General features: G+C 36.8%; 1 protein-coding gene across 1 annotated transcript; it reads right to left on the bottom strand.

Moving 5' to 3' along the window:
• Positions 1 to 17,740: 17,740 nt before the first annotated feature.
• Positions 17,741 to 34,318, bottom strand: Tyrp1 (tyrosinase related protein 1). The gene is made up of 7 exons (XM_090329102.1): positions 33,937 to 34,318; positions 32,070 to 32,392; positions 28,849 to 29,053; positions 25,771 to 25,938; positions 23,649 to 23,828; positions 18,910 to 19,056; positions 17,741 to 17,946 (listed from the first exon to the last, which is right to left on the bottom strand). Exons 1-7 carry the CDS (start codon positions 34,316 to 34,318, stop codon positions 17,741 to 17,743), a joined length of 1,611 nt encoding a protein of 536 aa, XP_090185228.1.
• Between the last annotated feature and the right edge of the window lie 37,771 nt (positions 34,319 to 72,089).

Genomic DNA, 72,089 nt, shown 5'->3' with positions numbered 1-72,089 from the left:
AATCATGTTGAGTGAGACAAGTCAAGACCTAAGGAACAAAAGGCACATGGTATTCTTAATATGTGGCTATTAAATCCAAAGAGTACAAGAGCGAGGACTCAATAACTGCATACCCAAAGCTATGGACATGGTAATGGAAATATAAACATAAAAACCTATGACTCTATAGACATAATGTTTTATTTCATAAATTAATGTTTCTATGACATACAAACCCTTAGCCTAATTTTGATTAAATTCTAAGTACTAAGTCCCAATGATTGTAAATAGAGATTCCCTCCTTGAATACTTGTTTGTTAAACTTGTCATTTAAAATATGATGTAAAAATCAACGTTAATAAATTCTTTAATAAAAAAAAACCATACCAACACATCAATTCAGATCCAATGGAGAGCTGAAGTGATAGCCATGGTTACTGGAGAAGAACCAGGACACAGGAGATAGGGAAGGAAGATAAAGACATGTGGCATGGCATAATGGTGCCTGAGCTGCTCCAGACCTAAATAGAGTCAGGTTAGGGGGCAGCGTCACAGGAAACTTGAGTCCCAGGCATTGGATTGGCATCCAAGTCCCCACCCCTGCCTCCAGGGATTCAGCCATTCCCATCACCTGTAAAGTGGGGGCTTCACCTTTCCCCGCTATGAAGACAAGATGCCAGACCTACCATTAATCATGTGGTCAAGATGGTGCTGGTCAGACCCTTACTTCAGTCTCCCTACTTCAACACAAGCAAAACAAAACCAACCAACCACATACACACAGCAGTTTAATTTCTTTAGATTTCAAGACCAGATGAAGTCTCTGAGTTTGGTGATCCCATACTCCAGTGTTCAGTAGTGATCATCAGTGCCATAGTTTTTCCTCTTCAGTGGGTAAGCCGTGTGATCCAGTTTTCATGGTTACTACAGAAAATGTCAGAGGGTTAAAACTGCATTTGAGCACTGTGTTCCATGGATCTGTCATCGTGTCATGGTCCCCTGCCTCTCCAAAGTCTGAGAATTATGCACCATCTCAACTTTAGAAAACCTTTGGTTAGTAAGAAGGAAGGAAAAAGATTCTAGGTCCCCATGTGTTTAAGATTGACTTTAGTAACTACCAAGTGTTTAATATTTTTCTGCCTTGCTCCTATAAAGATCATAAAGGCAATATCAATGTGGTGACTCTGTATCTTGCACCAGAATAAGTGGATAGCTATGAGAAGAGTCTCTACACCAGCCTCTATACTGAGACATACACTTACTGTGTATGTACAGTGAGTTCCATCCTTGCTTCCTAATTTTCCGATCTGGTCTCTATTGAGAATAGTATACCGCCACCTGGTGGAAGTGGGAAGCTATGAACGCAGCTTCTTGCAAATTTACTCTTGCTAAGTATCTATCTACTTGGCTTTTGCCCCGTGATAGGTCATTTGCCTGGTGTCTTATTACAAAACTAGGTAAAGAGAATACAGTATTCCACCCTCAAAGAATCCAGTATTGCTAGGTTGAAAATGTAGAAACAGCTTAAGTGTATACTTTGGGCAAATAGCAGTGTAGAGAATTGTGGTCTGAAGAGGATTAGAACTTAGAGCCGGACCGCACCTTTACTGGGCATTCATTTGGAGTGGATGACTCTTGCCTGGTGGAATCCTAAGACGTAGTCAACTGTTGAAATGGTAGACTAGAGGGAACCACAAATAGGACAGATAGCTCAGGAGTAAGAAAAACATCAGACTTTAGAAAAGCGAGGAGTCTGGAGTTCTAAAACCAAATGTGCAAAGAGGAAGAGGAAAAAAATCAGCTTGTAAGGTTATAGAATGAATAGAACAACATATTAAGGAGATAATATTTTAAGTAGGGCAGAAAGATGGTTCAGATTTAGCAAATCCATCTAGTGGCAGAGAGGAGAGGAAATAAAGAAAGGAGCCTGTGTTACATTAGGCTTTTGGTCTAACAAGAAGGGATAGAAAAGATGGGGGAAAGAGACCTTCAGACATAGACTTCACATCCCAAATTCTCCAATGCAAAAACTATCTTTGGGACCAGGAGATTGGCCTAGTGGTAGAGTGCTTGCCTAGCATGCACGAAGATCTGGGTTCGATTCTTAGGTACCACATACATGGAAAAAGCTGAAAGTGCTACTGTGGATCAAGTAGTAGAGCTCTAGCCAAGGACAGTGCTCAGGCCCTGAGTTCAAACCCTAAGACGACAACAACAACAACAACAACAGCAACAAAAAAATCTATCTTTAAACTGGGCACTGGTGGCTTATGCTTATAATCTTAGCTACACAGGAGGCTGAGATTTGAAGATTGTGGTACAAAGCCAGCTCAGGCAGGAAAGCCCATGAGACTTTTTTTTTTTTTTTTGCCAGTCCTGGGCTTAAGCTCAGGGCCTGAGGACTGTCCTTGGATTTTTCTCAAGGCTAGAGCTCTACCACTTGAGCCTCAGCACCACTTCTGGCTTTTTCTAAGTATGTAGCACCAAGGAATCGAACCTGGGTCTTCGTGCATGCTAGGCAAGCACTCTACCACTAGGCCAAACTCCCGGCGCCCATGAGACTCTTATTTCCAAGTAATCACCTAAAAGCCAGAACTGGAGCTGTGCTACAAGTGGTAGAGCAAAAAAAAGCTCTAGTGTAGAGCAAAAAAGTTCATTAAGGCCCTGAACTCAAGCCAGGACTATCGTACTCTGCACGCGCATGCACATACGCATACAAATACCCCAAACTATATTTAATCTTGGCCAAATTTTCTGTAATAAAGCCTGAGTATAATTATCTTGTGAAGAGCATAATTTTCCCTGTGCTGATAGAATTAATTTATCCAACTTAAGTAGTCAATATGTGATTTTAATAACTGCTTTGGCATTATTGTTATTTTTTCTCTTATTAATATGCTGAAAGCCCCATGACATGAAAAGCCCTTCATAAACTCTAGAATGGTCATGTAAAGGTTTATAGAAAGGCAAGAAGTCAGGAATGTTTTAGAGGTAAGAGAGCAATCTGTAAAAAGATGGACATCCAATTAGGAAAAATCCAAAATGGCTCCCAGGTTTCACTGAGACTTATTGATGAGTTTTACTGTTACCTTTAGCCCAAAGTAAGGGAGGATGAGACATGTTTGTATGAGTGCGTGTGTGTGTGTGTGTGTGTGTGTGTGTGTGTGTGTGTGTGTGTGTATGTGTGTAGAAAATTGGAATAGGTGATTCCATCTCAGGTATGTTATACAGAATTCGGAATTCTTGAGTAGTCAGAAGGATTTTTCTATCTTGCAGTATCATGTGTGAAATTTCAGCTCATGGCAATGGCAGAGGCAGAGGTTAAGACTGAACAAGAGTCCTCCTGTACCTGTAGGGTATTACCTGTGACCAACCTCTGCCCAAAAATATTCAAAAAATCCCTGCAATGTAGAATTTCTGAAATAACCAAGGGTGAGCGAATACAGTCCTTGTATTCAATGTAGCTTTTGTAACAACCAACAAGCAAGAATTTATGTTTAAATTGTATGTTATTGAGTAGAGTGCGATCTTACTTACCATCATCTGCTCCATTCTGTCTAGAACATGAATTATATCTTTATCCAGTGTATTCACATAGTATATGCTACCTGCCCCTGAATTACTGAGTAGCTGTCATAGTTGTCAGCTTCATAACTGTGGCATTTACAGGGATCTGTTCTAAATCACCCTATGTTACTTCTTGATAGACATAAGCACAAGAGTAACAATGTTGGCAATTGCATTATTATTATTATTATTTTGGTAATTGTCGTAATTTGTCATTCTATTGCGAGTCCTTATGCCTAATTTATAAATTGACATAACATTGTTTATATAGGGTTTGGTTTCACCCAGGTTTATTGGAACGTATCCCCTGGGGATAAAGTGTTACTCAGTAGTAGAATTATAAGTGTGAGGATGATAATTAAAACTGTAAAGATGGATGACGTCACCGAAGGAGAGTTTGTAACTAGCAAAGAACAAGGATGAAGGCTGCTTCTTCCAGGTGCTTATTAAATCAGAGAGAGGCTTGCGCTCCGGCTGGTGAGGTGTGATATTCCACACATGCATCAAGCACACACTAATCAAACCCAGCTCCCTTTATCCAAACTTCCCCTTCCCCAACCTTTCTCATCCTTAGTAATCACTCTTATACATTCAGGAGATACTTTTGTGCTTCCACATTTGGAAGGGAACATGTGGTACTTGTTCCTCTGTGACTGGCTTTGGATCATTTAAAACAATGTCCTCTTGTTAGATAATATGCAGACTTTACCAAACACCACACACACATCCAGGTACAGGGAACAAAGGAAGAGGTTAATGCCGGGGAAAGGGACTGGTAGACCCCTTCTCACACAGGCACGAGTGAGAAGAAGCACCAGCTATTGTCAGGGTGCCCTGCTACCTTATATGGTCATGGCCTGATCATCTCAGGTGGCCTGGAGGACCTGTAAAGTGTAGGGGAACCTTGCTGGCTTGCATGGTGATAGCTCAGCACCAGGGGACTGTCCCAGGCAAGGGGTTGGTAGCTATTTATCTATTCTCTCTATTAAATGGGCCTAATGTTGCCTAGGGGAGGAATATGCTGAGCGAAGAGAGAGGAGACCATCAAGTCTGTACTGTCACATCACCTCATATTGTTTCATTTTGCTACAAAAGAAAAAAGGATTTCATTTGTATTTATGGCTGAATAACTCTCTGCTGTATATAGGTAGCACATTTTCCTTCCTGTATGTCCACAGATGGGCGCCTAGATGGCTACTTTAGTTATTGTGCATACTGCTGTAAAAGAAATGGGTATAAACATAACTTGGGCATGCGAACTTTATTTCCTATGGATAAATATCAAGTAGGAAATCTGGGTCTGGTAAATCTACGTTTAGTTTTCAGAGAAATCTCTGTACCATTGCCTGCAGGGGTTTCAATACTTTACATTCCCAGTGATAATGTGTGAACTCCCTTTCTTTGCTTTCCTGTTTGAAGAAATGTCTTTTGAGTTCCTTTTTTTTTTTTTTATTTTGTAGGTCATGATGCTTGAAGTTGGCCTGAGCACTGTCCCTGAGCTATTCAGCTCAAGACTAGCATCCTACCCTTGAGCCAAGCCTCACTTTCCATTTTTCTAGAGGTTAATTGGAGATGAGTCTCAGGTCCTTTTGTACCTGGGCTGGCTTTGAACCTTGATCCTCAGATCTTACCCTCCTGGGTAGCTAGGATTACAGGTGTAGCCACCGTGCCCAGTGAGTTCTTTATCTCTATTGCATATAAGTACTTTGTCCAATGGACAGTTGGTAAGTATTTTTTGCAGGTTGTCTCTATATGGTCAGTTGTTTGCCTCAATGGACAAAAACTTGTGTTACTTCATCTGTTTATTTTTTGATTTCCTGTTCTTTGGGCATTTTCTATACTGATTTCATGACATATTTCCCTCATGTTTCCCCCACCCTAATATCTTCATGTTATTTTAGTTTTCTTTACAGGCTGGCTTTAAACCTCCATTTTCCACATCTCAGCCTCCAGGATAGCTAGAATGACAGGTGGGAGTTTCCAATGGCAAGCTAGCCAGGCTGTTTTGATTATTATGCCTCTGTAGGATGATTTAAAACCAGGTATCTGCTCAAGTGTGACTAAGGTCTCTGTTCAAAATTCATTAAGGTTCTTTCCATTTATTTCCTAGGGATTTTTAGGGTTTCTTTTCTCTCATTCCGTGATATCTGCCAATGATATTTTGATGGAATTGCATTGAATTTGTAAATCAATGTGAGTAGTAAGGACATTCTAGTTATATGATTACTTAAACGAAAACAAAAGAAGTTAGATTTCAGAGGAAAAAAATTAAACTCCCCTTACTAAATGATGAAAACATAGTATTTATTGTAAAAGTCATTTAGGTAGGAATTTACCAGAAACAAAATATTCCACACAGCTAAGAGAGAGGAGAGTTAGAGAACAGGAAATTTCATTGAAGATTTATGAGGATAATGCAAAATTCTTTACTCAATTTTATAGTTTTGATTTATTATCTTCTATCATTGCCAGATGAAAGATTAATAAAGAAAAAAAAGAACTTAAAACTGCCTTCATTCTTTTCTCTTGTTAAGAACTGAGGCAAGTTCTCAAAAGGAACTTAAGAAGCAAGTTTTTGTGGTAGGCACAAAAATAACCCTAAAGTTATGCAGATCCTAATCCCACTCTGGAAGAGTGCTATTTTATGGGACAAAATGGCCTCCAAATGGGATTAGAGTGTTGGGAACAGAGTTTCCTGGATTATCTGGGTGGGTCAATCATGAAGTTCAGTCTTAGAGGCAGCTGAGGACAGGAGACAAGAGAAGCAAATCTAGACAGATATAGGAGATGCAAACCCAGTGGTTTTACAGCTGAAGGTTCCTATGAGCCAAGGAAGGTAGAAGTCAGGCAAGGGAAATTTTTTTTCCCACCTGCCCATTGGAGTTTTATTTGCCATTATTATTATTATTATTATTATTATTATTATTATTATTATTATTATTATTTTGGTGGGTCATGGGACTTGAACTCGGCCTGGCACTGCCCCTGAGCTCTTCAGCTCAAGGATACCACCCTACCAATGGGCCTGGGAGTTGTCTGTGAACTATTCACCTCAAGGCTATGGCCATACCCTTGAACCAAGCCTGACTTCCCATTTTCTAGAGGTTAATTGGAGATAAGAGTCTCAGGTCCTTTTGTGCCCTGGTTGGTGTAGATCCTCAGATCTCATCCTCCTGAGTAGCTAGGATTATAGGTGTGAGCCACTGTGCCTGGCTACTTACGTTGTTGTCTGTACAGTAAAATTGATAGGAATTGCGGCCTTCAGAATGGAAAGAAAACACAATATTTCACATTGTTATATGTTATATTTTATATGTGCTTAATTGGTTATTTGAAATTGGATAGGGAAGGGGGGAAATCAAGATAAGTGGGGGGGAGAGGGGAGGGAAATGGGGACCATGTCATAAGAAAGGGTATCAATGTTTGTGAAGTTATGCTCCTTCTATCTGGTGAATATAATGTAACTCTTCTATTAATCACAATAAAAAAAAGAATGGAAAGAAAACAAATTTGTATTGTTTTAGGCCACCAGGTTTATGAAAAATTGTTATGGTGGAAAAATGGAAAGCTAAAACAGTATTTTAAACTTTCAGAAGAATCTGTCTTACTTTGAAATAGGATGTCCTTAGCATTTTTGCTCTTATATTAACCCATGATTCTTCTACCCGTAATTCCCAAGTAACTGGGATTATAAGTATAAACTGCTATGCCTAGCCATAGTCTTTTTTCATGTGTTGCATAAAAAATTGACTTTGGACTTTATGGAAAATGAGTATTATGTTAGTATTTTAAAAAAATAAATGACAATCTTGTTTTTCTTGCCTCAGAAACATGCTTTGCCGAACATATTATTATCACGACAATTTTTGAGAGGAATGAAATGTCACCAGATGTTAACAGCTGCTAAAACAAATGAAGTAAGTTCTAATTTTTTTTTTCACAATAGAATTTGGTGGAAAAATATTTATTGTAGTGTCATGAATTTCACAGTAAAGATATAGATGTAGAAATGTCATGCTTGATTTCCTGTTCAGATCCCCAGGAGGCATCAAGTAAATAAACATCCATTAGTCAGGTGTTGGTGGCTCTTCTGGCTACTCAGGAAGCTGGTATCTGAGGACTGCAGTTTAAGCCTATGGGGGTAGGAAAGTCTGTGAGACTCTTGTTTGCAATTAAATACCAGAAAACTGGAAGTGGAGCTGTGGCTCTAGATGGTAGAGTGCTAGCTTTGCCCTGAGTTCAAGCTCCACAACTGATAAAACAAACAAACAGCAGCAACAACCCCCTTCCACAACAGCTTTGTGAGTTGTAATTTGGAGGGAAAGGAGATGTCCTTTGGAAGAATGCCACTTCTATAATACATATTATCTCTACCCCACTACAGAATCTTTCATGTTGAATTGCTTTTCATATTCCATGTTATTTTAATTAAACACAATGATACGGTTAATAATAAAGATAGAAGGCATGGGCTCGGAGTGTGGCCTAGAGGTACAGTGCTTGCCTAGCATGCATGAAGTTCTGGGCTCAATTCCTCCATACCACACACACAGAAAAAAGCTGAAAGCGGTGTTGTGGTGCAAGTGGTAGAGCATTAGTTTTTTAAAAAAAACCCAAGGGCAGTGCCCAAGCCTTGAGTTCAAGCCCAGGACTGAAAAAAAAAAGAAGGCAAAGCTCCTTGCCAATGTCAGGCTAAATTAAAACCAGTCTTTGTAAAACAGATCAATAGTAATTTAAGGTAAAGTTTATTAGAAACTGCAGGAAATGGGGTGAATTAGAGTATTCCACAGTAGTGTCCAATGCAAAAAAAAAAAAAGGATGCAGAAAACAATGTGTTTGTGAAATGTATTATTGCCCTATTTTGTTATAAGACAAAAATCTATCCTGTCATCTGAACATTCATAATTGTAAATCTAGTTCAGTTTTCAAAAGACAAATTGTTCAAATGTATAAATAGTATGGACTACTGTGCTTTTATTTTTTTCATTAGGACTAAGGTTTTTAAGTTCAGGGCTATACTGCCACCTAGCGGAATGTCAGCTTTCAGCATCACTGTTTCTGGTTGTGAAGCTTTTCAGATTCTTTCTCACCTTAGTTTTTTTTTTTGTATATTTTTATTGTAATTATTAGAAGGGTTACATTATATTCACCACATAGAAGGTGCATTACTTCACATACATTGATACCCTTCCTCATGTCTTGGTCCCCATTTCCCACCCCCCAACCCCCACCCTCATCTTGTTTTTCCCCCTTTCCTATCCTATTTCAAATAACCAAACACACATATACAATATATCAGATAACAGGGTGAAATACTGTAATGAGATAGCCAAGGGACAGCAAAAGAGATGAGGGATAACATAGTACATTATCACCTTAGGGTTTTTTTTTATGTATAAAGCCCCTTCTGCTGTTTTCTCAGTGGAATTTGGAATTTTTTTTTTTAACAGAGGAATCTCAGATTCAACAGCATCGTGTAAAGCAGAGAAAAGAGAAGGGAAAGAGATTTCACAACCTGCAATACAAATTCATTTGGGAATCCAAGAGATGGTTTGGAATTAGTTCACTGGTGAAAATCCCGTGGAGGTCAGCGTTCCTTACTGAAGTCAGCCACTGAAAGACAGAGTTGGCATCTGGGATCTGGGGGTCTGTCTGGGACCCTAGATACTCAGGAGGCTGACATCTGAGGATGGGGGTTCCAAGGCAGCTGGGGCAGGAAATTCTGGGAGACTCATTCCACACACACACACTAAAAATTAAAATGACAGGCAAAGCTGACGGGGGAGAAGGCTACAAATCCAGGAATTAAGTTGAGTGTGATTAGGTAGTCTATCTGGAGGAACCACATTACGACATCACATCATCCACACGTAACCCACCACCCCGGGCTGAGCTGCGGGCTGTGTCTGCAGCTGAGGCGGGGTCAATGCCTTGTCCACGCACACCGGGCAGTCGGGCAGGAATGCTGCCCCTGCCTCTGAAAAGCCTGGACTGAGTCTTACAGATGGGACTGGGGATTGAAACGTCCTGGTGGAGGAGACACCTCACCACACCACACCTCACCACACCACACCTCACCACACCTCACCTCACCTCACTGCACGACCCCAATGCTGGTGAGATGGAGCTGATGGCGGCCCCCAGCCTGCCTGTTTTCCTCCCAAAGGTTGCTGCCAAAGCAGGGGCCCTGGGCAGTGCCGCTCAGCAGCGGGAGGCGAGCTCCTTTGCCATCTGCTCCTGGGCCCTGGGCGCAGAGACGCTTCCCAGATAGTGGAGGGCCGCTAGCTTCCAAGAGAGCCAGCCAGAGTGCCACTCACTGAGGAAACAGGAGGGGACTCAGGGGATGTGGCTCACTTCTGCGCGGCCCGCCAGTGGCCCTGGGGCTTCAAGCTGTGAGCTCCAAGCAAGGCCCAGACCCTCCACCCTCCTCCCACAATTTGTTTTCCTTCCTTCCTCCCTCCCTCCCTCCCTCCCTTTCTTCCTTCCTTCCTTCTTTCCCTCCCTCCCTGTCTGCCTCCCTCCCTCCCTCCCTTCCTTCTTTCCTACCCCCCCCCCCTCTCTCTCTCTCTCTCTCTCTCTCTCTCTCTCTCTCTCTCCTCTCTCTCTCTCTCTCTCTCTCTCTCTGTCTCTCTCTGTCTCTCTCTGTCTCTCTCTCTGTCTCTCTCTCTCTCTGTCTCTCTGTCTCTGTCTCTCTCTCTCTCTCTCTCTCTCTCTCTCTCTCTCTCTCTCTCTCTCTCTCTCTCTCTCTCTCAAAGGTTGTTGGAAGTTTAAGGATAAGCTAAGTATGATGAAGGTCTTGAAAATCAGAGAATATGCCTTGCACCGGTAGCCCAGGTAGTTGAGATCTGAAGATCGCAGTTCGTCTCTACTAAACTACACAGAAAAAGCCTCAAATGGAGTTGTGGCTCAAGTGGGAAAGTGCTAGCCTTGAGTACAAAGAGGCTCAGAGACAGCCTAGGCTATGAGATCAAACCCAGTGATGAGCCAAAAAAGGAAAGGAAAGAAAAAAACAAAAAGCAAAACAACAAAAGAAGAACAAGGGAAATGTGTTTGTGTGTGTTTGTGTTGCATGTGTGTGTACACGCGTACACGCGGGCGTGCACACAGGGGTGCGTGCCAGTCTGTACTGGGGCTCCAAGTCAGAGCTGAGCATCATTCCTTAGCTTTTTGTTCAAGGCTACCATGTGAGTCACTTGTCACTCCTGTTTCTTGTTAGTTAATTGGAGATAAGACTTGCCACGGCTTTAGTAATCCTCAGATCCCAACCTCCAGAGCTGGGATTACAAACAGGATCATTTTTAATGCTCCCCAAATCACTGTTTCATAGTAATTGACTTTATTTTTTACAGAGAAGCCAACAGAGGCTTAGAAAAGGAATACATTTGCTTTAAGAGTACAATGTCAAACAAGAAGGAAGGAAAGAAAGAAAGAAAGAGAGAAAGAAAGAAAGAAAGAAAGAAAGAAAGAAAGGAAAGAGAAGAAAGAAAGGAAAGAGAAGAAAAGAAAGCAAAGGGAAGCCCATCAGGTCTGGCTGGACAGAGAGTTCATCCTGAAACATTATTAGTCACCTGCTGCCTTTTGCTTGTAAAGAGAATTTAATAGAAGGCACTCTCTCCAATGTTTCCTTCTCCTCAGATTTACTTGACTTTATTCAGGTTGTTTAAATCGTTCTTATGGCATTGATCTTCTTGTGTCATCCTTCTTTTATTTCTTCTGCAGTATGCTGTTGGTTAATGTTTTTACTTTCTCTTGTGAATTATTTTTAAGGTTCTTGTTAATCCAGTTTTTCCTCAAAATCTTTAGGTATGTAACTCCAAAGCTAATCATCCCTTTGGCATTTGTATTTTCTGAAGAGAAGTGGAGCTGACTGCTGAGGCTGGCTAGCCCCAGTCTCTGGTCACTAGGCAGTGTCTTTGGTTGGCACAAACATAATTGTATGTGAATCCTTTGGGTGTTAAGCCATTCACTCTTCACTTTGGGACTGGAAGGCTCATTAGTGGTGGTTCTAAAGGTGCAAAATGCATACACACATGTCCCAGTCAATAAGGAAGACACATTTTTTTTAGGATTTAGTGGGGAATTTCAGTCACATGGAGATTAATAATTCAAAAGCTTTTCCATCAACGTTAATATTGTGTCTTCTATTTTCCAGGATCATATGGGACATTTTTTGAAACCAGGAAAGGAAGAGCAGATGTCTTTCACTGTTCATTTCAGTCGAAGGCATTGTAGGCACAGAAGCAACATTTTGAAATATGTTCAGAGGTGCCATCTTGTGGCAGAATTCTATTCCATTCTTAGCAGATTTATTGACAAAAAATCTGGCTAAATCTGACTATTAGAAAGAAACAACAACGCAAAAATACAAATGTATGTCATGTCAGAAACCGGTGGTTTGAAGCATTAAAACAAGAACAAAATCAAAACCCCAGATGCTGAGGGCTCATGCCTGTAATCCTAGCCACTCGGGAGGCTGAGATCTGAGCATCAAGGTTTCAACTCAGCCTGGACAGAAAAGTCTGTGAGAATTATCTCCAACGAACCAGCAAAAAGCCAGAAGTGGAGCTGTGGCTCAAGTGGTAGAATGCTAGCTTTGAGCAAACACTTCAAGGATAACACCCAGACCCTGAGTTCAAGGTCCAGGATTCACCCCCAACCCTACCCCATCAGAAAAGATTAGAGTATACTTGTATGTATAATTTCTTACATAACTGAGGTAATACTTTTTTTAAAATCTATTTTACTAAGTGTCTGTTTGAAATAATAATGACAACTAATTTAATGTTAAAAATCTATCATGAAGATTAAGTTAAAAATCAATTTCATTGCACCCAGGCATGGTGGCTCATGCCTGTAAATTAGGAGGCTGAGATCTGAGGATCGCAGTTCAAAGCCAGCTCCTGCCGGTGAAACTCTTATCTCCAGTTAGCCATTAAAAAGCTAGAAGTGGCGCTGTGGCTTAAGGGGTAGGGCAGTAGCTTTGAGCTTTCTGCTGAGGGACAATGTCCAGGCCCAGAGTTCAAGCCCCATGACCGGCCAAAAAAAAAAAAAGTCTTCATTGCATTACGAATTTTTAAGTAAATTATTCTTTACTGGGATTTCTAGAAAAATCCCCATCGTCCTAAAGATTTCCCTTTTGAAACACAAGGATGATGATCTACATAGATTCTTTAGTAGACTTCCTTACCAACAAATCTTACCTCCAGTACAGCTATTTCATCTCTTCAGGTTGTTCTCTCTGATGTGCCAGTTTATCTCTAAAGAGCAACATTACATTTACATCTCTAGTCTTTTAGAAAATATTTTAGAACATTTTATAGCAAAGCCTATAATTGTAAAACTCACAGTAGAAATGATAGACACCACTTATTTTTAAACTTTTAGTGATGAACTTTTTGGGTATAAAATAAAAAAAAAAAACAGTGGTAACAAAAACAGAAAAGACAACACCAAATGACCCAGTCAAAAAAAATCCAAAGAAATTGGATATACATTTTTATAAGCCAAATAAATATTTAATAGTAGAGGACAAATATACTAGTAAACATTAAGGAAACGTGAATCAAAGCTATATAGAGATATATGTTAGAGTAATTTACAAAAAGAAAAAATAAGAAATATAACATGCAATGATGTGAATGTGATTAAAATGAACACAATGCAAACCAGTATAATTCCTATAAAAATAATATGTCAATTCTCAAATAATTAAAAGTAGAATGACATTATGATCCAGTATTCTTATTTCTGATTATATATAAAAATGATTTTAAATGAGGATCTCCAAAGATACTTGCCTATTGAAGTTTGTTGTAGGATTATTTACAACTGGCAAGGCAAGGGAAATACATAAATGTCCAATGGACGAATAGATTTTAAAATATGAATAAAATAGAATATTATTCAGATTGGAAAAAAGAAAGAAATTCTGTCATTGGGCATATGGATGAACTTTGAGGACAGTGTGCTAAGTGAAGCAATCCAGAAATAAGAAGAAAAATTCCACATGATTTTATGTATAGACTTAAAAAAGTTCCAGTTCCCAAGAGCAAAGTTAAATAGTAGTTGCTAGGGATTGTGGAACAGGCAAAAGAGATGTTAGGTAGGGAGTCTAAAATTTCCTTGAAATGTTAACTTTGCAGAGGTCTACTACACAGCTCATTGTCTATAAGTCATAAATGTTCTGAGAATGTTAGAACCTTTCGAGAGAGGAGAATCTAGAGTAAGAAATGGAACTTTGATGTGATGGACACACGAGGCTATAGATGAAGTGTCATTTCATAGATGTGTACTTATCTTGAAATCCATCAAGTTATATACATTAAGTATATATAGCCTTTTCTATGTCAGTTGTACTTTGTTAAAGGGGTTTCAAAAATTTAATTTCTGGGAGGGTGTGGGGGGGGGGAAGGAAAGTGGGAGAAAAACATGGGAAAGAGTATCATTGTTCCAAGAAGTAATGTAGGGCTGAGAGTGTAGTCTAGTGGTAGAGTGCTTGCCTAGCATGCATGAAGCCCTGGGTTCGATTCCCTGAAATTACATACACAGAAAAATCCAGAAGTGGTGCTGTGACGCAAATGGCCAAGTGCTAATTGTTCAAGACATTGTCTAGGCCCTGAGTTCAAGCCCCAGGACTGGCAAAAAAAAAAAAAAAGAAAGAAAAGAAGTAATGTATTCAGTATTTGATGAATATAATTGTAACCCCTCTACATATCACCCCAACAATAAAAAAAAACATGATTTCAAAACTGACATTATTTTGTTGGTTCTTCTTTTTGCCTAAAAGCCTGTTTTCCTTGTTCTCCTCCCCTCCCCCCGCAAGCAGTTTTTGAGTTTTCTACAGAGAGGTTGTCACTTTTTCTGGTAACCTTCTCTAATCACTTTGCATTGCTAGAATTATGTGCTTTCAGTGTTTTTGTTGGTCAATTTGGTGTTTAGAATATAGCAGTCAATAATCCGTCACTATATGAATGCAATTGCTAATGAATTATATGTAAGACTTGAGAGATGTCTTCAAATTTCTCTTTGAGCTAGTAATTGTATCACTTAAATGATGGGATGGCTCATTCTAATTCTTCAATATTTATCTTAAAATTGGATATGATTACAGATGAAATTAAGACAGCATAGATTTCTGTTGATGTATGGATGAAGCCTAATCCATCTTCATGCCACACCCTTCATCTGCTAACCTTTTCCTTTTCGCTTCATCCCACTATGGAATTATGCTGAACTTGAATTCTTCATATATTTTTTCAAAGGATAGTGCCAGTTCTCATTTCTCTTCACCCTTCCATTTTGAGAACCTCCTTTTGCATTTCCTCTCCTCTTAGGTTCTGCTGTTGATTTGTTACTATTTTATCATTTGAGAAATACTTTATGTTAATTTTCTATCAAACTTGATTTGTTTCAGAAGTTATTGGTTGGGAGATAACAATTTTGACCTTGATATAGGAAAGAGCCAAAATACACAGCATGATTGAATAATCATGAAGTGAGTTTAGAATAAATATCTCATAGGTAAACTGTGAAACAGTTGTTTTAATGACCTCACACTTCACCTAACTCTCTACAACTTAAAAAAAAATTACAAGGAGTGTACTTTGCCCCTATCTCTGAAGTCTGTTTCTGGGAATGAAAACAGGATATAACCTGAGTACCACAGACGTGAGAGCATGCTTGGGGAAAGGCCCAGGGAGGTTCAGACATTGGGACTAACTCTTCTGAGGTGAAGCCAAGAAGCTTTATATCAATGGGAAGATTGGCCTGCAGTGGTCCACTGCAATAAGCAAGGATGAATTTAACATGTATGGGCAATACATTTACAATGTTTATAAGAGAATAAGAGGAGTGAGAGGAGTGCACAATCTCTAAGATAGTTATTGGTTTATACCACATTATAGGAATGGCCATGGCCAAAATAATTCCTTCAATCATATAGAGCTGAAGAATAAATAAAAATGCTCTTTCTAAATGCAAGAAAAATGGTCACATTTAGACAGGTTGTTAAGATAGTGAGTGTAGTTTTCTCTTAGAGTTAAAATTATTTACAATTAAGGTTTATGTTTTGGGTCCGGTTCCCCTCCTCTCTCCTGTAAAACATGTTCTATCTTGGTCTCTTGGCTCCTCTTGTAACCATTTACAAATATCACTGCTGCTTTTGAAACACAGCTTGTCTATGATTTCCAGTCTCCCCTTTTCTACAGGACGTATTCCAAAAGTCTTAGGATTGTATATATTCTGGGTTTATTCTCAATTTATCTTTCTATACCCCTCCACAAAAATTACTCCCTAGCCACACTGACCTACTTTATATTTTTAACTGTTCTGTGCTCTTTGAAACTTAGACGCCTTTGCTCATGCTGTCACTTCTGAATGGAATGCCCTTCTCTTCTTTTCTATTTGGTAAATCCATTGGCATTCCTTGAAACATGACCTTCTCAGTTTTACAGTCCCAATTTGCTTCTCCAAAAGTCCACAGTGCCTTAAAGCAGTACTCATATTTGGCATGTGTTTGATAGATGTTTCTAAAATAGATGTTCAAAATTCTGCAGTAAGGTAGTTTCATTGATGTTGTTCATACACAGAAATCTTACATCTCACCATAGCTTTTCTATAAAGTTGACATATACACTATCTTATTAAATGAAAAGGTGTTTCAAGTAAATGAAGTGAGTAACGAGTGCTACTCTGGAAATGATTTGCCTATTTAATTTGTGTATATAACTTTAAAATTTCTTTCTGTATACAACTCCAGTAACCAGTCAGGGTATATAACTCTAGTGTTGTTTCTACATAATAAGTTAGAATAGCTAATTAACTATTTTCTATAGAGTAAAGATCATACTGTTATTTTCTTTGCATCAGTTTTTTTTTCCCAGTCCTGGACTTCAGCTCAGGGTCTGAGCACTGTCCTTAGACTTTCTCAAGGCTAGATAGAACTCTACCACTTGAGTCACAGCACCACTTCTGGCTTTTTTTTCTATGTATGTGGTACTGAGGAATCGAACCCAGGTCTTCATGCATGCTAGGCAAGCACTCTACCACTAGGCCAAACTCCCAGCCCCTGCATTAGTTTTTTGTAAAGATGTTTGTTCAATTATAAACAACTTGTATAGTTCATTTGAGAATATTGTTCCATAATACAAGGTAGAAAAGGAAGAACATTCATGTTAGAAAACAGGGAACAAATTCTTGTAGAATTGGATAGAAACAGCCATTTACAAACCAATATTTTAGTTATTTTTGAAGTAAGAGATTGTTGTATAAATGAAACTGCATGTGTAGAATACCATCTGTAGCACACTATGGGCATATTTCTCATTTCCTCTAAGATTTTAGAAAAGGATATACTGACACCCAAAGGAGATTACCAGCTTGAAGAAGTCAGCCAAGATCCAATTGTAATTCTACATAATTTATTTTAACTGATAAATGTGGCTGACTGTGCATCTGCCAATCAATGTCAATGACTAAATGCCTTCACATTTTTACACCAGAAATATGTCCACTCTTTTAGTATAAAGAAAGGTTTATGATCAAGTTTGATTCTCTTTGCATGTGAACAAAACATAGCTGTTTATTTATAGCATATAGTCGATCTTTAAAGATCCTCACACTACTCCTTTAAATATTATGGAGCTGGTGCAACCAAGCACTATTTATTTAATATAACACAATTTCATTTTTGTTTTAGATTGATATATAATTTACATGTAATAAGATGCTTAGCTCTTCAGTGCTTAATTTGGGAAGTCTTGCCATTTGTGTATACACAGAACTTCCCTCATATGCGTAGTGCTCTGAATTTGATCCTCAGTACCACAAAGAAGAAAAAGAAAAGAAAGGAGAAGGTATAGACACCCTCGTGTCCTGCTCCAGTCAGTCCTTCCAAGAGTAACCATTTTCTGACATCTGTCCCCGCCATTTCCTGTTCTTCCACTTCACATGGGATGCGTACATGGAGAAAACTCTTCTGTACAACCTAATGTGTGTGGTGCTCATGCAGGAGCAACTTACCATTTTAAACAGAACTGATAATTCGATCACCCCCAAATAGGCTGTCAGTTCCTACAAAGGCCAGAATAAGAAGGAAATAAAGTAAGAAAAACAAAATAATGAGTAGTAACGTATTATTCATTTTCAATCAGATTGCATCCTAATGATAATGCATCAAAGTGGAGGAGGTGTGACATCAGACCACAGATTGATTAGGATTGTGAAGTTTTTCATATTCTTCGGTATACTGTTGGTACTGGTCAGCGAGGAGAGGCTGACGAGCTTCATCTTTCTTGCTTCTGGCACGAATCAGACAAGAAGCACCCATGAAAAGGATGGCAACGAGTAACAGAGCAGCTACTACCGTTATGGTAATGATCTCAGGCACACTAAACTCCTGACCTGTTTGGAAAATAAGATGAGTGCAAATAGCAGTTAAAATAGTTTTCACCAAAACTGTAACATCTCAAATGTAAGCACTGTTCTAGGCACTTTAACAGATATCTCCACAGTTGGTGTTTCTTGAGTAGGTGGCCTTAAACCTAACATTTGTTATTTCAAAGGTACTTTTGAATTTCTTTTATGGAGTATACCATACAGGAATAGATGGTTGTTTTCAAGGAGATGATGGGTCAAAGGTTTTCAGTTCTTTGTCTAAGATTGCTTTGTTTGAAATGATAGCTGATTGGAGCCAAGAGTTTTCAGATCTTGTCTTCCTCTACTATGTTATTTTTGGTGATATTTGGGACTTGAACCCAGGCCCTTAACTTGGTTAGCTCAAGCTTCAATTGTTTTGGCTAGTGTTTTTGTTCTAGACACAGTCTTTCTAACTTTACCCAGCTGGCTACTCATGATCTTCCAAGCTCTTTCTCCAATGTAACTGAATGTAACTGAGATTACAGGTATACACACACATGCCCAGGAAGAAAGGGATTTAAATTTGAACAAGAACATTTTGCATGTCAAAATCTCAGAAAAAGCTAAAAATACTTCAGTCTCTCTTCACTTATAAATATATGAAAGCAAAATGATCTAGAGGAAAAAAATGGGGGGTTTTGCACAGAAATAAGCTCAAAATACATCTTGTCTCTGTGCTGGGAATATATATGAGATATAGCTTCTCAATGCCTCAGATTCCTTATGTGCAAACTCAGCATTATAAGGCTCACCTAGAGGTATGGCTATTAAATGAGATAGAGTGCCACACCCTCAGCCAAATTCCAGGTCGCTATGAGCTTTTCTTTCTCTTTAGCCCTGAACAAGAATCCTAGTGAAAATAAATGCCTCAGAAGATTGCAATTACTTTAAAGATAACGAACGTGTTTGGGGAGGATATCACAGAATAAATATTTTTCCAAGGCTCACCTGGCCATTGAACTTCATAGGTATATCCCAGGTTGTCCGGAGCCGTAACAAACATTTCTGTGTTGGTAACTGGAGGCCAGAATGGCACCATGTTGTACTGTCTATTATGCCCAATAGGGGCATTCTCCAATGGGAATGTGGATATATCTAAAATATGCCAAAAGACAACTTGTTAGTAGACAAAAAGTTAACTTCAATGTCAGTGTTATGTTTTGAAGGGGTGCTACTAAAAGAGAATATGGTAAGATATTCTTGATATTTTTTTCCTGAATGAAGACAAACACAGTCTCATGATATAGAGTTCAAATGCTCAGAATAGAGCACTAATATATCATTTAATACAAAAAGAATGATTAAATCCAGAAGTACTACTATTGTATCATTTATGTTAATCATCAATTGTTCTAGTTTCAGATAACAGAAACTAACAATTCATTAATTCATTTCTCAGGCAAATAAGATAGATCTGTAATTTGCTGTAGTGTGCTCTATACTTTAAGTCTGAGAAATTTTGTATCTGTTAGAGGTTGTCTTTGCCTCTCAGTATTTCTGCTTTATATTTTTCTCATATTTTAATTAATTCCAGTTTTTACATGGGATACCATTTACTTTTTCTACTTCCCATCTTTCTGTGTAGATTGAAGTCATTTAAGTATAAAACATTTATGAATGAGTTTCTGGCAAGGACAAAAAATAGTAGGTTGAAGCAAAAATATTGGCTTTCTGTTGTTGTTTGTTCTATATTTATAGAAATACCAAGTGGATTATCAAAAAACCAGAGTTGGAAGTGGGTTGGGACAGACACTAATGGGAATATATTTACAAGATGTGATATACGTGAGAGGCTGGCTGCATACAAAGGTTTCTTTCTGCATATGTTATATGCAAAAGTCACTGTGGTTTAGACAAGGATGCTTTAGCAGCTAATTTGAAGAACAAATGATCATAAAAGGTCAAGAGCTTATAGTTTTAGTGAGTTTCCACATACTATATATTAAAACTAATTATATATTATTTAATAAAATTCATTGATCATGGCTTGTGTTGGGCACTTGTCTAGACACTGGGACTATAGCAAGGAACAAGATAACAAAACCTGTTGCCCTCAGGGAACTCACATTCTAGTGTACTTTTAGTGATGATTTGTTAAAGCTACACATGCATTAATGTGATTAATCTCATGTATTAATGTGATTAATCTCAACCCAGCTGTTGATAAAGTTAAGCCCACTAAAATGAGTGGAGGGATAACAGTAAAATTAACAGTAGTGATTGGATTGTCACATAACTTCTCTATGCAAGAACCTGCAAGAACTCCAATCGCTCTTAGAATTAAGCCCAACAAGAGTATCTCTCTATTTTCCTTCTGATATTACTTATCCCTCATGACTCTCTCCCAGCTTCCCGCTCTGCTTCACTCACATTGGTCTCCTTTCAGCAGTTTTTTCTATAGAACTCCCCCATTCTACACAAGCCTTCTTACCTCACCTTCTGATACTAAGTCTACAAAGAGTGAGTATCTTCTAATGTAGTGTATGTTTATTATATTTATTATCATTTCCACTAGCAGGGAAGTTACATGGGGCAATATTTTTCTGAGTTTTTAAATGATACTCTGGAACCTACAATAATGCCAGGAAATAGTTGGAACTTAGATAATATTTGTGAAAGCACACGTGTGTGTGTGTGTGTGTGTGTGTGTGTGTGTGTGTGTGTGTGTGTGTGTATTAATGGTTTTCTTTCATTGTGAGATATGTAGAAACTGAAAAAAATGAATTGAATGAACTTCTGTGTTTAAATTTTGGGTCATAATTTTCAGTTAAAAAAAAGCAGAGAAGGCTGGGCACGGTGGCTCAGGCCTGCAATCCTAGCCACTCAGGAGGCTGAGATCTGAGGATCAAGGTTCAAAGCCAGCCCGAGCACAGAAGGACCTGAGACTCTTATCTCCAATCAACCTCTAAAAAATGGGATGTGAGGCTTGGCTCAAGGGTAGGGTGGTAGCCTTGAGCTGAAGAGTTCAGGGACAATGCCCAGGCCAAGTTCAAGCCCCATGACCGCCCCCCCCCAAAAAAGCAGAAAAATTGAATTACATGTTACACATATCTATAATGTCAATAAAGAGAAATTAATAGTGCTGATAGTATTTTGATGTTTGTATTGTACTCTTATGTCTAGTAAGAGGATTCCAGAATGGAAACTATAATGTAGATGACTGCAATTACCTTTAGCTCTAAAATACAATTCTTGCTCCATTCTGACTCTAAATTCTGTGATTTTTTTGGTATTTTTTTATTTTGCCGGTCCTGGGCTTGAGCTCAGGGGCTAAGCCCTGTCTTTGGGATTTCTCAAGGCTAGAGCTCTACCACTTGAGCCTTAGCTCCACTTCCGGCTTCTTTCCTATGTATATGGTACCAAGGAATCGAACCCGGGTCTTCGTGCATGCTAGGCAGGCACTCTACCACTAAGCCAAACTCCCAGCCCTAATTCTGTGATTTTTGAAAAGCCTTTTGAAAAAAAAACCTTTGGTACATTTTGAAAAAGTATTCTAATCTCTATTTCAAAAGTTATATTAAAATACTTTCACTTTATAAAGTTTTAGAAATTCTTGTAGTGGTTTTATTTTTGTTTCTCTCAAAGAAATAGTTGCTTTATGACAATGCTTTCCAAAAAAACATTTATGTGATGTTGAATATTTGAGTTTTAGTTTCCATGCAATGACAAGTAGTTATACTTATAATGCTGTATCCACATATTATCAGAAATATTCTGTAGGCTAGTTGACTGTGTTTAATTTATGGTATTTCTCTGTCCACTACTTAGTAGGTAACAAAAAAACCTTATTATATTTATAGCCCAAACAAAAAGAGCAGGTGGAAAAGAAGAAGCAAAGGTATTTTCCTGATTCATCCAAAGTCTTTAGATTAAAATTTAGATTTTTTTTTCTTTTGCTAGTTTTGGGGCCTGAATTCAGGGCCTGGGCACTGTTCCTGAGCTTCTCTTGCTCAAGGTTAGCACTCTAGTTCTTGAGTGACAACACCACTTCTGGCTTTTTCTGTTTATGAGGTACTGAGGAATTGAATCCAGGTCTTCATGAATGTTAGACAAGAATCTACCACTAATACATTCCCAGCTCCCAGAGAATGCTTAATAAATGCAAATCATAAATGTAATAATCAATAAATCAATAAATGCGAAATCATCACTTTTCAGCAAAGCATGAAAGAAAAAGGAATGCATATTTTTTTCTTTGCTAGTCTTGGGGCTTGAACTCAGGGCCTGAACACTGTCCTTGGGCTTTTTCCTCAAGGCTAACACTCTGCCACTGGAGCCACAGCACCATTTCTGGCTCTTTCTATGTATGTGGTACTGAGGAATCGAACTGGGGTCTTCGTGCATGCTAGGTAAGCACTCTACCACTAGGTCAAACTCTGGGCACCTGAATGATATTTTTTCACAATTGAAAGAAAACTCCATTGAAAAGAATTGTCAGGATACTTATGACACTTATGACACTATTTCCTGAAAATAATGATCAGCTTTCATGGCATTGTGAATGGCTATACATATATGACTTGCACATTTATGTCTAGTTCTCAGAAGCCATGTTTAACAAAAAATTGGTTTTGTTATTTCCTTTTTAATCCCAGTTTTCTTGTGCTGTAATAAAAGTCATCTAGTTAAACGTATATAAAATGATCATTGTGATGGCTAAAACAAAGATCTGTTTTTATAATAAAAACTTTCGGAAGATTTGCTAAAAGTCAATGCTTGAAATGTAGCTATAGATTAGGGAATAGTCAATAAATAGCATTGTAAATGGCTTGGAGAGCATAAAAATCTAGATTACTAACCTTAGATTGCATCATATATATCTTAGTTTCTTGATTCACATGAAAAACTGACATTAAATTACAGATAACTCATTGTGGGTATGGTTATGTAGGTAAATGCATCAGAACTATGAGAAGGAGTTTCAATTAATGAAATCTTGATTGACAATTTTATATTCATGTAAAATTGTTTCTGAAACAATTTTCTGGTGGAATAAACTATTTTGAGCAATCAATCAGTTTAGGTCCTGAATAGGTTGGGGACACAAACACACACATACTCACTCAAATGCAAATCAAAATGTAAGTATTATGTTAATGTGCATATAAAGTAAAATCACAGATGTCAAATTTACCATAGTTTCAAAATATGAAAATTCATGATATTTTTAACAGTGACCATGATTTCATAGTTTTGAAAAGCCATGTAATTCTCATGTAAGTAAGACATCATTGAAATGAACTTAAAAGAGGTTTCTTACATTGATTTTTCAGGTTGATCAACATTTCTATTCATGGGAGGCCATAAAGCTCTGAAGTGGATTTTAAGTTGTAAATTTTTACTCTTTTGAAACACTGAATTGTTCTATAAGGTTTTCTCATTCATATTAAGAACAATGAGGAGGATGTTGAATGGAAAATATAATAAGCAATAAAATATTAGGAAATACAGTATTATTTTTTTCACAATGAACACAAATGATTCTCTTAAGATAAATAACATTCTGAGAGATTTGTGTAATTTCCAATTTGTTTTGACTATCTGGAAATGGCTACCTAGTATAGCCATTTATATAATTATTTTGTAGTGGATTTTACGTGTATGAAGTGATACCCTAAGTGACAAACTATACCATCAAGACCGCCCCTTTAATGAAGCCTGCAAAAAGGTCTATGGAAGCTTCTCACCAGTGTTATGTCTCCTTAGCCATTCATCAAAGATTGCGTCAGTGAAAGTATGCAGGAGAACAAAAATAGGATCATTGGGAGATAAATGAGTTTGTCCCCCTGTACCATTCAAGAATAGATGGGCCAGGTTGTGAAGACTTCGAACGGCAGGGTCATATTTCCCCGTGGGATCACTGTAACCTAGTTGTCAAAGAAAGAATGAAAATAGCAGACATTATTGCAAATACTTCACTCTTCAAGTCAACAGCAATCATTATGTTTAGAAACATTTTTTTCTAAAATTTGTCAGTCTAAATTTTCCCTCTGTACCAATGGTTGATGACATTTACTTGCTAGACTCAGAACTAGGTTGGTTTTAAACAAGTCATTCTAAATGTAGCCTCTAGGTTAAAAATAATGACTTGCAAAGGAGACCAGTCAACGTATATAGAATACTGTATGTTGACACATGCAGACCTTATTCTGTATGGAAATGTAAAGAGTGAAAATCTTCAGTCTGGAGTAAAAAGTGCTGACTGAATTGGGAGAGTATCTCTCTGACTATCCGGAAACTTAAATTACCAGATGTTACCTGACTCTCGCACCTGATTCACTGTGAATGATGGTCAGTATGTTTATTTTTAGAAAGTTATTTTTGTGGGAAAGTTAAAATTTCTGTCCTAGTTTTAAACACTTGGAAAACTTACTGTCAAAAGATATCTAACTTCTGATAAATCTGTTCACAAATAAAAAGTGGAGTACCTTCAATGTATGATGGAGTTCTAAGTGTGTATAATTGGTTTGGAGGACTGTTGCATAATTAGATTTATCCATTCATTCAGTGGTTAATATTTTCTCTTACATATCCCATTAGTTTTTGATTCACAGAGCATTAAAACATTGTTTGTTATCTAAATATATGTTTCGAAGCATGCCTTTTCATAGTGTTAAGAAATTAATATCATTTGATTTCTCATTGACATTAATAAAATATAATCTGTATTTATAGCTTATGAATATAAGTTGAACCAAAAGGTAATAACTATTGAATTGTTAACATAATTATTAAAACTATATAATTGTACACTTATTTTGATGTTGATAATAAAAGAGAACAGAATCTGAACTAATGATCAGAATTGAATATGGTGGAAAGATAGGAAAAGGCAGGGACATGTGTTTGAAATGAGTTTGGACAAAGTGAGTTACTAATCCAAGCATAAAATTATGTATGTAGGTAAAGTGACAGGGTGCTTGCATAAGGTTCTATGTGTCCAATCTCAGAAAAAAGTTATCATGATATGTATCAAGTATCGCAGATCTTCAGGTCAAAGAAACTCATTTCTATTTTTTTATGGAGTAAATTTTATCCAAAATGTACAATGCCATATTTAAGGTCAGTTTAAGAGTAACAAATTTATAATAAATGTAAACAAAAATAACATGTGTCTAAAATTTTTAATATATGTCAAATTGGATATAGAGAAATAGGAAGTGATGATTTAGAAACACAAGACTTGGGATTTGAATCTACGATTTGTTATTAACTCTTGAATATCTTGAGATAATCATCTCATATATTTAGATTTCAGTTCTTCAGTTACAAAACTCTTGCTAAATAAAACAAAAACAAATAAAAATAAGCAGATGCTACTTTAAACTTTTATAGGCCTTTAAAAATGTTGCAAGTTTATACAATCTGAATAAGACATGCTCAAACCAGACTTCCAAAAGTCAACTAATTGTTTGGAATTTAAATGAAAATAATTGTTACTCATTTACTCCTACCCCCCTCAAAAAAGAAACTCTTTAGTATATTTTGTTATTGCTAGGATACAACACATAATTACATATACTAGCCTGGTAATGGCTGGAAATTTCAGTTGAAAAAGTTTTCCGATTTTTTCAAGAACAAATAACTTTCAAATGGTTTCTCCTATTATCATTAAGCAGTGGTCTGACCATTCCTTCTGAAGAAATTTCATTTTTGAGCTGATAATTGTGATCACCTCAAATAGGTAACCCTGTCCCTGTGAAACTGTCACAGCATCAATTTGGTGTTCGAAGACTTTAGTGAACCTCGGGGCACTTCAGCCTCCTTTCTTCACTAGATTAATTTCGATGACCAGTTTGGCTTACTTGCCTTCTACGGTATTTCGGAAACTGTTGGCAGAGTTGGAATAGAAAGGAGGTGTGTCAAATACACTGACTTCCAAGCACTGAGCAACATCTTGAGGTGCGGGAAGACGCTGCACCATGGGTCTATCTACGTTCCCGCCTGGGTTTCTCCGGATTGGCCCACCCTCCGTGCCTGCGGAAGAAAATGAGGCAGCCAAACACTTAGAGAAGGTTCACAATATGTCACATAAAACTGTTCAACTGTTTTCTCTATTTTTTTTTACCACTGTATGTGAATTGTACAAAGGAGTTTCGTTGTGATTTTCTCCCAATTTTTAGTGTAGAGATCAACTTGGCGCACTAAATCAGGTTTTAGCACTGAAAGGTAAGTTCTGTTCCGTAGGAAAAAAAAAATTAAAATGTGATATGAAAGAGGAAGACGAAATCTAGTGTCCTGTCTCTGTAAGAAAAAAAATGTGATAGAAACATCTGAATTAACAAAAATGTTTAGACATACAGATACAGGTCTCAGTTTTGGCAAAAAAAAAGTATGCCCTTTTTGCCCTACAAGAATGCATCGTAATCAGAATTCTATGAATTCGATAAAATAATCTCACAAACCTAAATTCAAAACCAAAATATATGTACATAAAAATTACCATTTAGCATCATCTACTTCAAGCCTTTACAGGAATTGGAAAACAAAATATAATTTAAAAACTCTAAACATCTTTGGTAAGTGGTGTATATTTTAATTACATAGAATTTTCAGTTATTTCCTCTATTTGTTATTATACTAGATGAGTAGAACAACAGAGTTTCTCCATGATCATTTTTTCCATACGTTTCAACTTTTTGATCAATTAATGTCCTCTTTTGTTGTTGTTGTTGTTGGATGTGGGGCCTAAACTCAGGGCCTGGGTGCTGTCTTTGAGCCTCTTTGTGCTCAAGGCTAATGCTCTACTACTGGAGTCACAATACCACTTATGGCTTTTGTGTGGTTACCTGGAGATAAGAGTATCCTGGGGACTTTTCTGCCTGGACTGGTTTTGAACTGTGATCCTCAGATCTCAGTCTCAGGAGTAGCTATTATAGTAGGATTATAGATGTGAGCCACTGGCAACTGGGACTAAAATAATTGTTTTGAAGGAAAGTAAGGAACAAGTAAACATATCGCTGTGGTTAGATAATGTGATACATGCCTTAAGTGAGGGAAGGCAGAGAAGGAAGGGGACCTTTTTGTCAAATTGTTACAGAAATGGTTCACAAAGAATAAATTTACAAAGCACCCTGAAGGACTCAGGACAATTTCATAGATAAAATAGAAATATCAAAGATAAATAGACTGAAGAAAGTAACAGGGGATGCTAAGCTTCTTGTTATTTATCATAAAAAGAAAGTGATTACAGTAAGAATTTGCTTTGCTCTTTTTCCCCAGTGACTCCCTTACCCTGGCTCAGTGCCAGCCTTTACTAGGTGCTGAGTTCTTTTCTGGATGCTGTTGACTAGAGGGCATTCAGGCTGGCTCTGAAAAGGGACCTGGCTGGGAGTAGAGGGTAGTGTAGCAGCACTATGGGCTACAGGAACCATGAGGAGCCAAAGCAGACGAATATTAGGAAGAACTCAGGGAGAGATGAGTCCATTATACTGAATGCATTAGGAACTAGGAGGAAATTGAAGTTCTTAGATCCATGGAAAGGGAGGAGGTTGGTTAGGGGAAGTTTGTGTTAGTCTGTTCCAATGGTCTTCAGAGAAAAATATATTTTCCCTACAGGGACAAGGAAAAGCCAGTTATCAGCAGGATTGAAAACTATAAAGCAAACTTTCAGACCCTCAAACAACAAATAACCTGCTTAGAAAAGAAATCTGTGGTTAGTATTTGAAGCTACCTCCTAATCCTTAATTTCATTTTTCTGCCAGATATGGGACCATTTATTCATCATGTCAAGTAAATATAAACCAACTCTAATTTTTAATTTCCAGAAGCTATTTCCATATAATGTCTCATTTGTTATATCTATACATAACTAAATAGTCTTCTCATAATGAAAGATATACATTAATTTTTTTTTCTGGTGAAAGCAGTTTTTTCTTTTTTTAAATTTTTTTATTGTAATTAATAAAAGGGTTACATGATGTTTGCCAGATAGAAGGTGCATTAATTCACGTACATTGATACCCTTTCACATGTCTTGGTAAGCAGTTTTTTCTTAAATGTTACTTTTTAATTAACATTTGAAGCATTATACATGCACAGAATAATAAAAATATAATTATATGTTAACAGCTCAAGGACAGATAATAATAGAGTTGATGGAAGGGAATCAGAAGCCCACTAATAGACTTGTATGGAATATATACTTGATCTGTGACAGAGTCATCTAATAATTAGAGAAAGGATGCTAGCAAAACTGGCTAAGGCTTGCATTCTCTGATGTTTACTGTATGAAAGCTAAAGGCAATTAGCATGTAGATATCACCTGTTGCAAAATTGTCCTTTTTCTGAAAGGGTCCCTTAGAACCAACTTTTGCTTTGTAATTCTTTGACTGAAGACATAATTCCCTCCCCTCTCCTCTCCTCTTTTTGCCCTCCTCTCCCCTCCCCTCGCTTTTCTCTTCCTGCCCCTCCTTTTCCTCTTCTTCTTTCCCTTATCTTTCTCCTCTTTTTCCCCCTTTCTCTCTCCCTTCCTTCATCCCAGAGCAGTTCAATCTCTCTCTCCCTCCCATCCCCATTTCAAATTCTCTTGGGAATTTTTCCTTGAAATTTCAACCCAAGACACATGAATAATAAGCTGGGTTGAGTACAGTATGAAGATTAATTTGTAAACTAGGCATTTTAGCAGTCAGGAAGTTAGCAACAGACTAACCAAATGACTCAAGCAACACAATGTAAAAATATAAAGGTACTCTCTGCATCCCCTGTGCTCCTTACTATGGACTGCCTGAATTATCTGAGGTGTTCAGTACCTAAGGGCCTTTCTGTACATGCAGTCCATTTAATAATATAATAGTACACCTTGCAGTACTTTGATCTTTTTGATAGAAAGAAGTCCTGCCAGGCAGCCCACAATCTCTTTATCTAGGATGGAAATCTGGAACTTACTGTTACAGAGTGTTCCCAGGGTATCGTAATCTTCCAAGGATTCACAGACCACTCTCCACTGAGAAAAGACGGAGTTGGGGCTTATGAGAGTGGAGTCAAAGTTGCTTTTGGATCCCATTAAGTCGTCCGTGCAGACATCGCAGGTGTTTCTCCCAGTTGCAAAATTCCAGTAAGGCAGGGAGAAAGAAGGTTCCTGAAGCATGTCCTAGATCAAGAAACTGTTAGTAGACTCTGGGCTTTTTTTACCCCCTTCCTCTTTGCTTGCTTTAGTCTGTCCATTTCTTTTTTACTTTTTGATGCAATCTCATAATGAAACTTTATGCTTTCTCTCAAAACATATCAATATAAAACAAAAGCAGATTTATTTTATAGTGCAAAATTGTTAGAACAACAATAATAATAATAATACATAAAATCCAATGCACTTCTAAGTTTTGTTTTACTGAGGTTAGTGTTGGTTCAAAACCCTTAATTGTATTAAGTGATACTATTTTATAATTATAATTATAATTATAATTTTATTGTATTATTCAATTTCTTTTTTTGCCTTGACATAAATTTTTATTTATTTAGTTTAGTTTTTTATTGTAATGTATAGAGGGGTTACAGTTACATTTGCCAGATAGTAGGTACATTATTTCTCACACATGCTTTTGTCCCCATTTCCTTCCCCCTCCTTTCTTTTACTTGTTTTTAGCCTCTATAGATTCAGTTAATCTATCAGTGGTTCTGAGGGATGCAGAGGCTTAAACTCTTTACTTATTAAAGCTTATAATTTACAGTGAGGAGTCATATGGGCATAAAAGAAACAAAATGCCACTCAGGATGAAATTTATTTTTAAGGAAAACTTCCTTCCTTGTTTGGCAGGTTAACGACATTTATATTAGTTACACAACAATCATAAATTAAATTTCTCTTTCGAGCTGATCTCACATTTAAAAGATTTGCTCCAGATTATGTACTTATTTCAGTACGTTTCTTAAACATATACATGTATTTTACTTGTTTTACACTCTTTTGGCTTTTGGGGTGTGATATTCAGATGGTAAGAGTTAAATGGATGTATGTTGTTGTTTTCTCTCGTCTTTCAAACATTTAATATGTCTATACCGTTTAAATAGTTTTCAAAGCTAGCCTTTGCAGAAAAACCTCTGAGAATCTTTTGAATTTTTTAAATTGGTTCAGGAGTGTGAATTTGAGCCTGGGCACTGTCCTTAAACTCTTTTTGCTCCAGGCTAGCACTCTTCCACTTTGAGCCACAGATCCACTAACTTTAAATGTTTTTCTGGAGAAGATTTTCCTAGTCTTCAGTAACTCAGAGGCCTCAAAGCTTTCCAATATAACCTCAGTTAATGATCTCCAAAGCTCTGTAATTGCTTTTTAAAAAGCTATCTTTGTGGTGCACAAAAATTAGTGACAGCTTCCCAGGGATCGTTAAGAATCAGACTGCGGTTCAGCAACTGACATTTGGCAACCAGAGTATATTCATGTGGCATTTTAGCTGTGCCTTGCTTTTAGACGATAATATGTCAGCTGACTTGTGCTGTTGGGTTTTAAGCATGTAAGTCATTGAGGGTGAAATGTACCCAAGGCAAAACTGAAACATAGTACTTCTCACCTGCCCTTTCATTTTAATGTGTCTATCAAAGTGTGACTTGAAGACATGAAGAGTCAATTATAAGTGACGGATTTATCTACTTATAACCTACTAAATATCTGATTTGTAATTGCAGATATAAAATGCAGATATATAATGTCAGAGTTCTTGATGAATTCATTCAGTCACTCTCAAAGTACACAAGGGTAGACTAAATCCAAATACTTTATTCTTCATGTTATCAAATCAATTGTGTTTCCTAATCTCTTTTTTTTCTTGAAATAATGCTGACATAAGTATGATGCAAATCAATTAATAAACTTAAACACCTTGCGTGTCTTCCAATTAGCTTTTCAAATTTTACTTGGTGTTAGAAATTTACTACTGTTATTTCACACAGGAAATAACGTGTGTGTGTGTGTGTGTGTGTGTGTGTGTGTGTGTGTGTATACACATGGGTGCACTCACGTGCCAGCCCTAGGCTTGAAAAGGGCCTGGGTGCTGTTTTCGAGGTTTTGTGCTCAAATCGAGCCTTCTACCACTTGAATCACAGCTCCACTTCTGGCAGTGTTGGCAATTAACTGTAGATAAGAGTTTCACAGACTTTCCTGCCCAGATTGACTTCAGTCTGCGTTTCTTAGATCTTGCCTCCAGAGTAGGTATGTGTGAGTCACCAATGCCTAGCAGTTTGTGGGCTTTCTAAAGGAGGTCTAATCATTTACATTTTTATCTTAAAATTAGAATAATTTTCCTAAGAAATGGAGTAGCTGGTAAAAAAAATAATGCAGCACATATATCAGATGCTTGACTATGTTTTAAATGTGCCAGCCTAAAAAAATACAAGAATAAAATAGCTGTGTTTGAGTTATGGCAAAAAGAGGTATTTCAAATATTGTTTGGTGTGCTTTTATTTGATCTTTTAGAAATTACATACTTTGAAGGTATGCAATATGATGTTTTAACATATATGTACACACAGGTATGTTAGTGAAACAATTACTGAAGTCAAGAAAGTGAGCATATACTTTCTTTCACATATTATATGAAGTGTTTTCTGACAGATTTGTCTGTAGGCTATACTCTGTTAAAAGGGCATGGGAAAATTTAGCTCAATGAAAATATAACCATCCAAATAGAAAAACCTTTTGTCTCTGACTTAAAAGACAAAAAAAAAAAACTATTGAAAAGAAGCAACACCTCCATTTGGTGTATTATGTATTCAGAAAAGAGAAAACAAAAGAATTCTATATACTCAACTTTACTCAAACTAGGAGGCTTCTGCTTACATTATGTCCAGAAGGATGATATATTAAGTGGGTTTCTTTGGTCTTACATTGTATGAATCATTTTCGTTTTCAATTTTCAAGCTATAAAATATTTCCAAACTTTTAATGAACGTGTAAAAATATCTCAGTTGGTGTTTTCGTTATTGTCATGACTTTCTTTTTACTTCACAAAAAGTAATCCGCATGGAGAAAAACTTACTAAACTTGTCAAAGGCAGGTTAATAACGTGACAATGCTATGTCATCTTATGTTCTGATCACTTCACAACAGTGAGCGGAAGTGAATTACTCACTGGGCCTCTGGTCTGTAAAGACAGACTGAGATGCTTCACACATACCTGCATGTCTCTCTCCAACTGCAGCAGGTGGTACCTGTGCCAGGTGAGGAAAGCTGGTCCTTCATGAGAGAAGTCCACTTCACCAAAGCTTTCTTGCCCTGCCCCAAGGAAGGTCTTTTTGACTGAATAATAGTGAGTCCAAACAAAATAGTTGTATATAGAGATGTTTTCAAATTGTGGCGTGTTGCCATCTGGTCCCAGAATTTCTTCTGATCGTCTAGTAGCGATGACAAATTGAGGGTGGGTTGTACGCTTTGCCATATCCAGTGCCTGGACAAGATGTGTCTTTTCTTCTGTGCTTAAGTCCAGAAGATTTCTCCTGACTTGAAGGATGAAAAATTCAGACATGAAAACATCTGTCTATTTTTGCCAGTCCTGAGCTCTGTCTTTGGACTTTCTCAAGGCTAAAGCTCTGCCACTTGATCCTCAGCACCACTTCCTGTTTTTTTCAATGTATGTGGTACCCAGGAATCAAACTCTGGTCTTCGTGCATGCTAGGCAAGCACTCTACAATTAGGCCAAACTCCCGGCCCTGAAAATATCTGTCTTGTGTGAGAATTGGTAGAGAACACACATAACCATATTGTAACATACAGTGCCTCATTTATCCATAGGTCATTACATGAGACCTATATTCAAATATTTTATACATTATTTTCCTAGTTGAACATCTCATAGTCAAAGTGCTTGGGACCAGATATATTTCAGAATTTGGATTGTTTTAGGATTTTGAAATACATGTTCATAAATTTTGGCGATGGTAAACACAAAATTCATTTGTGTCACATATATCTTACACATATGCACTAACGGTGCTTTAAGCAGCAGTTTAAATAATTGTATGCATAAAAGTATATAATGTAAAAATAGATACAGAAGTTTCCATTTGTTGTATTATATTGGGATTCAAAGATTTCTAGCCTGATTTCTCTCTTCTCTCCCCCCCCTTTCTATTTCTCATTCCAATTTACTCTAGAATTTCAAGTGATTTCTTTCATCTTATTTGAAGATTTTTCTGATTTTGTGATTCTGTCATCTATATTTCTGCTCATAGTTGGCATATTTCTTTGTTTTCTAATTATTTGCATGATTTCTTGTTTTCTAATTTTTCACAGCATAAATCTTGCAAAACCAAAGCAGGTGGTATAATAGCCTTTACGACCAAACACTTTTTTTTTCTTTCTTTAGAACTACTATTCCAACTTTGGATTTTCATTTGTAAAATGTGGATAGGAATAATACCTCCTTTATAGAGTTGTAAAGATCAAAGAGAGCAGGCATAAAAGCAATTTAGACCACAGCCTGCTATAATAAAGGCTCAGTAGATGGTCTGTTAAACCCTTGTACCAGCATGTGGCATACAGAAAACAACCAAGTACTGCTGACTGTTAACTATTTAATGCTGTGCTCTCAGTTCATATTTAGGCTTCTCTTGGAAGTGCCTGAGTTTGGCCATTACAATCGGGAATTTCTTTGTAGGTCAGCAGGAATCCGTTGAAGAATCTGAGATAGGAGGAGCCAAAGATATCTCAGTATGGATTCCATGTTTATCAAATACCAGAATGGAAGGGTTGAACTTTCTGAATCTGTAAGAGGGAACATCCCCGGAGCCATAAAAAACTAGTTCATTTTCCAAGTATGAAATGGGTTTTCAGCAACATGGTCTTAGAATGAAATATTATTAGTCAGAAAGTCGGATTCAATCACAGCTTTTAAAATTGACCAAATCTCTTAAATTGTCTAACGTTTGGTTTGCACAACATGGAAAGGAGAAGTTGAGCTCTGTGATGGACAGACAGTCTTTCAACTCAACTGATGCAGGAGTCAGTCTCCTGGCAAACGTGCACCTCTTCACCTCCCCACTTACCTGTGAGGACTTTCTGGTTGCATGCAGGTCCTCGCCATCCTGGGCGACAGCTCCCACAGTTGTGTCCTGAGAAATTGCCATTGCAGTGGCACGTCCTGTTGAAGAACCGCAGGGGCCATCTCTCCCGATCATCCCTGCCTTCGTGGGGGTAGAGGGGACTATGGCGTCTGGAGTCGGCAGCCACTGCCTCACACGTGCCCCTTCCGGAAGAGGATCCGCAGGGGTCCGTCCCAGGTCCAGAGGAGGGGGACAGGTCGGGGCAACACATGCCGCTTCTCAAAGCCTCGACGGTCGCACACTCACGTGGGAATTGAGTCCAGGCCTGCTGAACAAGCACGAGGAGGAAGATGGATTCCTGGGAGAAGAGATGATAAAATTTCATGGTGGTAGACGCCGAGCTGGTGTGCAACCCTTTTGCGGAGAGAGGATGGAGGCTCTCAGCTAACAATCCAGCTGGGAAAGCAAGCAAAATGGAGTCATGCAAGCTCTCTTTCTCTCTCTCTCTCCTTCTCTTTTTTTTTTTACTCTTAAAAAAGTTTCTGAGCCCTTTCCAACCCACTTTCCAAATGCAAAATGACCTTTCTAACAAGTAATAAAAACAGCAGTTTACCTTTGAAAATTTGAAATGGGTAACATATAATTAAACCCACTGCCCTAGTAATTTCCTTTAAAACCTCTATTCATATAAAAATACTCATCCTGGATACCAATTATCAAAAACATTCATTAGCAGGTCATCGCTATTAACAACACTTAATCATGGATCTGAAAGTAAGAATGGGAGCAGATTTCCAAGGAATGAATTGGCCTAACATCCCCCATCCTAGGAGTATTTTGGAAGGATTCCATCTATTCCTCATGGAGCATCTCTTCAGTACCTTAAATTCAGAGATTTCTCTGCTGAACTTCCTTTAGAGCTGAGCTTGAATATTTTATATTTGCTGGTCACCTGATGTCAGAGCTGCTAATTGCATGTGGGATTCTGCCAGATAACTAATCTTCAACATGATTGCCTAAAGTAGGAGGGGCTCTTCCTCTATTCCTCACTAATCTCCTTTCCCATCAGTGAACATTTCTGCCCTTTTCTTTGGGAGCACATGACTCCCTTCCCACTGATTGCCTGCCTTGTGATGGTTAATGTTTTAAGAAAAGGTCAGAAGCACTAATTTGAACAATAAGTCAGAGAAACTGGAGAGCTTTTGTTTTCTTTCAGCTTCGGGATTTTCTATTTTCCTGCCATGCAGGGATAGAATATCTGGCCAGTGGGCCATTACAGAAGTCCTGCAAAATCTTCTGGTACATAATGGGACAGGCATGTCAGTTGCCCACAGTTATCTGCCCGTATTGATAATTTTATATGGTCCTCAATGATGTTATAAATATCCAAATGGCCTTTGGCAGAGGAAAAAGGAATGAAACAAAGTTATTTTTTCCTTAGTAACACAAAGGCCAGATTAGTATTTGCTTTTGTTGGTAGCTTTAGGTTATGATTGCTCTTGAAAACAGGGGTTATTACTCTTGTAATTTATAGAGGGAATAATTGTAATAGAAAAGGCTTCAAAAAACAGCTCTACTGAATCATGTGACATTGGTCGTTCGACTCCCTGCTGGCTTTAGATTTAGGTACATCAGCTTCACTTCCTGGTGAAGTTAGTGGCTGCTGTTCAACTTTATTGCAAAACACCACAGTCATTATTTCGAAGATGCTCATGAAATGGCTTCTTATGTCCTGCTTTTACTACAAACCAATGGCACTAGGGGTAATAGATAGATGTACTGCAAGATGCAATTTTCTGAAAATCCGTGCATATGAAACCATCATTCACATGTAAACTTGAGTTTAGAATACATAATAAGCACTCTACAAAGCTTATTAGAATTCATGATTGATGTTGGCATTCCTTTTGACTTTAAACCATAAAATACTCTAGAAAACTATATAAAACAATCTAGTGTATGGTTAACAACAAGAAAGACAGCTAAGGATAGGTCTATAAATTAAGGGAAGAAAGAATAAGAGGAATTCTCTGTTTATGGTTCCTTGTCATAGCTATCAACATGATTTATTACAAGCATGGCTGTGTCAAAACATGATTATTAAGGTACTCATCTGTGAATCTGCGTCTGCGTCATTCTTTCTTTATTAGTTTTGTTTTTTTGTTTTTGTGTTTGCTTTGCTATATATAAAATAACTTGCTAAGAGATCTACACTGTAAGATCTCTCTTCCTATCTCCTTCCTTTCTTCCTTCCCTCCCACCCTCCCTCCCTTCCTCCTCCCTCCCTCCCTCCCTCCCTCCTCCCTCCCTCTTCCTTCCTTCTTTCCTTCCCCTTGCCTTCTTTTCTACCCCCCCATTCCCCTCCCTCGCTCCCTCCCTCCCTCCCTCCTCCCTCCCTCTTCCTTCCTTCTTTCCTTCCCCTTGCCTTCTTTTCTACCCCCCATTCCCCTCCCTCCCTCCCTCCCTCCCTCCTCCCTCCCTCTTCCTTCCTTCTTTCCTTCCCCTTGCCTTCTTTTCTACCCCCCATTCCCCTCCCTCCCTCCCTCCCTCCCTCCCTCCCTCCCTCCCTCCCTCCCTCCCTTCTTTCCTTCCTTCCTTCCTTCCTTCCTTCCTTCCTTCCTTCCTGTTTTAAGTAGTTATATCATTTCAACATGTCAGTTTGTGAATACAATGCATTCTGATCAATTAATCAATGTCATCCCTTTCATCTATCTCCCCTAACTCTACCCATCCCTTCAATTTACCTGGTTCTATTTTCACATATGTACATTGAATATTTGTCCTTCTTTCTTCTCTCCATTCATCAGCCCCCACTCTGCCTGACTTCATGCCATTTGATAGCACATGTTTCAGCTTCCTGATATTTACTTTGTTCCTTTATAGGTTAGTTATTCAAAGGCGTTACCCCATTGAAATTCTCTGTATACCATCTTTAGTTAATACATTTGTATATATGTTTTTCTTAAAATTATTGTTAATTTTCTCTTGTATCTCTAGTCTATTGAAACACAAAATAGCATCATTACTAGGTAACTAGAATTCAGTGACTTTTCACTAATACCTTGCATTAAAAGCATATCCAATATATTGCAGGGAAAATACCAGACAACATCTTGTAGTTTTTTTTTAATGGAAGTGTTGTGTGTGTGTGTGTGTGTGTGTGTGTGTGTGTGTGTGTGTGTGTGTATACTTATTCTCTGGGTAGTGATTGTTCAGGTTTTTTTTCTTGTGTTATAAACAAGGCTGCTTTAAATACTCTTTAAGTATTTCCTGCTTAACATACATATGACTTTCTTCATGGTAAATATCTAGAAAGTAATCACCTAGGCCTTGAGTTTGTGAATGTGGATAAAGTAATTCTAGATTCTTTTCCAACTGTATGCACTATTTTCTGTTACCAGCAGTGCTTACATTATGTATTGATTCATAAGGTATCTAACAGTGTTGAAAAGATGTAATTGCCAATTTTAAATATTTGTAATTTTACAAATATTTACCTGTATTAAATATTAATGGAAAACCCCAGGAATAAACATTTCATAGTATATAAGTTGTGTGCCCTTTTGAGTAGATTGATGAATCTCATGCTGATCTATCTGAACCCTAACTGTCTCTTTGCTTGCATATCTGTGCTGTACAATCTACTAGCCTGTTTGTCACTGGGATGTTTCAGGTATCAGGAATTATCAAGTTACCTGTAGAAACGCTGCAATACTTGTGCTCAAGTAACACTTTTTTAAACTTAATGATGGCACCAAAGTACAGAAGAAGTGATGCTGATTGAGTGTGACAAAGAGGAGCCGTACAGTGGTTCCTTTAACTGAAGAGGAAGACATTCTTTATTAATAACAAAAGAAAAAATAATAAATTATGCAGTTGCTAAGATCTAGGATCAGAATGTGTAGGAAAAATCATAGTAAATAAAGGTTCAACACTATCCACAATTTCAGTCATCCGCTTGGAACTTGGATTATAACTCCTCAGATAAGAGGAGAATAGTATCCTTCCAGATATTTTACCCCCACTGGATGAAATATCATAAAACATTAATATTAACATTTTAATTTTCATGACTACTTATAGTTATTTTTAATTTTCTATTTCCCAGTAGTCCTGGGCCTTGAACTCCGGTCTGAGTGCTATCTTTGAGCTACTTTTACTGAAGGCTAGAACTCTACCACTTGAGCTGCAGCACCATTTCCAGTTTTTTCTGTGATTCACGGAGATAAGCATCTTGTGGAATTTTCTTCTGGGCTGGCTTAGAAACCCAGTCCTCAGATCTCAGCATCCTGAGTAGCTAAGATTACAGGTGTAGTGTCTGGCTAGTAGCCTTTTTATTTTTCTTTTTTCTAAAAATGAATCTTTTATCTTAATTTGTTTCCTTATTATGCATGTGTGTGTGTGTGTGTGTGTGTGTGTGTGTGTGTGTGTGTGTCCTGGGGATTGAACTCAGGGTCTGTGTGTTATCCCTGAATCTTTTGCTTAAGGTCTAGGGCTCTGCCACTTGCCACAGTGACACTTCTGTCTTTTTAGTGGTTAGTTAGAGATGAGAGTTTCATGGGTTTCCCTAACTGATCTGGCAGTGAACCATGATCCTTAGATCTCAGCCTTGTGAGTAGCTAGGGTTATAATTATGAGCCAGGTGTTCTGCTCTTTATTTTTTAAGTATAATATAATGTTTAAAGTCTAGGATGTAAAAAAAATACAAAAAGCCGATTGTTGGAGTCTGGAGTTTGGTCTAGTGGTAAGAGTGCTTGCCTAGCATGCACAAACACCCGGGTTCACTTTCTTGATACCACATACATAGAAAAAGCTGAAAGTGGTGCTATGGATCAAGTGGTAGAGCTCTAGCCTTGAGAAAGCCCAAGAACAGTGCTCAGGCCCTGAGTTCAGGCCTAGGGACTGGCAAAAAACAAAAAAAAAGCAGATTGTTTTCGAATCTACAATGGGAATCTGACCATGGGTAAATGTTGAGATTATCAACTTCATTTCTAAATACTATCTCATTTTCAACATAATGTTTTCCATTTGGGTATGGAAAACTGGTATGTACTTGTTTTGTTACTGAGGTTTCAAAATGTGACTTTTTTTTTTTTTTTTGCAGGTCGTGGGGCTTGGATTCTGGGCTTGGGCACTGTCCCTGAGTCCTTCAGCTCAAGGCTACCACCCTACCTCTTGAACCACAGTGCCATTTCCGGTTTTCTAGAGATTAATTGGAGATAAGAGTCTCATGGACTTTTGTGCCCAGGTTGGTTTTCATCTGTGATCCTCAGATCTCAGCCTCCTGAGTAGCTAGGATTACAGGCATGAGCCATTAGCACCAGGCTACCAATTTTCTTATTTATACCAAGGCAATGTATTTTAACTAGATGCGTATTACTGACAGTCAAACTATGTTATTATATTTCACCTGTATCTCAAGACTCCTTCTACATTACCTTAAAGCAAAAATAACTGCAAGAAACAATGGGTATAAAATTATATAGGGTTCTTTCTTTCAATAGTTTTGGTTTTCTTTTACAGATTTCTTGCTAGATTTAAGTAGCTGATTACTTTAATATCTGGAATACATTATTAGCATTGTGCTAGTTTTGATTAGCAGTTTTGACAAAAGTAATTACTATTAACATTAGGGGAAAGTTGTGTGAAGGAATATGGAAACTAACAATATCTTTACAAACTTTCTGTAATTCTCAAATCATTCCAAGATAAAATGTTTATGTGAAAAAGGTATTTAAAATATATATTCTCAAGGGAAGCACAGAAATAGTGGGACAGAGGATGAACTTAGTCAGCAGTGATACTCCCTAGACACTTGTGGGAAAGGGAAGCCAGATGGGAAAGAAAACTGGGAGAAAATTAGGATGACACTGTGAAAAAAGAAATGTACTCAATACTTGACTTATGTAACTGTAACCCTTATGTATATCACCTTTACAATAATAATTAAAATTAAAAAATTAAAAAGTATGAAAACACATACAAATAAAATAAAATAGATATTCTCTGGGTGTATAATCATTTCCACTTATATAAATACAGGATATCCTACTTTGTTGGAAAGATTGATGCTGGTGCAAAAACAAAAAGAAAATATATTTACATTCTTACTCTTTGACCAGACAATGAAAAATGGTTAATATGTTAGCATTACACAGAACATAAATCAGAAACAAATATTAAAAATCCATAGGCAACTATTCTTGTCTCAAAGAAGAAATTATTTGAAAAATTTCTTTAATCAAACAAATTTTATGGTGAATTTTTTCTCATGGTAAGATAATGTAGTCGCCTAGATCACCGTTATAGCATGAATTAAACAGCATGATCATAAAGAGAATATTATCGGTTAATAAAAGACAATTCCTAGCATCTCTTAAAGAAATAATACAACTGAGTTGTACAAATTGTAGCTTAACATTAATTGAAACGCTAAAAGTAATAAGTAGTACACATGACAAGAGCAACTTGATAGAGAATTAATAATCCTGCTGCTCTGAAATGTACATCATGACAGCACAAAAAGAAAAACTAATATATATCTACTGATAGTTGATTCTCAGATCATATGTCAGAAGGACTGATCACCTCTTTCTATTTTTTGAGATCTTATGATTGCCATTGGTATAACAGAGAGGAGACTTTAGGTTACTTTGAAAAGAATGTTTAGATGTATCTGAATTTTTTTCATAGAAAATTATTAATGAATCTTTTGTGATCATCTGTAGCAAATGATACTGGCTGCATTAGTTGTCCAATTGAATTGCATTTTTCTGGATTATCTCCTTAGCTGAACTAAGCTTCCATTATTGGCTAGAATTCCACAGGCATTAAGGCAATGGAAAGTCATCTGTTAGGCTAGTCATGTGTTTTTGCCTCATGAATAAGCTTAAATTCAATGAAAGCAAAGGAAAGCACTTTATGTCATGAAGCAGAAGCTCTGTCGAACACAAATCTTCTATTTTAGGTAAAAATCATTTTATAGTGTCCATAGAGAACAGAATTTCTAATAAACTGTATAATTAGTTTAATTGAAGTCTCCAAAACTCAAGATCAATTTGTATATATTGATACGGCCAGTTAACAATAATTTTATTTCTGTTCAGTAGAATTATCTTACTAAATTAAAATAAAAGCCCTTAGAACGTTTTTTTTTTAAAAATTTGACAATTGTATTCTGCTTGTCTGAGCAAATGACCTTGTAAGATTTTCCTACAGAGGAAATTTCTGAACATAATGTGTGCAGGTTAGCAAAGTCAAAATAAGAAAAAATAATGAGCCTGGAGTGTAAGAGACGTGTGCATTTGTTGTGCAGTTAAAACTACTGTGTTCAACTTCACTCTAAGCACTCAATAATTTGGTCATAGAGCTTCAGTTATTTCAACATTTCTCAGCACACCCCTATGATCAGCCCCTTTTTAGCTGTGTACTGTGTGCAACAGAGGTAATAGCCACCTCGAATATGAAACAGACGAATAGTCAAATGCACAGTGCATAATGTATGTGTGATACACAGAAATATAATTATGTATTCTAAGAAAGTGGGCTTTCCTTTTCAAACCCTACTTTAAAATTATATTTAGAAAAATGAAATATTAAGGCCTTATGTCTGTATCAATCGTATTGGCACAATTTCTCACATATAGGATATTTCCTATCTATGATGTAGTGATAGATTTTCCTACTCTTAAAATATTGATTTATAAAGCAAAAGAAATAGTTAAGAAGTTATAACAGGCTACAGAGTAGAAAAGTAAATGTTTAGCTAATGAATACAAAATTATTTTTCTTATTAACTACTTTAAAACATAATGTGTGGGATATGATATATGTATACATACATATAGAATTATTTATAATAGTTATATAAATATAATATAGAAGAGTTATATAAATATAATATAAACTTATATAATATATGTTTATAAAATATTCATAAAATATATCTATGCTTTGTAATTATTACATATTATATAATATGTAGCAGGGGGTGATGCATGATGCTGTACTTACTTTTTTCTTTTTAATTTAGACTGGGAAGTATAGCATGGACCTAGATAATAGTAGTGCAATGAGGCTGAGCTAATATTCTGTGTTGTATGTGTGTTTCCTACTTAATAAAGTTGTTGGCTTTTAGTTAGAAATAATGCTATGCTAAACAGTGTCCAGGGTGTCCCAAGAGACATGGCTAGGCTCTCAAGACTGTCAGATAAACCTTTCTGTTACATTTTTTTTTTTTTGCCAGTCCTGGGCTTGAGCTCAGGGCCTGAGCACTGTCCTTGGATTTTCTCAAGCCTAGAGCTCTACCACTTGAGCCTCAGCACCACTTCTGGCTTTTTTTCTATGTATGTAGTACTGAGGAATTGAACCTGGGTCTTTGGGCATGCTAGGCAAGCACTCTATCACTAGGCCAAACTCCAGGCCTCTGTTACTTTTCATTAATGTCTTCAATGAAATGCAATAAAATGGGTACTATCAGAAATTAAGCAGTGCTCCTCAAAAGTGATTCTGGGAAGTTTGGATTCAATTCCTCTTCAATTCCTCTTCTTTGTCCCCTCCCCCACTCCCCTCCCGAGGGGTTAGTAATTGGAAGTTTTTCAGCTGAATACTTGTAGAAAGTGCTGCTAAAAGACAGCAGATAATTATCAATTAAAATAAAAGCTATTAGCTTTGGGGTAATTTCAAAGTAACATTAAGACCAAAGCAAAACAATAACAACACACAATTAGGTTTGAGCAATGTCAGAGAAAGACTGCACTAGGGATGGGGAACTTACAAAGTTGTTAGGGAGTATATCCAAGTAGGTGATTGGAGAAGATTCCAGAGGGATGTCAGGCACGAGTGTCAGGAAAAATGGAAGAAGGATTCTCAAACAGGCAGGCTAGGGCTGTCTATTGAGGCCCACTAGTAAAAGGCACAACCTGAAACCCTATGGGTGGGGTTGGAGTTAGGTTTTTATGGGGTCTGAGCAGGGAGTTTGGGGTTACCATTAGCTCAGTACAGGAGCGCTGGTGGAGAATAGGCTAAGTGTAGTGATAATTGACTCCCTGATCAGAGGTCTCAAACTTTTCAATGCCTGGTTAGTTTGACTTTCTCAGAGTCCAGTTCTCAGCCTTCTGTCCAATTTCAACTCTTTCCTGGCCTGGCAGCTCTACCTCAGTGTTCCTTACAGGTTAGGCCCACAATGGAGTGTTTACAGCCAGGCTCAGGCTGGATTGCTCTGCCAGTGTCACTGGGGTCTCGCCTGAGGTAAATAGGATGGGGTGCCAATCCTTCAGTGAGCTTGCCTGTTCACTACAAGACACCCGTTTAAAGATGTTCCTAGCTCATCATTACTACACTGTTGGTGGGAGTGCAAACTCGTTCAACCACTGTGGAAAGCAGAATGGCAGTTCCTCAAAAGACTAAACTAGAAGTCTTCTATGATCCAGCAATTCCACTACTTGCATTTACCCACTCATCCAGAAACAAGGACATACTAAATCCACTAGGACAACAATGTTCATTGCAGCACTATTCACCATAGCAAAGATGTGGAACCAACCTAGATGCTCCTCAGTTGATGAGTGGATCAACAAGATGTGGTATTTATATACAATGGAATTCTGTGCTGCTGTCAGAAAGAATGACATCGCCCCATTTGTAAGGAAATGCAAAGACTTAGAAAAAATCATATCAAGTGAAGTAAGCCAGACTCAAAGGAACATAGGCTCAATGGTTTTCCTCATTTGTCATAATTAGTAGAAACCTTGGGCTCTCCTAGCAGAAATTTACAATAGAACAAAACCTAGATACGTAAGGCCATACAGAATGATGCGGACCTCCAGGATATTGAAACAAAAGCCATATAATGAGTGATTGTTGTCCTTCATGTACTATGTTATCTCCCATTTCTTTTGCTATCCCTTGGTTATCTCAAATTGTTATAGTATTTCACCTGGTTATCTGATATATTGTATATATGCGTATTTGGTTATTAGAAGTCAGATAGGGAAGGGAGGAAAACAAGACGAGGGTCTGGGGTGGAAGGAGAGAAACAAGAAACAAGACATGAGAAAGGGTATCAATGTATGTGAAGTAATGCACATTCTATCTGGTGAATATAATGTAACCTTTTTATTAATTACAATAAAAATATATGAAAAAAAGAATCTCCTAAAAAACAAACAAACACACAAACAAAGAACCAGAAAAAACAGATGTTCCCAGCTCATCACGAAGTCACAAGAGCAACTGCATATATAAAGAGCTCTAACCTAAATAGCAACAACCTACTTTTTCTTTCTAATTATTAAATACTTTTTTTAACTTCAGTCAGTGTATCTTTGCTGTGAAAATTTCATGTATAAGAATAGTGATATCAAAGCCACTTGAAATAAAGTCTTCCAAATCTTGCAAGAGGTCCTTTGTAAAAAAATTTCTTACCTTACAATTTCAAAATTTGGAATATGCAGATGGAGAGGTAAGGCTCTAAGTTGGTTTATCACAATCAGTGTCAAATTTACTAAAAAACTGGGATGAAACCCATATGTAGTAATGAACTGAAGAAGATCAAAGTAGTTTGGTTGCATTTCAAATACATTTGCTTTCCTAAGTGACTCAGCATGTGATGATTTTTTAAATTTATAGTGTTGAATATATAAGCTAAAATTAAGGTGTCCAGAGAGATCAGTAAAAGGTATTAAGGTACTGAAGAGATTTGAGTCTGTGACCACTGCTATTACTCCCTATGTATAGTTTAGATATATTGTACGTGTTACCATATCTCATTTTTCTCCTTTTATTTCTCTTGATGTAGACATCCTAGTTGTTCTGTACTCTAATGTCTCAGGGGCCTTTTATAAAATGACTCAAAATCAGGCATGGAGGCAGAATGTTGTTCACACTAAGGGTGCTGGAGGCAGAATGTTTTTCACACTAAGGGTGTCTTTATATATATATATATATTGTAATTAATAAAAGGGTTACATGATATTTGCCAGATAGAAGGTGCATTAATTCACATACATTGATACCCTTTCACATGTCTTGGTACCCATTACCCTCCCCCTACCCACCACCCACTCCCCGTATTGGTTTTCCCCCCTTCCCTATCAAGTTTCAGATAACCAAATACAAATAAATTCAATATTCCTTTTTTTTTAAAGTAAACTTCCAGAGGTCAGACTTACATGAACAGCTCTCCCTTTCTACTTCTTCATGTAAAGCAAAGGTTATTGAAAGTCTTCACTGAAAACACAAGGTATTAAAAGAAACTTATCACAAAGGGATAGAATGAACGTAGAAGTTCTGAAGTGCTAAAGAAAGACAGTGGTGAGCAAAGAGAGGGATTGGTGTACTACTGTAAAGTATCAGAGTAGGATGAGGGTCCATATACAATGATGGTTATCAGACACAGGCTGGATGCACTTGAATTACTGGTATCCCATGGACTCTGGAAGTTTGGGAACTATCACTTAACTTTAAATTACATACATGACTGAAATTCTTTCTTTAATGGAGTTTTGCCAGTTAGGGCTCTTTGGCAAGGACTGGAGAGGGCTGGGTGAATTTGTTTATCACTCTAAGCTTTCGCAATAGCGTCACAGCCAGAGGTATAGAGACTGCTGGCAGTATGAAAGAATTTTTGTGCTTAGATTGTTCTGGCATGTTCAGGATGAGGGGATGGATAGGGACTAGAATTTGTTACACAGAAAAACATATCCATAGAGAAAAGTGCCAAAAAACCATATCATATTAGTTGATTCCATTAAGAAGACAAAGCAGTCAGCATGAGCCAGCACACTTTACATTTTAAATGTGGTCATTCTTCTTCACTCCCATCTAGGACATCTCTGTCAATGTCAACAATGACTCTTATCATCATTAAGTATTTTCAAACAATGTGTAAGCATTATTGTAAAGACATTTAACTTATGTAGGGAAAGATGAATTGTTTTTATTAAGGCATGATTACTAATACTTCTATATCTATATCTTTCAAGAACTCTTTTTTAAACTTTCATATGTGGCCTTTGTTTTTCTCGTGGTTTTCCTTGTCTAGTAGTTGCTAGCCATTGAGAGTCCTTTATGCCTTTATGGAAGTCGAAAGGGAAATGTACTTTTATTCACGTGGTCCTGAGAATGCTGAGAGTAAATTGGTAACCTACCTTAAAGTTAATATACTTACCAACTCTGTAAGGTAGTTATCCTTATTCATGGGGGTTCAGAAAACCAAAATGATTTGCTAGGCGTTGTATACAAATGAATAAGCAAGCTGCAATTTAGCGTGGTTTGTCAGTCTCATTTCAAGCATCATTTTCACGACATGATAGCTGGTTGTAGGTTGGGTTATTATTTTGTTTGAAGTAGACAGGTTAATTGAAATAAAGGTATACAAAAGAGGGTCAGAGAGGGCATTATAAAAAGCAGTAAAATTCATGTCTAAGGAAATGAACATATAGGTAATAGAACACATATTGTTTGTGGGATGTGAACAGTAACATTGCAGGTACCGAGTCTACTTTATGTCAGTGCTCTTTGCTAAATCTGTTTTTAGAATGCATGTTGAAATGAGCTCTGCTAGCAGGGTACTTTCTTATGCAGAATTGTAAGTGGGTCAGTAAAAATAGAGCATTCTATTCTTTCTAAAGCACTGGATGATTTTCCACTAACATATATGAAAGGATTCAACAAAGTCACCTGATGAGAGAGAATAACAAACCTAAATACTAATTGGTAGGCAAATCAAGTGAGGAAAAAGAAAACTTTTCTTTTAAATAGATGAAAAGTAATCACCATGCTGTAAAAGTTTTTGTTCTCTATTTATAGAAAGCATGTGTCAAACATTCCTATCATTATTATAACTCATTAATATAAAGGAAAAATTAGTACTTCTGCCCTTAGTCATTTTCGGCTGTTCCTAAACTCTTTCGCTCAAGGCCAGCACTCATCACCTTGAGCTACAGCTCCATTTTTGATTTTCTGGTGGTTAATTGGAGTGTGAGATTTGCAAACTTTCCAGCCTGGAGTGGCTTCGAACTACCATCTTTAGATCTCAGCTTCCTGAGTATGTAAGATTACAGGTGAGTCACCAGTGCTGAGCAGTGTGTGTGTGTGTGTGTGTGTGTGTGTGTGTGTGTGTGTGTGTGTATGTGTGTGTGTGTGTATTAGGACTTGTACTCAAGTCCTGGCCATTCTTTGTTAGATATTTTTTGCTCAAGGCTGGTGCTCTACCACTTGAGCTGTAGCTTCAGTTTTATCTTTCTGGTGGCCAATTGGAGATGAGAGATGCATGGTCCCCCCCCCCCCCCACTGCCCTGCACACACACACACACACAAACTGGCTTCAAACCACAAGCCTTGCATGCCAGCCTCCTGAGTAGCTAGGATTTCAGGTAGGAACCACGTTGTCCAGCTAGTTTAGTAAGTTTTAAAAAGAAGAAACTCTCTTGGTATCATTCCAGTGACATTATTAGAAGTACTCTCTATCCACACTTAGATTCTCAATTACCCACTGTCAACTGCAGTGTATTGTGAGAATTAGTCCCCTTATCTATTACTTATTGTTAATCTTTTGTTGTGCCCAATTTATAAGTTTCCCATTGGTATTTATGCATATGGGTGTTGTACCATTCTCTATTTCAGTGATCTGCTGGGGTCTTGGAGTATATTATCTGCAAATGAGGACATAAGTGTAGTTAAGTCATAGAGACAGGAAGCAGAATGGTGGTTTTTGGAGGCAGGAAATAGAATGAGCATGGACAAGTATTGTTTATTGAGTATAATGTTTCCATTCTGCAATGTAGAAAAGATTTACAAGTAGCTAATAGTGATTATTTTTTAAAAAATATTAGTCAAATGTACTGCATGCCAGACAACTGTATGCCTAAATATGGCTAAGACAATAAAATTCACACTTTGTGTTTAGAACAACAAAATATTGAGGAATCAGCACATATAAATTTTAGGTATATCCACTCTCCTTTTCCATATATGTAAGGCTATTGAAATAACTAGTGAAAGGTAATTGCTCATGGAGCTGAGATTTGAAATCAACCTAGGGCCACCAGATTAAAAACAGAACGCCTGGATAAATCCATATTCCAGATAAACAACAACTTTTAGTATAAGTATGTTTCAGTGTTCACAGTTTCCTGATACATTTATCCAGGAGTTCTGCTTTTCTTGTTTGCTAAAGTTAGTAATCCTAACTATATGTTTAAGGTACATATTGTCTATAACCACATGATGAAAATACATTATGCATTATAAAGAATAATGACATTTTCTAATCAAAAGGTAAAAAAGACATTGTTTGCTATGTTCCGAGATTATTCTCAGAAAATGTGGACAATATGTTTGTGGCAGATCACAGGTTACTGCCAGTATTTACCTCTGTATATATGACTTTTAACAATTCATTACATAGCAATGGATTGTACATCGTGTCCATTTGTTATGAAAAATTGTCATCATACTCTTATATGTACCAGATCTAAGCCTTAGAGGAGAAAACTAAACTTCTTTTCTACTTACCTAAAGTGAAAAAAGATTTTAGCTCCTCAGAATAATGTACTAATAATCAATTACTCCTACTTTACAGATGTTAGAAACCCACTAGAATCTATCATTCTTTTTCATTTCTGTGATTCTTAATGTGCGTTTAGGAAAACATAGCAATTCCTGATTTTCCTGTGACTTGCAGCTTGATTTTTCATATGACTTTTTGAGGTAAAATCATGCTTTCAGGCAGAAATAGCTCGCATTCCTTTCCTATTGTTTTATTCTCACTCACATGATTCTCAAATAAACTATTTTTTGAGACTGAAATGCAGCCTTGAGAGGTCAAGGATTTCAAAATATGAGAAAATAATTCTCTCTTTGTTGCAGAGGAATAGTACTAGAAGTTTTTTTTTAATTTTACTTTATTATCAAATTGATATATAGAGGGGTTACAGTTACATCTGTAAGGAAGTGAGTATATGACTTCTTTTTTAGTAACATTTAAAATTATTTGTATTACTTTTAAGTGGTTGTACAAAGGAGCGGCCATTCAATATAGCAGTTTATGAATCATAAACAATGCATCATGAGCAATGGTACACCTTTCAACATTCCCACCCATCTCTCCCAAATCCACCTCTTCCCTCACTTTTCTTAATTTTGTAAGATTTGCACTGAATTTCTTACTGAATTCTCCCCACTTTTTTCTCTTCATTAGTCTACTTCCTCACCTGGACCCTACTCACTCACTTTCAAGTCGCATTGAGCAGGGAGTTAGGTTGCCTAAGGGATTACACCATATGAGTTCTCCCTGAATCTACTATATTTCAGGTAATATATTTGTTTCCACTTGCATACCAACCTGAAGTGTTTATTTATATATTTGCAAATTAATTCTGGCTTCCTCCTAAGAAAAAAATGCATCCTTTGTCTCTCTGGGCCTGGTTTACTTCATTTAACATGACTTCTTTTTTGGGTCCTTCCATTTCCTTGAAATGAATAATTCCTTCTATGTTTATTAACCTTTACATTTATGTAAAGGAAATTTCTTTCTATTTTCTCTGTCTCTCCCTTTCTACCAGTGAGGATAGTTAGAGTTACAAGAATGCATTATCAGCACTCAGGCTCTCTGGCTCATTTAGGGTCTGAAGTGGGTTGAATCCCTGATGTTTGCAGACATGAAAAATCACTCTGTATTGACCTTCATCGAAGAGACATTCTCCTAACTTAATTATGATACCCTAGTCCTTGTCTGATCCTGTTTTCTGGAGAGTCTTACCTAAAGCCCTTTGCTAGAATCCAATATGTTTACTGCCTGAGAAGATTACTTCTTGAATATTGCTACCCCATCCCATGTTTTTCTCCCATTTCCCCTCCCTCACCCCAACCCAAGTTGTAGAGTACATTTCCAACATACTGTCTTGTGAACAACACTTTTACACTGGTTCATCCTTTGTCCTTTATTTCATTATCTTATTTTGCTCCTTCCTTTCCCTGATTCAAATAAATGAGTATACAATGCATCAAGTACCAAAGTCAGCATTATTCACCATAGCTAAGATATAGAACCAAACTAGATGCCCCTTAATAGATGAATGGGTCAAGAAGATGTGGTACTTATACACAATGGAATTCTATGCAGCCATCAGAAAGAATGACATTGCCCCATTTGTAAGGAAATAGAAGTTTTTAAAATCTATCTTTATCATGACAGGTAACATTTAAATACTGAATCTGAGGGTTTGTACTGTCTATAAGAATGGTGCACAAAGGCAAATGAAATGTGCCTTCCAATTCCAAGAAATTGAAATAATTAAAACATGAAATGCAATATTAATTATTGAAAGAGAGGCATGTGGCCCCAAAGGGAAATAATATATAGACATTAAATGTTTAATTTTGGGTAGTGTTACAGGTCCATTATTTTACTAATTCATTTATAAAAAAGTTAAAAAGCACACAGTGTTTTCCTTCATAAAATCAGAGACTAAAGCTGAAAAAATGTAGTTGTGTTCCCTGAAGATCATAACCATTAGAATTTCTTTTTCTTTTGCTTCACGATTTTCAGCTTCTTTTCTTTTCTTTTCTTTTCTTTTCTTTTCTTTTCTTTTTTCTTTTAGGGGTAGTGTATAGAGGGGTTACAGATACATTTGCCCTTACTTCTCACACATTGATACCCCTTCTCATGTTTTTGTCCCCATTTCCCTCCTCCCACCAACTCCCAATTATCTTGTTTCCTTCTCTTCCCTTTCCTATTGCAAATAAACAAATAAATGTGTATGCAATATATCAGGTAAAAAAGTCAGAGACAGTAACAATGTGAAGTTAACCAGGGAGCAACAAAAGACAAGAGAAATAACACAGTACATTAAGAATAACAATCACACAAGGTAAAGCTCTTGTTTCCCAGAAATTTTTTCATTTCGTCTCATCCTATATGACCTTATGTACTTAGCCTTTGAGCTACTGTAATCTTCTGCTAGGAGAGTTCTAAATGTGTACTAATTATTACAAATGAGGGAAAACATGGAGCCTATGTTCCTTTGGGTCTGGCTTACTTCTCTTAATATGATTTTTCCAGGTCTTTCCATTTCCTTACAAATGGGGCGATGTCATTCTTTCTGATGGCAGCATAGAATTCCATTGTGTATAAGTACCACATCTTGATCCAATCATTTACTGAGGGGTACCAGGGTTGATTCCATATCTTTGCTATGGGAAATAGTGTTGCAATGAACATTATTGTGTTAGTGGCTTTAGTATGCCCTAGTTTCAGGACATGCCAAGTAGTGGAATTGCTGGGTTATAGGGGCACTCTATGTTTAGTCTTCTGAGGAACTGCCATACTACTTTCCAGAATGGTTGAACAAGTTTACACTACCACAAATAACAGTATAGTAGTGATCCCTCCTGGCCACATCCCTGCCAGCATCTGTTGTTATTAAGTTTCTTGATCCTGGCTATTCTAACTGGAGTGAGGTGGAATCTCCAAGTTGTTTTGATTTGCATTTCTTGGATGGCCAGAGATGTGTAATTTCATCATGTGTCTTTAGGCCATTCTTATTCCCTCTTCAGAAAAGTCTCTCTTTAAGTCTTTCACCCATCTTTTAAAGGAAAGGTTGTTTCTTTGAAGATTGGTTTTGGAGAGATTCAATTTTTTAGCTGTAGATATATTTTAGATATGAGGCCTTTGTCTGTTTTATGGCTATTTAACTTGCTAGCTATGTCCTTTGCCATACAGAAGCTCTGCAGTTTAGTGTAGTCCCATTTGTCCAAACTTTCTTTAATTTGTTGTGTTTCTGGGTCTTTCAGTAAGAAAGTTTTGACCTGTGCCAAGGAAACCTAGTGTATCTCCTATTCCTTCTTGTAAAGCTTTCAGGGTATCTGCTTTTACCTTAAGGTCTTGTATCCATTTGGAGTTAGTTCTTGTTCAGGGTGACATAGAAGGATCCAACTTTAGTTTTCTGCAGGTGCTTAACCAATTCTGCCAGCACTCCTTGTTGAAGAGGTTGTCTTTCTTCTATTCTATTTTTTTGGCTCCTTTATCAAAGATTAGGTGACCATAGGTTCAGATGAATTTTACAGTAAGATAATACTTTCAGGCAGGAATTATATAATACATATTTGAAATAATAGTTGTCAGTTTTTTATATCTCTTGTCTTTTTTCTGAGTCAGTCAGATTTGAGGAGTCTACCTGCTTAGTAGGAAAATCCTCAATGAAATGTTTCTGAAAGCCAAGGCCAATGGAAGAGATGATTGTCCAGAGGAAAGGTAAGGTATCTGTAAGGAGGTAGAGCCAGGAGATGGTGACTCACACTGTAATCTTAGCTACTCAGGAGGCTGAGATCTGAGGATGACAGTACAAAGCCAGCCCTGGCACAAAGGTCCATGAGATGCATATCTCCAATTAACCATCAGAAAACTGGAAATGGTGCTGTGGTTCAAGTAGTAGAGGGTTAATCTTGAGCTGAAGAGCTCAGGGACATTGCCCAGCCTCAGAGTTCAAGCCCCATGACAGACAACAAAAAAATTCTGTAGCATCCCATTTGAAAGTAAAAATTTGTCTTTGAAATTAATCTTTCTCAGAGTTCAACACGTCATAATTCACTTAGTTTGAAAACTTTATAGATAAACGTTTTTGTTGTTTTTGCTAGTCCTGGGGCTTGAACTCAGGGTCTGGGCACTGTCCTTGAGTTTTCTCAAGGCTAGTGCTCTACCACTTGAGTCACAGCACTTTCTATTTTTTTTTCTGTGTATGCGGTAGCAAGGAATCAAACCCAGGGCTTTGTGTATGCTAGGCAAGCAGTGTACCACTAGGTCACACTCCTGGTCCCTATACCAACATTTTGAAGGATAGTATTTGAATTACTTTGTGAGAACTGACAAATCTGACAACAGTCAGAATAGATAATCAAGATGAGGAAACTAAGATTGCATGCATGTGCTCACATATAAATCACTGGAGTCTAAAGATTCAATGGTTTTATAGAATGATTGATTGGTTTAAAGTCAAGACATATCATGCTGTCCTTTGTTTAAGATAGGCTAATGGTTTCCTTCACACATGGAATAAAGCCTTAATTACTTTGTACTTCTTCAGAATGTCCACTATCTATTACAGTCCAAACCTGAAATCTTCACCTATACAACTAACAGAGAAAGCTGTCAAATTCCTTTTCTGAATTTTCTCTGATAAATTTACTTAGTGTTTCCAATTTTAATAGCATGATAATCCTGTCTACTTAAAAATGTACATATAACTATCTCTTTTGAATTTGATTTTCATGTCCACATATTCTTTGTTCAAAATAACCTCACAATCTTAATATGCATACATATTTTTTTCTATAAGAGCATTACTAATTTAGAACTAACTAAAATTCTGTTGCCCACTGGAAAACCATGTAGGTTTAATTTATCCAAAATTGTTTTGCAAGATGAGATCTTAAGAATATGAAAATGATTTGTTAAAAATCAAGCACATGGCTGGGAGTTTGGTCTAGTGGTAGAGTGGTTGCCTAGCATGCATGAAGACCTGGGTTCAGTTCCTTCATACCACATATATAGAAAAAAGCTGGAAGTGGTGCTGAGGCTCAAGTGGTAAAGATCTAGCCTTGAGAAAGTCCAAGGACAGTGCTTAGGCCTGGAGCTCAAGCCCAGGACTGGCAAAAAAATATCAGACACAATAAACCAGGTGCTGGTAGCTCAGTCTTGTAACTCTCGTTACATCAGAGGAATCTGACATGAGAGTCTGTGATACTCTTATCTCCAATTAAAAGGGAAGTGGAGCTGTGACTCTAGAGTGAGAACAGTAATCTTGAGCACAAAAACTCATCCCTGAGATCAAGCCCCGGGACAGACAGACACACACAGACACACAGACACAGACACACACACACACACAGACACACACACACACACACACACACACAGCTATTAGAAAGCCAGACTTCATTGATCTTTGTACTTCATTAGAATTACATTTATTATGAAAACATTTAGTGTTCTAGATGTTAGGCACTGTAAAAACTGCTAATAAATACTACCTTTTAAGATTTCCCTGAATTCCTATGAATGTAAATCTGATGCTATTGTCTTTTTGGATTAAAAAGTCAAGGATTTCCTTAGTTGCTGTTTTTAATGTACCGTGTGAATTTTTTTTCTTTCTTCTTTTCTTTCCCCCCCTTTGATTCATGCTCTGTTGTTATTATATTTGATTTAGTTACTCTGCATCATATATATATGTTTATCTCAATTGGGGAAAGGAAAGGGAACAACAAAATGCTGAGACAAAGGACAAAGGGTGAGCAATGCAACAGTGATACTCACAAGACAATATGTTGGAAATGAACTTTACAACTTGGAGAGGGAAATTGGGGAGAGGGGCAAAGACAGTCGGAAAAGTACAAGGGAGGAGATAGCCATGTTGAATAAGAAATATATTCATGGCCTTACGTATGAACTGTAACCCCTCTGGACATCACTTTGAGAATAAAATTAAATTAAAAAATTCAATTAGAGGATATAAAGAAGTTAACTGGGCATAACTGTCTGTAGGCAAATAAAGGAAACTAAAGCCCACATTCATGTCTCTAGTGTGATCTTTAATGCTGGGCCCTTCAATCAAATACAAATTGTAGACTCGTATATGAATTTGCTGTCAACAGTCATCTGATTCCATTCACAGGAAAGTCACGGAATCTCAGAAGACATGAAAGGAATTAATCGCACAGACCAAGCAACATAGAGAAATTCCAAAGGAAGAAAATGAAGACTATTCTTTTAAATAGTGGAAGACCATTCCAAATAAATAGAAAATGCATAGAGAAGGAAATAACTGTGGAAATTCCGTGGCAGCGGTTCTCATGGATGTTTGACAACATGGCATTGTTTTTGGAGCCAATGGCATCTGTCATCTACGCACAATTTGTAAAAGCAACCCATGACCTGCAGGCTAACAATGCTAGATTGTTTTTCCTCTAAAAGTTTGAAAGTCACCAGATTAAACTTGGAACATATGATGTCTTTATGAATTCAACAGCACCACATCTGCTCTTTTCTAATGAAGCTTGTCATGCCTCCTTCAAAAACCTAGTCAGAGCTATGAAAGGAATTAAGAAGCAGCTCCTGGAATTATGTGCAAATATTTGAGAAACAGATGACTTGCTTGAATGATAATCCTTCAGATACTTAAATGACACCTCACTTTTGTATTAGTGAAAGATTTATTAATTACATAGTCACAGCAATTAGCTTCTGGTGAATAACTAATGTCATGGAACCATATAACACAGATGCGTCAATTAGTTATTCAAAGCAATAGAGTTAAACTTGTTTTTTTAGTGATAATGAGGTCTTTTCTTTTCTTTTCTTTCTTTCTTTCTTTCTTTCTTTCTTTCTTTCTTTCTTTCTTTCTTTCTTTCTTTCTTTCTTTCTTTCTTTCTTTCTTTCTTTCTTTCTTTCTTTCTTTCTTTCTTTCTTTCTTTCTTTCTTTCTTTCTTTCTTTCATCTGTTGTGGGGCTTGAACTCTGGGTCTGGGAGCTGTCCCTGAGCTCTTCAGCTCAAGGTTACGGCTCTACCACTTGAGCCAAAGCACCACTTCTGATTTTCTTATGGGTCATAGAAGATGAGTTTCATGCCCCAGCTGGCTTTGAACTATATCATCAGATCTCAGCCTCCCAAGTAGCTAGGGTTACAGGCATAAGACATTGGTGTCTAGCTCATAGTAATGGGATTTTTCAAATGCTCAGTTCTCACAGGCCCTAGGCAGGCACCTTGCCTCTTGAACCACACTCCCTGCAGCTTCTTGTTGCTTCAATTACTTTTGAAGTAGAGTCTTGCCTTTGTGTGGGCTAGTCACAGGCAGTAATTTTCTGTCTAGACAACCTTCATGGCTGAGATCCAGCATGTACTAGTACTCTAGCTCACTGATTGATATTTTTGTCTGGCTGGCCTCAACTTATAATTTTCCTACTCTTCACCTGTAACTGGGTTTGTAGGTATGAACTAGCCTTCCAAACTGACCTATTATTTTTTGAAAATGAAAAGTAGATCTATTTTTATATAACTCTAGGCTGGAAATAATTCATTCATTGGTACACACACACACACACACACACGTATATATACAGAAAGAAGCAAAAAGCATATATGTTGCTAAGGCAGGTATAGAATTATATTGTATTATAAAGATTCTTGGATCCAGTTTAGAAGCTCAGAAGATTTTTTTTCTAATAATCCAAAACCAAAGAGATATTACACAATGTTTAATTCATCATAAAATGTATTAAGTAAATTGTGGGTGGCACAGGGTAGTAATTGCCTAACATGCTGAAGCCTTGGGTTTATCCCATGAAAACAAAAAAGAAAATTAAAGAAATATGGGCTAAATGATAAGTGCTACACAATAACATTACTTGGAGAAAGTAGGGATAACACTAACTTAAAACAATAACAAATTCCACTAGATAGAAAGTTAGTAGCCTGTGCCTTTTTACTTTACCATAAACATATGGGTTTTGAGGGGGATGCTTTTTGATGTCCCCAACTTCCAGAAACTGTTGTTTTATCTTTGTGGTCACCATAAAAACAAATAAACTGAGCACACTATAGCCATGTATTTATTCTTCCAAGTGCCTATATTGCAATAAAACACTCATCCTTGAAAAAAAAAGAAAAGGCAGATATGAGAAATTGAGCACTTTGAAAATAAATTTTACAATTCTTAGAAACTTGAGAACAAGTTAGGGCTATCTGACTCAGTTCTTTTCTATTATGGAAATAAGCCATACAGAATTTCAATATTTATCAAGAAATTTGGACACTTTCCTTTTTTTGTTTTGGATAAATTCTCATCTAAGAATGGTTAAATATACTTAAGTTCAGACAGTGGTTTAAGATTAATAAAAAACTGTAGACTTTTTTTCCCTTGCTTAATCTCAGGGCCTGGACACTGTCCTTCGGTTTCTCAAGGGTGAAGCTCTACTCCTTGGGCCACAGCACCACTTCCAGTTTTTTTCTGTGTATGTGATACCTAAGAATCGAACACAGGGCTTCTTGAAATGCTAGGCAAACAATCTACCACTAAGCCATACTCCCGGCCCAAACCAGTAGTCTTTTTAAATTGAAGTTCAATATAAAGAAAAAGAGTCCATCCATACCTATTGCACAAAGTTCCAAAATATCCCAAACATCATAAAGATACTTTGTGAAAAAATAAAAAAATAAAATAAATAGCCAACCCTGGGGTTGATGACATGGTTCAGATAGTAGAGTGCCAGACAATGAATGCAAACCTGATACCAAATTTGCATTCCAGTCTCAGACAACAACAAAAAAGATATTCCATAAAGGCAAAACTATAGAACAATCTTATGTTATGTAGGTACAAAAAACTCAAAATAACCAAATACTAATATATCCTATATATCAGGTAACAAAGTGAGATACTGTAACAATATGAGATAACCAAGGGACAGCAAAAGAGATGAGAGATAACATAGTACCTTAAGGACAACAATCATTCATTATATGGCTTATGTTTGTATATCCTAGAGATCCTTTCATTTAGCGTCATACTATATGGCCTTATGTATCAAGGTTTTGCTCTATTGCAAACAAGATGAGGGGTGGAAGTGGGGGGGAGGGAAATGGGGACCAAGACATGTGAAAGGGTATCAATGTATGTGAATTAATGCACCTTCTATCTGGCAAATATCATGTAACCCTTCTATTAATTACAATAAAAATATATAAAAAAATAAAAATAAACTAATAGCAACTAAATCTACCATCATGTTAAAACATAATATACTTTAATAATATACTTTAATGTTGTGTACCCTACAATATACTACAGTATATCCTGTAGTATGTCATATTCTGTATAATTTTTTCAAGTTGTTTAAGCTTCTGTAATTATAAGATAATGATATGAATTAAAGGGGTTTATATTTACCTTCTCTCAACATTTAACCCATATTACTCACTCCGCAAGTGTTGTGGAATTGTTTGTTATGTGAAATCATTGCGATTATTTGACAATATTGCAAACTGTGTTATCTCATCTAATCCATTGCTTTATGTTTTATTGTGTTTCCATGAATTATATTGTGATGAACATGTTAGCATGGCAATATTTTCAACTAGTTGTTGTTTTATTTGGTGTTTGATCTTTGGGTAGAAGTTTTAGTGCATTGGAAGAAACATCTTACTTTATATTGATGAAACTTCTTTTTCTTTTGTTTTGTGAAACAAAACATATATATATGTATATATACATATATATACGTATATATCGTATATATATATATATATATATATATATATATATATATATATATATATGCCAGTCCTGGAGATTGAACGCAGGACCTAGGCACTGTCCTTGAGCTTTCTCAAGACTAGCGCTCTGCCACTTGAGTCACAGCTTCACTTCCCGCTTTTTCTATGTATATGGTACTGAGGAATCAAATCTGAGTCTTCATGCATGCTAGGCAAGCACTCTACCACTAGGCCAAATCCCAGCTCCTTGTGATATATTTTTATATGAGTTTAAGATACCCATCTTGGGTGTCTTATTGTACTATATCACATTCTATACCCTCATTTAATTCTAAATAAACTATTCACTTATTAAAAATATTTAGAAAGTTTACAGACAAAAGCATACATTTATTACTTTCAAATTCACTAAAATTCTATAGCTCAGTTAGCAACAGGCATGCATTTTGCACATGTGATTAAAATAACAGAGAGATCACCAATGAATTTTCAAAAACCTGTATAATCCCGTAACCAATAAAGCCAATTTAAAGATTATGTTTTAATCATTTGGAAAGAATTCTTTAAAAATGATTTCACAATTTTGTTTTATATTACTGTGCACATTTGCACAACACTGATAGATGTGTAGTTATGCCTAAAAGTTTTTCTTTAGATAGTTTTGCAGCACACATCAAAACATTAAATCATATTTATGCTGTATATGTATGAGTTTATGTTATATACACATTAAACATTAAACTATGTGTGTTATATATGTATAAATGTGTCACCTGCACATATAAAATGTTAAACTGTTCATACCATTATTTTATTTATTTATTTATTTTTGCCAGACCTGGGCATGAGCTCAGGGCCTGAGCACTGTCCTTGGATTTTTCTCAGGGCTAGAACTCTACCACTTGAGCCTCAGCACCACTTCTGGCTTTTTCTCAGTATGTGGTACCAAGGAATCGAACCCGGGTCTTCGTGAATGCTAGGCAAGCACTCTGCTACTAGGCTCTGCCATTAATGAATAGTCATGTGTATGCTAACAAAATTACATAAGACTGTCATCACGTTTCCTTCTGCTAGTGTTCAAAAGAGTGGATGAATGCATTAGAGTGTGGAAAAGTATGAGTCTTTTCAAGTCCCCAAACTGCAAGGGATTTCCTTTGCCTTCTTCCCCAACATGTCAGCTGCTCCAAAAATATTGCACTTCAAAATATGATTGTAAACAAGGATTTATGCAGTGAATTGGGAAGAAGGAGAAACATTAATATGTATGCTTGTGAAGACACAGAGAAAATAAAGACAAATTAGACAAGCATGTGATATAACAGGCTTTAGAGTAATTTAAAATTAAGATCTTTAATGTTAAAGTGATTATTTTATGCATTTTTAACATATGAAGAGTTATTTATTTATTTATTTTGCCAGGCCCCAGGGCTTATACTCAGGGCCTGAGTACTGTCCTTGGGCTTTCTCAAGTCTAGAGTTCTACCACTTGAGCCACAGCAGTACTTCTGGCTTTTTCTGTGTATATGGTACTGAATAATTGAACCCGGATCTTCATGCATGCTAGGCAAGCACTCTACCACTAGGCCAAACCCTTGGCCCGAGTTTTCTACCTATATATGCACTATTATAACTGTAAGGAGAATCTAGGTATGACCATATAAAATTCTAGATTTACATAAAGCCAACTAAGGTAAACTCAGTACTGTTCAAAGAGCAATCCTTTCAGTTGAGCAGGGGCAGGAAAGGAGATGAGGACAGATCTGGTTAGCTTGCTTGTTTTTCCTCTCTACAGTGTAGTACCTCACCTACTCAGAGTTCATATTCTATAATAGTCATTAAAGGAGAACAGGAGACAATTTTGTTTCTGACAGTTGTATTTCATAATCAACTTAGTTTCTCAGTTGAGAATGTCTTATGAATTCAGTTTTTTGTTCAACTCAGAATAAGAGAAAATCTAAATTTGGCTTTGTTTTCATCATTCTTTCAAATGTTATTATTTTTTACTTTAATTTTACATGATCTTGAATGAATCATGAAACTTGACCTGTAAAGTATTGTATACTTAGTGAATAGGCTTCCTTGTGATGAATGGTTTTATCCCTTTCATTAAGAGAAGGTGTTTGGATCTTATGTTACTTCCTTTTCATGTCAGTAATTTTCATCATGCGCGTTTGACAATCACCAATTTCGAATTCCATATCTATTTATACACAGCACAACCCTACTCAACCTGTTACAACTCTTCAGTAGAAGAGAATGCATGCAATTTTGTTTAATTCTAGATTTTAACACCGTTTCTAACATGTAAGAGGTAATTGAAGCTTGGCATTTATGTTACCATACAGCAATCAATGTTTCCCCAAGCTGCAAACAAATTCTATCTGTAACTGTTACATCCTGAATACAATATTAACCTTCCATAAATAATTTATGTGATTTCCTCTAAAGAGAAATAATTATTCAAGAGATGGGAGAGTAGCAAACAGTGTACAAGTAAATAAGGCTTGAATAGAGTAAAATAGATCATGGGTGCCATTGAAAATCAGAAGAAAAGTTGATCATAGAGAACTGGGGTCACTAGGTCAGTCAGAGTGGAGGTAAATAGAAGTTCAAAATGGCAGGCACTTGCTGAGGTGCCAAACAAGATTACAGCATAGGATATTGATCTACTAAAGAAATTAGGTATCTCATTCACTTTGGAAAATGAAATAATAATTAGGGCTTGCAGATTTCCTTTCAGTGGGAAGACAGTAAAGTATTCATGGCATTATTAGCGTTGAATTTTAATCAATATTTCAAAAATGAGACACAATTATCTGATGAAATGTTAATAGGGCATTACTATCTTGTTGGATGCTTTCATATGATATCATAGCACCAATTTACCACCAATGATAAAATAAGAGAGCAAAGTGTATTCTGCTTTGTGTCACTTCTACATCTTGTGAATTATGTCCTTTAGGGAACAATAATGCACCTGTTATGGTGTATACTAACTCTGGAGTCTGCTATTGGTGGATTTCTCATCATATCATGCTATTTCAGCTATTTCACACTTTATGCACTTTTCTGTACATCTTGATAGATGGGAAATTGATGGAAAACATTTTTGCCTCGAATTTTAATGTCTAGTTTGGGGTTACTAATGTACGTTAGGGAGATTCTGCTAGTTGCACCATATTTTAAAGTCAGAGACTTCAATACCCCTTTGAGATCATTGTACGTGAATCTATAAGTGATAAAACTTGGAAGTCTAAAATGGTCAAATTCACTTTAAAAGCTTTCAATATGCAGGTTTGTACATGGAATGTGAATGAACTCTCTTTTTTCCTCCACTGCCAGTGATCGGGCTTGTGGTAGACACTCCCTCTCCTCCCCCACCTCCAGTTATTTTACAATGGGTCAGAGGTTATTTAGGCCTCATATGCATATTTCTGAAAGGGCAACATACATTGCAAAAATGTCACTGCATTAATGTGTGCCATTCTTGGCTTCCTTAGCCATGCCCACTTGTCACAGTTATTGCCAAAGCAATACCATTGTGTGTCCTGTGATTCTCTGCCCATGCAATTCTGGCCAACCCATTTCCATCTTCTTAAGGTAATTATGTCCCTCCAAATGTCAGTTAAATGACTTTGACATTCAAGAATCCTAACAGCTTTTGAACACCATGTTATCGGTGCTATTTGTAATTCATATTCATGCAAATCCCTAGTTCCAACCACATTATGCCATCCCATCTGCTGAGAAGGTTTCCACTCCTCTCGCCTTTCAGTGGTAGCCGGCTAGAGCGGCTCTACCCTTTGAGAATGTCCAAGGTATTTGCTGATTTCACAGATTCTACTGGGGGTCAGATTGTCTGACCATGCCTAGTGAAAATAAAAAAGCACCCTCTTCAATGTGAAAATTTGGTCTTAAAAATTATCAATTAGGGTTGCCTTGTGGAAATAGATGTCCATTTTTCTTATTTAGGTTCAGCAATAACTTGTGCAGACTATTTTATTTTAAAATTTCCTGTTGTATTTGTGAGATAAATAATATACACGTAAATGATCTCCCCAAGAAACAAACTATATAGAGTCACTTTTGTATTTTTACATGACATGAATATGTTTGATGTTAAGATACTCTTGTGTACATGCACACACACACATATAAAGTGACATCATCAATATAAGCTGGAGACTTAGTGAAATTGTAAAGATTATTCAGGCAAGGTATTGCTTGTGATAGTCTTAAATTCCTTCTGCTAGGTATCTTTCTTGCTTTCCTTTTCAATCAATTTCTTAAAAGACTGAATCAATGTATAGGTTCAAAAGTGACCTCACAACCTGGCATTATGTTAGTAGGTGGTTAATCAATTTTGGTCACAACACTATCTCTTATCACCCAGTTCTAAAGCCCCTAAGCTTTTTGACTATTCATTTACATTTATGTTTGATTAAGTGACCTCCCGGATCATTGGGGAGGAAAATAATTTTCCCTTCATGAAATGAATATTTTCCTATAGTTGCTCACTGGAGAAATACACTGCATGTAGTTGGCTCCTGTGAATGGCAGTTTAATCACAAATCAATGCTGGTAATTTTGGTCTGTCTCTGTGAATTACAATTTAAAAAGCTCATGATGGAATTATTCCATTTACTCTTGATTGAGAAATATAAGGGCCCCTCTTCATGCTCAGTTGCAGTAGTTTTTAATGCTAATCACTAATCTTCTCAAAATGTAACCTTTTCCTTCCCCAGACCCAAGCAAAGAAAACATAGTTTATGCAATATTACTCATAAGTAATTGTAATAGAAACTGACTCAGTATTGAATGGGGAGCATCAACTTTTTTAAAAACTTAATTTTATTGTTGGGGTGATGTATAGAGGCATTACAGTTACATATGCAAGGAGAACATCAACTCTTATTCAATAATTCACATAAAATAAATGTATTGTATAAGTTTCCATTATTCCTAAATATTTTGAAAATATTTCCCATTGCACATTTTAGCTACTATTTCTTTAATTTTATATATATATATATATATATATTTTTTTTTTTTTTGCCAGTCCTAGGCTTGAGCTCAGGGCCTGGGCTTGGACTTTTTCAGGGCTAGAGCTCTACCACTTGAGCCTCATCACCACTTCTGGCTTTTTTCTATGTATGTGGTACTAAGGAATCAAACCTGGGCCTTGGTGCATGCTAGGCAAGGACTCTACCACTAGGCCAAACTCCCAGCCGCTAATCATATCTTTTTGAAATAAGGTAAAAAATACTCTATAGACATAATGTTTTATTATATAGATTAATTTTAATTTTAACTATGTTCTAAACCCTAAGTGCCAGTGTGTGTGATTGTATACAGAGATTCCCTTCTTAAATACTTGTTTGTTAAGCATGACATTTGAAATATAATGTAAATATCAGTTAATAAATGCTCTAATAAAAAAAACCCAAACATTGTTTGCCAGATGTTGCATTGCTTACCTTCAGTGTAAGCTTGATATTTTAAAAACATTTGCTGTTTCAGTTCCACAGTAGTTCAAGCATTACATTTGACTCATATTTTAAAGGAAATTCTTCATATTAAGAAGGCACCACATACACATTGCAGTGCATACAATTCAGCAGATCTCAGAGACAAATTTTCCATAGAATGAAAGGAGTAGCTTGTTTTAAATCCCAAATATTAAATAAAAATTAGCTTGAATGGTAGAAGGAAAGAATGTATATTTTAAGACACGTTATTTCCAGGTGCTATGTAAGGTTCTATGTTCATATGAAAAAATGCTATTCTTCACACTTGTTTTATGTGTGTGTTTGCTGTCTTTTATGTGTTAAATGTTGGACAATAAATTAGTTAGGTACTGATCAGGGATGCAATAGTCAATAAGATTTTAGGAATGAATGCTCTGTTCTCAAGTAGTGACACGAGATCTGAAAGCAAGCCTGTGAATTAACTTTCGCAACTCCCAGTGAAAGAGCAGTAGGACAGTCCCTGGTGAGAGGTAGCCTCTAAAAGGACAAATGGCTTAGTTCTGCCAATTGCAGTGTAATTAAAAAACAGTTATGTACCTAAACCTTCAAAAATGTTTTTTTATTGCTCGAGTTGTGCAGCATTTACCAACAGTGACCAAACCCTGAGTTTAATCCCGAGACCTGTACACACGTGCATGCATGCATGCGCGCGCGCGCACGCACGCACGCACACACACACACACACACACACAGAGTTTTGTTTTTACATTTTCTTGTAACATTAATTAGTTGTTACAAAGAGATATCATTTTGACATGTTCATATATGCATACAATGTTTCTACACTCTTTCCACTTCATCTTTCCCATGTCTTCCCTATGCAGTAACTTTATTGTCTTGTTTTCACACATTTACATGGAAGCTCTATTATTATTATTTTTTTTGTACCAGTCCTGGAGCTTGAACTTAAGGTCGGAGTTCGTCTTTGAGCTTTTGTGCTAAAGTCTAGTCCTGTGGTGCTTGAGCCTTAGCTCTGTTTATGGCTTTTTATATTACAAAAGTAGTTTATTAGAGATTAGTCACATGGACTTTACTGTCCCTGGTGGCTTCAAACTGCAGTCCTCAAATCTCAGCCTCCTGAGCTGCGAGGCTTACAGTTGTGAGGTTCCATCACTGAGTTTATATATTGAGTATTTTGACCATATTTACTTTCTAAAAAAGTAAATCTTTCATTTTTAATTGTATTTTATTGTTGGGGTAATGCACAGAGGGGTTACAGTTACATACATCAGGAAGTAGATACTTCACTTCTTTTTGTTGTTGTTCATCATGGAGCTTGATCTCTGGGCCTGGGAGTTGTTCCCAAGCTATTCAGCTCAAGGCTACCACCCTACCCCTTGAGCCACAGCTCCACTTCCAGTTTTCTAACTAGGATTACAGGCATGAGCCACTGCACCCTACATGGGTACATTACTTCTTGAACATTGATGCCCCTTTTCATGTTTTTGTCCCCTTTTTCCTCCCGCAATCCCTCCCAATCATCTTGTTTTTCCCCTTCCCTTTCCTATTTCAATAAACAAATAAATGTATATACAATATGCCAGGTAACAAAGTCAGATCAGTAACCACATTAGATTAACCATAAGAGGATGAAAATAGAAAAGAAATAACTTCAGATAGTACATTAAGAACAGCAATCATGGGGCCGGGAGTTTGGCCTAGTGGTTAAAGTGCTTGCCTAGCATGCATGAAGACCCAGGTTCGATTCCTTGGTACCACATACATAGAAAAAAGCCGGAAGTGGTGCTGAGGCTCAAGTGGTGGAGCTCTAGCCTTGAGAAAGTCCAAGGACAGTGCTCAGGCCCTGAGCTCAAGCCCAGGACTGGCAAAAAAAAAAAAAAAAAAAAAAAAAAAAGAACAGCAATCACAAAGATAAACCTTTTTTCCATATTCTGGTTTCCATATTCTAGAGTTCATTTCGTTTAGTCTCATCCTATATGGACATAGGTACATAGCTTTTGAGCTATTGTGATCTGCTAGGTTAATCCTAGATGTATACTAATTATTACAAATGAGGGAAAACATGGAGCCTATGTTTCTTTGGGTCTGGCTTACTTCACTTAATATGATTTTTTCTAAGTCTTACCATTTCCTTACAAATGGGGCAATGTCATTCTTTCTGATGGCAGCACAGAGTTCCATTGTGTATAAGTACCACATCTTCATCCATTCAACTACTGAAGGGCATCTGGGTTGGTTCCATAACTTATCTATGGTAAATAATGCTGCAATGAGCATCCTTGTTCTAGCCATGACGACTAAATCTTACATGGAAATCTGGGTTATTTTTCTCATCATCTCATCCATTCAACTATTACTAGAGCCAGTGAACACGACCTCAAATTCCATCTCCCATGTCTCTTTCTAATTTGTCGGCTTTTTTTGGTGTTGAGTATTTTGAGATAGAGCCATGGCTCAAAATGATAGCCTGCTAACCTTGAGCAAAAAAGCTCAGGCACAGGGACCAGACCCTGAGTTCAAGTCTCAGGACCAACAACATGGTTGTGCTGCTAGCTTAATATGGGCCTGTTTGTGGTCTATTGGATGAATGCCCAGGAGTGGAATCCCTAGGTCATAGCGAAACTCTGTGTTTAGTATTTGAGGAACCTCTACACTGCTCTCCAAAGTGGTTGAACAGTTTACATTACCACCAACAGTGTAGTTGTGTTCCGTTTTGTCAACATCCCTACGATCAGCTGTTATTGTTATTTTTCTTGATAATGGCCATTCTCACTGGGGTAGGGTGAAATCTCAAAATTGTTTTCATTTGCATTTCTTTTATGGCCAGAGATGTTGGATATCTCTTCATGTGTCTCTTGGCCATTCTTATTTCTTCTCCTGAAGTCTCTCTTTAAGTCTTTCATAACTATCTAGTGCTGAAGTAAACACTGTATGGTAAAAGAAAAACAATACACTTGAACATGATAAATTATAGGGAAGTCCAAAACAATATCACACACGCATTTTCTGGAATTTGATTTGATAAATCAAATTTTGAATGATCAAGGGAGAAATGATCAGAGCAGAGGAAATTATACCTTTGAGTTCCTCCCCTAAGATTATCAGGAGGAAAATTTTTTTATAAGTGACATTTATCACTGTTAAATATATGCCATTTGTTAAGTATTGCTCATGAAATATATACTATTCATTAAGTTTTAAATGACGAAAATTTTCCAGATAAGATTGCTTCAAGGTGCCTTTCATTAAACCAGCCGCTGATCCCAGAGTAACACACACTCTGTTCCTTGTGAGTGAATTAGAAGCAAGAAGGTGAGGGCAGTTACATTAGCCCAAGGGCATCAGTATGCAAAGTGTACTAGTATTTTCCCCCTTGTCATTCATCCAGTGTATATTTTGGATTAGCTTCTATTTTTGCAAAATACTTTAAAATGACTTTTGAACATGTTCTTCTGTTGTCTGTATCACCTTTTAATAATGCTTCCTGAATACAACTTCTTGTACTTTGAACAAATGGGAGATTCCTATTCGTTTGAACCCTTCAAATCAGTAAACTTCCCTCCATTTTGAAGGCATTCCTGAAATGATTTAGGGATGGAAGATGGAGGAGAAACAGCGGGGCCACGATTAGCTGTCATTTTATCCTCCGTAGCATTTACATGCTTGTACTTTTTATTCTTGCTCTCATGATTATGGTAGTACTCACAGCTCAAACCTGGGAACTATAAAAGCATGCGTAATTTCTTCAGGAAATATAGTCCCTGAGGGACTCAGAACAAGATTCTGAGAGATAAAATTTCCTCATCAAAAAGCTGGTGCGGTAAGGCAGGCAATACTACAAACCTTCCAGATTCCAGTAGTGACAGTGACATTTATTACTTTTCTTTCATAGAGATATTAACTATTTTTGAGACTCAATTCACATGTATTTTTAAAATTTAAATTTGTCAGTAATTCTATAAAGGATGTATTACTATCTCTATGTTACAGACAAATAGACTCTTTAGTCATAAAGTTTCCTTGTCAGGATCTGAGTAAACCCAGGGCACTTTGCTTCAGGACAGCTGTTGTATTTAATTGCAGACACAGCATTTAACTGTAGGAATGAAAAGACTTTGGAACTAGAGAGAAGCCCAGGGGTCTTTTAATTTAACATTTTCAATGTTTGAATTAAAGAAATGGAAACTTAAGAGAAGTTGAATCAATTGAGCAAATTAACTAACAAATGTCTTTATAGAAATGAAATATTTTTCTTTTTTTTATTGTAATTAGTAAAAGGGTTACATGATATTTGCCAGATAGAAGGTGCATTAATTCACATACATAGATACCCTTTCACATGTCTTGGTACCCATTACCCTCCCCCTCCGCCCCCCACCTGTCTTGGTTTTCCCCCCTTCCCTATCAAATTTCAAATAACCAAATACAACCAAACAATGGTCAAAGGCCTCATATCTAAAATATATCAACAGCTCAAAAAATTGAATCACTCCAAAACTAATCTCCAAAGTAACAACCATCCCATTAAAAAATGAGCCGAAGACTTAAAGAGAGTCTTCTCTGAAGAAGAAACAAAAATGGCCTATAGACACATGAAGAAATGCTCAACATCTCTGGTCATAAAAGAAATGCAAATCAAAACAACTCTAAGATTCCACCTCACTCCAGTTAGAATGGCCAGGATCAAGAAAACTAATAACAACAGATGCTGGAGGGGATGTGGCCAGGAGGGATCACTACTACACTGTTGGTGGGAGTGCAAACTTGTTCAACCACTATGGAAAGCAGTGTGGCAGTGCCTCAAAAAGCTAAACATACAACTCCCCTATGACCCAGCAATTCCACTACTTGGCACTTATCCAACCATCCAGAAACAAGGGCATACTAAATCCACTAGCACAACAATGTTCATTGGAGCACTATTCACCATAGCAAATATATGGAACCAACCTAGATGTCCCTCAGTTGATGAGTGGATCAACAAGTTGTGGTATTTGTACACAATGGAATTCTATGCTGCTGTCAGAAAGAATGACATCGCCCCATTTGTTAGGAAATGGAAAGACTTAGAAAAAATCATATTAAGTGAAGTAAGCCAGACTCAAAGGAACTTAGGCTCAATGGTTTCCCTCATTCGTCATAATCAGTAGAAACCTTGGGCTCTACGAGCAGAGATCTGCAATATAGCAAAATCTTGATACATAAGGCCATATAGTATGAAACTAATTGAAAGGACCTCTAGGATATTGAAACAAAAGCCATATAACGAATGATTGTTGTCCTTAATGTACTATGTTGTCTCTCATCTCCTTTGCTTTCCCTTGGGTATCTCATATTGTTACAGTATCTCACTTTGTTATCTGATATATTGAATTTATTTGTATTTGGTTATTTGAAAATAGAAATGAAATATTTTTCTATCTCAGTAAAGTGATTCTAAGTTCTGTTCCATGTGTACATTTTGTTACAGTTCTAGAAACTATACAGGATGCTTCATGCACGACTTCCTATTTATTATGAATTAACTGATTTGTATCTATAGTTTTAAAAATTATTGAAGCATATTATATTGGGATAAGTCTCATTTTTAAAATATAGTATATAATGAAAACTTTGGCTAAATTTATCTAGAGATCAATATAAGAATTAAATGTCTAATTAGTTAAAAACAAAAACATGCTTTAGTATTTAAGAGGAAAGATGGTAATCAAAAACATTTTTTTATCTTGAAAACACTTTACATTGGTTATTTTTCCAGTAAAACCAAGTAAATTGGAATTTTTATAAATTCTAGTTATGTTAAAATTCTATTATGAATTTCAAGGTATTATGATAGTTATTACCACTGATAACTAGTATGGCTGGGTGTTGGTGGCTCTCACACCTGTAATCCTAGCTACTCATGAGGGGCACAATTAGGGTATCATGAAGTAAAACTTAATCTGGTAGTTTCTCTTAAAGAGAATGATAATCTGATCACTGCATTTCCTATTTCCTATAAGATTTCATACATATAGTATATTGTGGGAAATAATGTTCCATAGGTCTTGAAGTAGAATCTGACCATATTTTCTAAGCTATTCGTTGTGTTCTTGCTTGTACTTGCAGGAAATAGATTGAATATGCAGTGATTTATCAAGCAATCTTGCAATCTCGACTTACATTCTGGGCAATGGGAAAACAAGCCTGGAACTCATCCAACTTGAATTTTAGTTTATTCTGTGCCCCCAAACCTTAGTCTAGGAAATGCCACTTCCCCTTGTTTGAAATATGCATTTTATACAAGTCTATTATGTGTCTCTTTTATAGATTATATACTAAATACCTAACTGTTCCTTGTCATTTTAGTAGCATAATTGGGCAATATAAACAGTTTCTAAATTGTGGCCACTGGCTTTTTGATATGCCTTTCTCATCATTGTACAGCTTGATTTGAACTCATTTTCATTTTTTTCTCAGACAGCAGGAAATCACATTAGATGCACAATAATGCTTCTGTAGTGATAGGAAGTCATTGAAGAATCTTTTAGGTCTTTAAAATAAAGATAAGGTTTCTGGGAACTGGCAAGAATCAAATAAACTTGTCTATCAACTGAATTATATATTTTCATCTCATTTGTGTGTTTTTGAATTTAATATATTCTGTGATAGATTTTTCCATTTGTATGTGACCTTTTGACCATTTGTGATTACAAAAGGAATGTAGCAAAATGGCTCCGATTTTAGAACCGCTTGTTCACATTTGAATTTTCATCTTATTCATCCAGGGAGATTTCCTATAATTTAGTAGATAAGAACAAAATATTGTTTTGAATATTCCTTACGTCTAAGTATATATTACTTTGAGGTGCTTAGTTTTGATTTTCTTTGGGACAGTTTCTTGGGTAACCTAAAAAGCCTTGAACTTGAAATCCTCTGCCTCAGCTTTTGAAGGCCGGGATTATGGACCTGTGTCACAATGTCTTAGCATTTGTGTCTTAAAGCATAGGTAAGTAACTATATAGGAGAGAATACACTGCTGAATATAAATCAGCTGAGAAAATTATAAATCAGTGCTTAGAACAGAGTGAGCTGCCTTGTAAAACAGCATGTTTGTGATCTTTCACATCAATATTCTCCTACTTCATCATTCTATCTTTACACAGAACGCACATCTATCTCCTGATAATCCTTTCCCAGCGCAGTCACGTCCTTATAGTGCTGCAATCTCTTTGCTCCATGCTTTTATCACATATGAGTAAATTAAACCGCACATGCAGTCAGATTGATGGTTCAGTGATCCCAGGCCGCAGGAAAGACTGGTGTTGCTCAGCGGGCACACAGTTTGCTGGGTCTTGGGCACGTCCTCCCTACATCCCACAGTGGCACTCTTGTAATGAATGCCAACCTCCAAGTCAAAGAGGCCCCAGTCTATAAGCTGGATGGTATTGTTGGTGTGGTAGAGGTCCTGGCAATACTGACAGCATGGGGAACCATTTCACAGTGATCCAGAGTTGTCAGGAAGTCATGCCTTTACCATGGTAAGGGCAACACTTCAGTCTGGTTGTCGGATCACAGCAAATACTGGTGATTTCTACTCTAGGAAGCCATAATGGAGGCTTTATCATCAGAGATGACAGAGATATCAACAGCCAGAAAGAAATGGTTGCAAGAGCTGCAAATCTGGAATTATGTCAGGGTGACATTCAGGGCTCCATCAAATTTATCAGTAGACATGAGTCAGAACAAAATCTGCTTAATCAACTTGTCCAGGTTAGTATGATTTGGGTCAGAGCAATGTTCCTGTCCCCATATAAAGCTATGGAAATAAAATGTTTACAAATATTTATAATAATCGTGCTGCGTATCATTAAGTGCACACAATTTTGAATGCATACTAAATCTACAGAGTGTATGTGAGAGCCAACATATCATGAAATATGCAATCTCATTGGCTGAGATAAAGCACTTGGTTTGGAAGAAGAGAGAGAGACAACTAAAATGGCAGGAAGTAAGGTACAAAGACTCCTTGAAAGACATCCTACACACACACACACACACACACACACACACACACACACACACACTAAATTATAAGAAATGGATCATAGAATAGTGATCAAGTGTAACTAAGCACTACAGATTCTGGTGTCATTTTTGATTGCAAGGGTTTGAGGTGAATAAAATGTTTATGGGATGAGAACAAGTAATCCAAAGATCCTCTTTGGAATTGGAACATAAAGGAGTCCTAAGTAAAAAAAAAACACACACACACACACTAAAGGGTTAAATCATTTTCGCGTTCTGTACAAGATATCTCCATTTCTGCTAACAAGAAAAGTACATTAAGTGAAGCGGGTGTGAGTAGGTAGTCAGATGGGATTGTGTGCATCCCTACTACTATCTAAATTTGAGCTGAA

This window comes from Megascapheus bottae, chromosome 3 (assembly GCF_031878675.1).
Source record: "Megascapheus bottae isolate mThoBot1 chromosome 3, mThoBot2.hap1, whole genome shotgun sequence".
NCBI classification, from domain to species: Eukaryota; Metazoa; Chordata; class Mammalia; order Rodentia; family Geomyidae; genus Megascapheus; species Megascapheus bottae.
The sequence above is the reverse complement of the archived record's forward strand: the minus strand, read 5'-3'. Positions and strand labels throughout refer to the sequence as shown.

What these genes read in the sequence shown, in the direction of transcription:
- Tyrp1 (XM_090329102.1), bottom strand. Translation starts at nt 34,318, where the DNA reads ATGAAATTTTATCATCTCTTCTCCCAGGAATCCATCTTCCTCCTCGTG. An exon ending in CCTGGGAACACTCTGTAACA is followed by an intron (nt 25,939 to 28,848) that starts GTAAGTTCCAGA and finishes TTTCTTCCGCAG; the next exon opens with GCACGGAGGGTGGGCCAATC. An exon ending in GCTAAGGAGACATAACACTG is followed by an intron (nt 19,057 to 23,648) that starts GTGAGAAGCTTC and finishes GGCATATTTTAG; the next exon opens with ATATATCCACATTCCCATTG.